The sequence below is a fragment of the Scardinius erythrophthalmus genome, assembly GCF_964197995.2.
Source record: "Scardinius erythrophthalmus genome assembly, chromosome: 4".
Taxonomy (NCBI): Eukaryota; Metazoa; Chordata; class Actinopteri; order Cypriniformes; family Leuciscidae; genus Scardinius; species Scardinius erythrophthalmus.
Genome location: NC_138224.1, coordinates 18,712,406 through 18,784,494, shown reverse-complemented (window position 1 = coordinate 18,784,494; position 72,089 = coordinate 18,712,406). Strand labels below are relative to the sequence as shown.

The 72,089-nt window shown below is 38.2% G+C and overlaps 2 protein-coding genes across 4 annotated transcripts in view; both read left to right on the top strand.

Moving 5' to 3' along the window:
• The window catches only part of taf3 (TAF3 RNA polymerase II, TATA box binding protein (TBP)-associated facto), a 55,645-nt gene extending 44,931 nt beyond the window's left edge, over positions 1–10,714 (top strand). Inside the window, exons 4-7 of the mRNA XM_081364244.1 lie at positions 6,398–6,477; positions 8,074–8,329; positions 8,942–9,048; positions 9,768–10,714. Coding sequence (XP_081220370.1) covers positions 6,398–6,477; positions 8,074–8,329; positions 8,942–9,048; positions 9,768–9,882 — 558 coding nt within the window. The 3' untranslated portion in view covers positions 9,883–10,714. The remainder of the gene's footprint in view (positions 1–6,397; positions 6,478–8,073; positions 8,330–8,941; positions 9,049–9,767) is intronic.
• Positions 10,715–32,121: 21,407 nt separating this feature from the next.
• Positions 32,122–43,986, top strand: gata3 (GATA binding protein 3). 3 transcript variants are annotated; one of them, XM_081363329.1, is made up of 5 exons: positions 32,122–32,997; positions 33,992–34,468; positions 36,997–37,142; positions 38,837–38,962; positions 42,550–43,986. In XM_081363329.1, the coding sequence occupies exons 1-5, from the start codon at positions 32,769–32,771 to the stop codon at positions 42,838–42,840; spliced, it is 1,269 nt and encodes a 422-aa protein (XP_081219455.1). In that variant the 5' UTR covers positions 32,122–32,768; the 3' UTR covers positions 42,841–43,986. The 3 variants fall into 3 exon arrangements, with proteins under 3 accessions (XP_081219455.1, XP_081219454.1, XP_081219456.1); XM_081363328.1 differs by having other exon boundaries at positions 33,992–34,525; XM_081363330.1 differs by lacking the exon at positions 36,997–37,142 and adding an exon at positions 37,202–37,242 and having other exon boundaries at positions 32,283–32,997.
• Positions 43,987–72,089: the final 28,103 nt, after the last annotated feature.

Here is a 72,089-nt window from a genome sequence, read left to right as displayed (position 1 = left end):
CTACTGCCACCGAACACTGAAATACAGAAATTGAGAGAGAATGATGGTGGAGAGAGAGAAGAGATGGGGAAAAAGAGGAGACAAATGATACAATAGAGAGAGATGGAAAAAAGCAAAAGAGATTATGCCATTTTTTTCCTTGCAGTCTTTACTTAGTCCTTAGTTGCTCACTTGAAAACAAGAAGTCAAAATGAAATGGTTTTTGCAGCCTACTTCAGATGTGTTTCTGATTGAAACAGCATATTCAGTTTAATGAAAAACACAGAAAAAAAAGAAAACATAGGGCAGGACTTTTATTTACTGTAAATTATTGGATCATTGAAAATGGTCTCTATTTGACACGTGGTTATAGAAAGCGATGCCAGCCAAAAAGTAAAGGTGTTTCAGAGGTACAATATGTTATTGTTATATGAACAACCAGTCAGCTGATTTTAGTCTCAAAAGCCTTAGGCTCTGTTTACACCTGGTATTAAGATGCGTTTTGGTCGAACGGATCACAAGTGAACAACGTTAAATACAGGTGTAAACGGAGTCTAAAATGTTTTGAGCTTGTCCACTTTCGAGCACTTTCGACCGGATTGCAAGACGGGATTTAAACTTTGTTGGCTGGAGAACCAAGTTTGATTTTAAGACGAAAAATGTACCAAGCACAATGTTCTCTCACCATTCCTGATTCCCAACACTCACAGCGTTCGGCATGCTCTTGCTGCTATCAGAGCAGAAACAAAAGCTGCTGCTCACCGTATGTTTATCCGTCGTCTCTGGGCACGTTCATATGTAAATTGCGCAAGCTTATATTGTCCATTAGATCGAAAAAATCATACGTTTAGTCACCCATAGACCCTCCCCTTGAAGACATCAGAATAGAAGTGGTTGAAAATGGACAAAAGAGACGGGTTAAAATACCAGGTGTAAATGGGAATGTGTCTTCCTCTGCTTGTGATCCAATCGACTAAAATGCATCTTAATACCAGGTATAAACAGGGCCTTAGACTGTGTGTCCACACCACAGAGGTGTAAATAGTACTTGAAAACCATACTGAAGTAAAAGTACTGATAACTTACAGCAAAAATGATTACAAGTTAAAAGGCACCAATTTCAATACCTAAAAACTTAGATTATCTGATTTTAGCAGTACTTAAGTATTTTAGTCATACTTAATATAGACTCAAAAATGCACTAGTCCTCAACATTCAAGAGACATGACAATGAAAAACTAAAATGAGGAGAGAAATAACATGTTTATTGTCTAAGTCGAAATAAAACTGAACACCTCAATATTGCAATCGACACAACAGCCTCGTCTACAGGCACTCAAGTCTCGGTTAATCTCAACTGCTCAAAAAGGGCATGAGTAAACCAATTTCCTTCAAAAAGCTCTCTTCAATATTATGGATAAATACAATAATGTTAACTATAATTAAAGCCTAAAAGAAGTCAACGCCTACTTCCACTGGACATGCTGGCCTGCTAATGCCATATCCTCATCTCAAATATATAACACCTGCGATTCATCAACTACCTGCTAATGATCTCACATTCACTTAAAGTAGCCTTGTTGAGAAGTTTGGATGAGTAAGGGCAAAATGCACAAGACATAGTACCTTCAATAGGCAATAGATTGTTGTATATTGCTAAAACAGAAATAAACTGCTGCAGAAAAAGTTAAATGCCATGCAAAATGTAATGTGTAATTGGATTCATCATTATAAATATATTTGAGTAAAGCGTACATATGCTTATTCAAAAATGTAGTCAAGTAAAAGTTGCTAATATCTTTCATACTCAAAGTACAAAGTAGCCTAAAAGATGCTAACTAATTACATTTACTTATATACTTTACACCATTGCTACACCGGACACCATGTTAAACATTAAAATCAAATAGAAAACATAATTAGTTATTCTGTCTATACTGGAATCGGCTCGACAAGTCACAGACAGTAAACTTATGCCCCGTTCTATTTCTGATCTCTTTTTTGCGCTACTTTTGACAAGAGATTATAAATGGATTTGTACTGTTCAATTTGGCATGTCCAGTGTAGACGGTGTCAAGCTGTGTTGGCATGGCAAAATATTATGCAATGACATTCGCCCCCCAATGTAAACACGGTATTAAGGTACACATTAATAATAAAAAGCCAACATGTCACTAATTGCATTGTCTAATTCGAAATGATACAAGTACCAACAAGTCAAGAACTTCTCAAATCAATTCATTTAAAAAATAGCCTGCTCAACTGTTTAAGGAACCAAATGTTGTAGATAAGAACTAGTTCCCAACCCTATCAGTAAGGAAGGGTATTCCGTGATTGCCAAGATATACTCCGTGCTTCTGCGTTTGCCCTGGGCCAGTTGCATAAACGTAGCCATAATGTGTCTAAAGAACTAATATGACCAACTAGCAGTTAGCCAAGGGGAAATCAGTCTTGCTTTTTGGTATCAAATTAGACCAATCTATGTTTTTATGTAACTGATTAAAAAAACGTTATGAACAGTCTTAAAAAAAAAAAAGACTAGTTACCTTGCAAGACTAGTTTTAGCAGTTTTTGCAACTGGCCCCTGATCTTGAAGACATTCCAAGGATAACATGAATGCCATAACTACATAAAATATTTTTGAAATGCAGTGATTGAGGCCATTGGTATGAACAGTAAAGTTAAGTGGTGACCAGTGGCCTTACATTTACCTCTTGGTTTAGACAGTTTAGTTTAAATATTGTCAATGAAGTCTATGAATTTTGATTTTGGTTCCTCTCTGTAACCTGAGCAGTATCTCTAAACTCCACCCCTATTGAACACGGACTCTTACTGACTCTTTGCTAAACGACACAAAAAGGACCTTTGTATCCTATAATTGTATTGTGCTTAATAATATTATACTCTTGTAAAATTTCAAGAGTTCCTTTTTCACTTTTTCGTTATCGCTTCCTTAGCTCATAGCGCTTTTTAAAGAGCTACGCTGATCTCCGGGTCACGCTAGCTACAGCACTTTACATCCATTTAGAAGCTGATTAATCAATTTGCGCGATCCCGCAGCCATTTATGTCGGGTGCGCGTGCGGTGCGTGTTTGAATGAGCGGGCCTAATCGTGATAGGAGTAGGTTAAGTAGGACGGGGCACTTTTAGGGAGAAAGACATTGCTGCCACCTCCTCAACCACTTAAAGACTAATTAACATAAGCAGATAGTACTATCTCGTCCTGCTATTGTGGGTCACCCTGAGTGTGCACACACGTTTGCTCTTACAGACGCGCACACACACACACATACACATACTTGGGCCTTATCGTCAAGACACACGGCCTTGGCTCCTTCCTTAGGGAGGTTGAGAGGTCTGTACTTGCTTCTGTTTTGGATGGCGGTTCCCCCTTTGCCCTACTGTGGTTAGAAAACACAGGTACCATTTTTCCAAGTGGGAGATATTGTTATCTGAAGTTATTTGCATTTTAAAACTACAACTATAATGACCGTTAACAATCTAAAATCATTGTTAATGCTGTAATCGTTCTGACAGATTCAGCAAGCAATTTGTAAGACTCATTTCAACTGTTAGCTAAGATTCACATTTTTTTAACTGATTAATTTTAAGAATTTGTTAACGGTACTGTCAGTTTTTCCATGCGTATTACTCGACAAAATTAAACCATTTGCTCTGCCTAAGAAGACTGCCTTTTCGGATAACATCACAAATCCCTTACTTCTCACTGTCCTGTAACCCATCTCATCTCCCTTCATTCTGGCTGAGGTCAGTTCCTAATGGATCAAATCAGTCCTGTCCTTTATTTACTGAATTGGATCACCATTTGATTCTATAGTAAAATCTGGGTCCTGAAGCAAACCAATTTCTACAAGTCTGTTTATTGTCTTTGTTTTATTTAAGTGCTACCCACTCTCTCTATTTCATCACATTCAATTCAGACTGCAAAGTCATAACTCGGTTCACAATTCTTTTGCCGTGGAATTGTAGATTATGCAGCGCCATTGTTGAATAGCAGAGCAGGAAACGCTGGTACAAGGTGAAACAAGTTTGTTTTGCCCGATTCTCTCAGAGGAGTTTTCCATAGATTAACACGGGAGTCTAAAGTTCATTGTGCCAAGTCCAGCGTTAACTCAAGAGCTCCTCTAATCAACTGAAGTACAAACTGCTGATAAATCTTTTATGGCAGTTTAGAGTTGCAGCCCTTGTATATCCCCAGTATAGTGTAACCCGCATATAGGAGCAATCGGGGTTGGCGGTTTTTTCCCAAGCACGTATTGCTAGAAGAGACTTGCGATAGTCATGGTCATAAAGCTTCATAAAAGCCATCCATTTGGGACGGACGGATCTGAAAGCGAATCTGAGAACGAGAATTGCTCGTGCAGGCATACCTCCAGAGCTTTTTTTGTTTTTTTGGCGTCACTCGCCAGGTTTGTTCATGCATATATGCTAATGCAGCGGCTAACACAGCCTCTCACGCTCCTATTCTCTCCAAATGATGCAACCTGCCAGCCATCCCCTCAATTCTGCTGATACTTACGTTCCCCTCTTTCCATAGAAGAAAGGAAGTGAAAAACCGAGAGAAAGAGAGAGGATGGGGTGGTAGACAGACAGAGAGAGCGAGACACAGGGAGGAGTCTCCAAATCCACAAAGGTTTTGTAATGAATGCGCGGAGCAACAATAAAAACAAAAACATTAAAGAGAGAAAAGACGTGTTTCTGTGTTAAACAATTAGTGCAGCGGCATTATGGGGGATCTGGGCGGACAAAAGCGATACAGCGGCAGGGGTTCTCCCCAACACAAACACACAAAGAGCACCTCACTCCCGTTAAGCCTCGGAAAAACCCCCGAGACACACTCTACACCGGTCTCCACAGCCAACGCCGCGTTATCCGTCCCTATGCTATCATCTCCTCCATCTCTCATGCGCTCTGTTCTGTGCATCATCCCATTCTGCTGTTTTTATCTCTGTACTGGGGTCTGTTTGTACCCCTCTCCAATACCCCTCCATGGCCCCGGACAGGACACACTCCTGCCAGCATCAGAGGTGTGTGTACATAAAGGGCTTTTCAGGAAGACTGACCCTGGTGCTAGCTAAACTGGATTAGCAGGACACTATGTTGTCTATGTTGCCGTGTTAAGTGCGAGCGTCTGAGGTGAGGCCATGTGGTCTTGTCCCTATTAGTAGCTCGTTTGTTTAGTTTTCACGATTATGTCAAAACTGTACGTTTTGGGAAAGATAACCTCAGTTTTAAGTATTCGTTCCACGTGTATGAGGAATACGGTGTCCATCCCACTACCCCAAACCACTGGTTGATAACCTTAGTACCGTTCTGTCGTCTTGCAGCTGTGAATAAAACATGTTTTCCTACAGTTTAACCTGTTTGATGAGTGTTATTTTAGACAAAAGTGATTCATATCCGCCTATTTTTCTCTGTCGTAACCTGAGACACCATGTTTTGTGCAATTTTTTGTTCAATTTTAGAATCCAGTTGCCTATACTGTAAATGATCCTGTAAGAATGGTTAGAAGGCACTCTAAAGAGGAGTGACAACTGCATTTAGCTGCACAATGTACAAAACTGGCTTGAAAACTGACAGTTATAAACAGTTATATATAATCATAATGGGCCGTTCACACCAAGAACGATAACTAATAAAGATAACTATATTAGCATCCACCGCAGCGGATGATATCGTTCTGTTTATTCCAAATGTGCTTGTGTGTCGCTAGTTACAGCTGGATGGATTCTGATTGGCTGTCAATGTTTTTATCGTTCATCAGCTGGATAAAATCGTTCTGAAAGTGATTCCAACGATATCGTTTCTTTGTTCCGTTATCGTTATATCGTTATGGTGTGAACTCGGCTATATTTTAATATTGAGAACTGTATCTTTATGGTTATCTTTATAGTTGTTGTCCTTGGTGTAAACAGGCCTTAAGGCCACTGTTTTGAATTTTATATTATAAAATATTATTAGAAAAATAGATTATATACATTATAATGTTTTGTCACCTCATTTCACCAAGAAGCATATAAAATTCTCATTCACAGCTTTAATGCGATTGTTTCGAAATACAGGCAAAGTGGAATAGATTTATTACATTGATCGGTTATCGTGAGATTATCGGTAATTAGTATAACATTAGTGAATTCCTATTGGATAGACAACAGCATTAAAGAAAGCTAAAAGAGGGCAGGGCAATAAATCAGAATTAACATTTATAATGTATATATACTTTTTCAAATAAATTGCATTTTAGAGGATTACATTTTCAATGTTATATAAATTTATTTGATTAGATTCCGTTTTTGATCATAAATTTGTATTAAATCATATAATACAGAGACTTGAAAAAAAAATTAAATGGGAATTACTATATACTGTATTTCAAACGATTTCTGTCTCTGTTCAGGCTGAAATTTCTCCCGCTGTCCCACCGTCTCCTGTCATTCCCCGACTGACCCTCAGAGTGGGCGCTGGACAAGACAAGATGTAAGTACCCCACGCACACACACATATACACACACACACACACACACACACACACACACACACATGAAGAGTTGAGACTATCAGGCAGCTCTCTGTGTGGTCAGAGTCTCTGAGTCTGTGTACAGGTGTGAGTTTCAGGCTTTGGGTCTTGTGACCAGTCCCAGACGGCCCATGAGGTCTTTGAGGGGGGCAAACACACACACACACACACCCACATCATGGCCCCTTCCTGCACACTCCTATCAATAGCGCTAGTGTTCACACCACTTAACCCCCTCACACACACACACACACAGCGCCATACTACAGGTAAGGCGATTACTGATTCCTGAACGTCTACACGTGACTGATGTCGCTTTAACGGCCAGTGTGAGTTCGACTCAGAAAGTATAGTGTCTACACAGTGTTTTGACTGTGCTTTTGAATTTCTTTCTCACTTCTTCAGTTCCACCTGCATGCAGGACAGGAAGCATTAGTGTTTACGTCTGAGCGTGTCTGTTTGTACAGCATGGCCTTTATTCTCAGTGCGTCGTGCCTCTGATGTTGCCTGTGTTCGTGCACCTGTAGTCTGCTGTGTGGAAAAACACAATCAGCAGTCCTTTCAAGAGGAAAATGTGTTTTTATGTCTGTCCTTGTGTTTTATTTCATTTACATAAGCACAAAGCTTTTGGTGTTGTTTATGTTTAACTTTTATTTTAGGTTGAAAGACTTGTGGGATGCACTGTATATTAGTGATGAAAGTAAGAGATAAAAGAGTACTGATTTGTATCAGCAATAACAAAAAAAGAATGATCGGTAAAGTGTAAATTTTTCCGAGATCTCAACTGAAGCTCCTATGATGCACGTGAAAACATGGACACGGGTCAACTTTGACCTCTGAAAGGTTTTGAGGTCACATCCTGGACAGGGCATACCCCACACCATCTTTGCCCCGAGAGGGAGCTGTGTGCATGGTTGTGGTGTGTGTGTGTGTGTGTGTGTGTCAGTCAGATGAAGCATAAATAATGAGTGCCTGTGTGTGTAATCGGAGCTGACCGTTTGACACGCCCTTCTCAGGGTCAATACCACAGCAAGCGCCGCTGTCCACTCTCTCCGAGCCTGTCAATCAACCTGTTACTCGGCAACAGCAGGGTTTAATCAGGATGTCTGGTAGCATTTAAAAGATTAAGTGCATGTGACACAAACTGCATTAAGTTCTTCTCTATTGCCAGATCATAATTATTAAGGATATATATTGGTGTGTGTGTGTGTGCATATATATATATATATATATATATATATATATATATATATATATATATATATATATATATATATATATATATATATATATATATATATATATATATATATATATATATATATACCCAGGTCGGGTATATATATATATATAGTATAGCATCCCAATATAATGGTGGTATGTTGATTACTCCTATTGTTTAGAGCTTATATATATATATATATATATATACAGTATATATAAGCGACATATCATTATTAATTATATTTAACAAACAGTAGTAGAATAAACTAGCAATTCATGTAATAAATGAGATGATATGTAACCCTTTCTCTATCTCTCTCTTTCTTCTCCAGTGTGATCAGTAAAGTGGTCCCAGAGTCAGAACCCATCCCTCCTCCGCCACGGACCCCAGTGGCCAGGTCGGGTCCAGGAGCTCGGATGCGTTCCCCTCCAGCTCCTCCCCCACCTGCCCCGGCACCTGTAGCACCTCCACCCCGCCCTCCTCCCGTCCTGCCCCCTGCGCCCCCAGCCGCCCCCATTCAGACGCCACCCAGCCAGGCCAAGGCACGGGGGTGCAGCGTCGTCACAGAGACCGTCAGTGCATACGTGGTAAGTCTCAAATACACACACGAGAATGAATGACTGTATTGCATTCATTTTAAAAATTATGAATATTTATATAATTTTTATTCATGAAAAATTATATTTATATTTGTTTATATCTTTATAAATAATAACACAATAAATAATTCTACTTTTATGTTTTTTACAGTTGTCATGCAATTATACAATACGGCAATACGGTTCTAAAGATGTGTATCAGGTTTTGTGTGGCTCTTCCAATCAGAATTAGGCTAAAGAAGTTATTCGTTTTATATAAATATCATGTGTGACTTCCTTCATCAGTTTGACCTTTGCTTTGACCAAGAAACACATTTTGAATTTTATGCACAGAATTACAAATTGTTGTCGTTAATTATTTTTAGGCTTTATTCGATTTAAGTAGATTTATTCAAACATACATCTAACACATATTGCTTACATTTAATTATATATTTAGTTTAAAAGAACGGGTTATTCTGACCTTAAACTCGAAATGATAGAGGATTTGAGATACATATAGTAACACTTGTTTTTACTTTCCTTTTTGACCATTGCCAGATGTAACACTTCCAAATTTGTTTGATTTAATATATTGATTCTTATGTTTGTTCATCACAGATTCGAGATGAATGGGGTAATCAGATCTGGATCTGTCCAGGATGTAATAAACCTGATGACGGCAGTCCCATGATCGGATGTGACGAGTGTGACGACTGGTATCACTGGTAAAAGCTCTTTCCAGCTACTCTTATTACATTACACACTCACCAAACAATGATTTTATTAGATTTTTTCTGGAATGTGACATAAATTCCAAGGAAAATAGATTGTGTTATACAGAAAGAAATGTAGATGGGACGTTTTATCTATAAGGAAGTTGTCTCAGTTATGATTTCAGGAGAAGTCATACAATTGTCTTTTCATCTTATTCATCTTGTGTTTTGCACAAGGCACTTCCTTTTTTTTTTTTTTTGACATACAAGCTCAAAATGCAGTATGTTTTGATTAAATGAAGTTACAGAGTTGTTTTATTTTACACTAATTCTCTTTCATGCCATTCCAAGAGCCGCATACACTTCAACACAAAGTAAATCAGAGGTGCCAATCAAAAAAAAAAAAAAAAAAAAAAGAGCCTAGATTGCCTGGCATTACTGTAAAGCTTTTTTTGGGAATCATCTTTTTGATGCGTTTCGCTTACAGATCAAAAATACACACACAGAGAGAACAAATTGTGTCTCTTTCATGATGAAAGCCGATATTTTGATGCTGAGAATGATCAAGTAGTTTTATATGTAAAAGACATGCTTTTTTGAATCTCCATTTTGAATTTATGTACCAATATATGAAAAGTGCAAACTTGGCACGTAAACTTGAATGATATAGATCGGTATCATGACAAACAACTTGTAAGTGAGACTCATCGATCTCTTTCTCTCTCCTTCAGGCCATGTGTGGGTATTTTAGCCGCCCCTCCGGAGGACCAGTCGTGGTTCTGTGTGAAATGCGCTGGCAAGAAGAAAGACAAGAAGACAAAAAAAAGGAAACGCAAAGCGCACTGACCCACATTTTTTTCTTTTTTCTTTTTTTTCTCCCGTCTCCGTGCTCATCTGTTTTCGCCTTAACTCTATTTTGCTGCATTTGTTTGTTTGTTTGTTTTTGTTTTTTTCACCCAGCCCTTCTTTTAACTTGGTTAACTTAACTCAGTGTCCGGTATCATAATGTATTTTTTAAAAATGAAAATTTCAAATGTTGTATATGTTACTTTTTTATGTGGAGGATCGTACAGTATGTCTATATGATCTTTGTACCGAGCTCATGATTGTTCAGTAGATGTGTGTTGAAATGAACCTCTCAGTTCGCCCTCATTTAAAGGTTGTTCCATGTTATGTGCTCATTCATCAAATCACCCAGGAGAAGAAAAAAAAACATTCTGTACTATAATCTGCCTTTTAATATCGTTCTTCTGATTGATTTTGACTGGAGGTGCAGTTTCATTTTACTATGGATTTAATTAAAAGTTGCTTTTTCACATCTTATTGTTTGGTTGTCTTGTCGTTCGTTTGGGTGGGAGTGTACAGATAGGTAGTCCACTCATTCAGAAAACAAAAACAAATGCTAAATCAGTGACTGTAATCTTAACATAAGATTTTCATAAGCACTGTCAAAATAATAAATAAAAGGTTAAATGTATTTTATTATTTGACCTAATTGATATTTCTGTATATTCTGCTTTTTGTCATTTCTCTCAAATGATCTTTGGGAACCGTAGTGAAAATGTTTTTATATTGCCATAAAAGGTTGCAATGAGTTAAATATGATAAATGAAGTGTCAGTTATGCAATGAAATGTTTTTTCAAGAACACATTGAATAAATAAAAAAACATAACCAGAGAGATGGGCATTGTTTATTGAAAAATGATATGCTGCGTGTAGAACATCCTCAATCCTTGCAAGGTAAGTGCCATGTCATTCTTCTCCTTGCAAAAAATGTAATGGTTTCAGCTTACAGTGGCCTCAAAAATTATTTTGACACTTTAAAAAGTGTCTGGTGTTGCATAAAGTGCCAAAGTAATGCCATTTATTTCAAAGAAAAGTGAACTTTTCACATGTAAACACTAAAATGATAAAAAAAATATATATAATTTGAAGCATTTGATTATAGATAGGCTACCATGTGCTTTATGTCGAACGTCACATGAACAAACAGGAAAGGTCTCATTCAGATTCGCTTGTTGAAGCAGTGAACTGACGGCGATATCTATGAACTTTTATGGTAAGCCTAAGCTAAGGTATCTAGTTATTTATTTTTGTTGGCGTTTTTACAAATGTTAGAAGTTTTTTTTTTTTTTTTTTTTTTTTTTTTTTTGATTAATCTGCATATGCGATGGACATCGGTTATGCATTGGTAGCTCCTTTGAAAGCATCTTAAAATAGCGGGCTGCCAACGCTAACGAATTCAGCATCAGGCATTTGACATTGTTCTCACGCCATACAAACATCGCGGTTCGCGGAGCAAAGAGGACACGGACAACGAGCGAACAGACAAGACAGGGCAGGTTACTTTTTATATGAAACAAAGTCTCAGCTTTCAAATTTTTAATACGAAAAAGTTTTATTACGAAATTCAAACAATAAATACCGTTTTGGCGCAAATGTGGCGTGACCGGGCGTGACGCGTCATATTGTTGTTGTGCACGTCGTGAATGATCATCTCTTCTACTACTACTAGTTACAGTACAAAATAAATATGATTTAACATCAAAGGGGATGTTAAAAGAACCATTTAATGTACCATATGTCTCTTGTAATCGCTCAATCAGTTTTTTAACCACTGATAGGCTAAAACAGATTAACAATATGCCACGTTACATTTACCTCAGAAAAGCCATTCAATGTCCATTAACTATAGCGAGAAAAATGTAGGCCTACTCCAGAGAGGAGTAAAAAAAGCACTATATTACATATTATAATTTTACTCTTATACAATTAACAGTTGTTATTATTATAACTTTATATGATCATAAAAACTTCCTTATATGCAATTGTATTCAAATTTGTTGCTTGTTACCTTTAATAATAGTGTAGCCGCCTACCAGCTGACAGGGTTCCCTGTATAATTATATTAGTTGAGAGAGATTTTTTTCCTTGAGAAAAATGAACACATACTAGGCCTATATCCATAAATTATTCGATATTGAATCAAGATCAAAATCAAATCCCAAGCTCATGAATCGAATCATGAAATTTGTGTCAATACCTCTCACTCCTTTATATTTAACGAAGCATGTAGCCTACAAAAAAAAAACTGAACCGGAAACGCTGCAACCTGTTTTACAGAATACGGAAGTTTGTTTCGCATAACTGGGTTAATATTTTTCTGCCTGGTACCATTGATATTTTAAAGTATAGCCTACAACATTTACAGTAGTTTCGGGGCCTATACCATGAAATAGTTTTAGGTAGACTTTGAGCCAACCCTGGGTTTTTGCTCATCTTTTAGCTGTGTTCATCGCCATAGTATAGGCTAACTTGCACCCTAACCTGCTCCATATTAAAAGTCACTAAAAGATTTTTAAATACAAAATCGTCTGGCTTTTAGCGATAATTATTTATTATAATTATTTTAGATGATTTATATATTGTTTGTAATTATTATACCCCTAATCCATTACACGTGAGCGATTTTAGTGTAACAATTAAACATTTAGTAAATGAACATAAATATGTAGGCTACAGATAATATGTAATATAAATATGATTAGAAATCAGTAGATAGGCTAAGGTTTTAAAAATGACTACATGTGAGCTTACATGTCCGAGTCTCTGTATATCTATATTATCAACTATATAAACTAACTTCACAACTTTCATTTGCACTGATATAGCAAGATATTTAGCTATAAATGCATTTCTGTACTTCATTTCCTTCAATCTCTTAATCTTCGGCAGAAGAGAGAAGAAAATCTTGCTGATTCTCTCGCGAGAAGTGAATCGTAGTTTCTCTATGTTTCAAGGCATGTGATTGGCTGTTCGCTACTGATTTCACAATTTCATGTACACGCGGTCTCCATGCAGGGTCAAAGCCTCAGTTGACAGAGAAAGTTGACGATCCACGTCATGGTACCAGCAAAGCCTGATTTAATTGGTGTGGTTTTGTCATCTTGACATCATGGTATCCTGGTCTTTGAACCAGATTTCTGCCATATAAAGAAATTGTAAAAAAAATTGTTATATTAAAAAATGTCCTGGCTCTTCCAAGCTTTATAATGGGAGTGAATGGGTGTATGTCTTTGGAAATACATAAAAGCGCATCTATTCATGATTAAAGTGATCCACGTGTCTCCGGGGGTTAATAAAGGCCTTCTGAAGTCAAGCGATGCGTTTGTGTAAGAAAAATATCCATATTTAAAACTTTATCAACTAAAATAACTAGCTTCCGGCAGACGGCCATACGCATCGATTTACACCAAAAGAGTAACCCTTGACCTGACGCACAACGTAATGACGAACGCAAGTTGCCCAGCCATATTTGTTTGAACCACGAGAGGTGTCAATTGCCGTCATTACGTTGTGTGTAGAGCACTTTAATCATGAATGGATGCGCTTTGATGGACTTCCAAAGACATACACCCATTCACTCCCATTATAAAGCTTGGAAGAGCCAGGACATTTTTTTAATATAACTCCGGTGGGGGGTACCATCATGGTGACGAGTGGAGCATGAACTTTATTTGAAAACAGGTTTATGTTAAATGTTCTATATTGCTTTTTTAGCGCAATTTTCCACCGGACAAAATTTGTTAACTCATGATTTCTGTTCTGTGCGTCTGTGCGCACCAATCTTGCACTTCTATCTACTCCTCAACCAGACCACCTAGAGACTTCGGGTTTTCAGCATTATGTTAAGGAAGGTCTAATCTCGGGAACGCACAAAAAAAATCCAGGAAAAGATTTACTATCTCTTAGTGTTGTGATCCCATGAGGTGAGAAAATTGCGCTAAAACACTCACTGAGTTTTTATTACTTGTTTATTCAGCAATTGCTATGTAATGCTAATGCTTTCAAAAGCATTATGTTACCAGTTAGCAAGTTAGCATTTATTGAATTAGCTAGTTAGCTAATCTAACTAAGTTTCCACTACTAGTTGAAGTTGAGATTACATGATAATTTTAAGTTAGCTTACTCGAATATTTCAAGTTAAGAGCAATTAAAATGCATGAGTACAAAAGAAAAATCTGCCAGTTCTGCTTACTTAAACTTGAAATTTCTTAAATTTTAATATATATATATGTGTGTGTGTGTGTGTGTGTGTTTGTGTGTGTGTGTGTGTGTGTGTGTGTTTGTGTGTGTGTGTGTGTGTGTGTGTGTGTGTGTGTGTGTGTGTGTGTGTGTGTGTGTGTGTGTGTGTGTGTGTAGTCTTCTTTAAAATAGTCTAAACGTTACATGGTTGTTATTTTTTTCTATAGGCCTTAAAGAAAACATTAAGACATTTTTTTAAAGCGTCAAAATACATTTTTGGACCACTATACTTTGAACAGTGGATCTAAATGTAAGAATGCAACAAATATTTCACGCTTCTTTTTTTTAAATGAGCCAGATAAGAAATAATGAGGACAAATTTTGGAATTTTATTAATATAACCAAGAAAGTGCATAAAGCATTTACATCATCTACATATATGAAGGGTACAACAGGGTAAAATACTTGTCTTATCAGTCTGTCCCTTTGTAGTTCTGCCAATATGACTATTTAGCTCCCACACAGCAGCTTTGAAGTGTTCCACCTGATGCGGACTCTCCGCCACTGAACTCATTTAAAATCTCCTCAAATATCCCCTCACTACCTGTCATTTCCGCTAATCGCACAGATACGGCTGACTAAATGAGCCTTTGCCGTAGCGAGATCATTTCTTTATGTTAGCGCTTATCACAGAAAACTGAGGCCTTTATTGTTGCATTGTTATTCGTTTCAAAGCAGAAATGACTATTCTGCTGCAGCAGGGAGCAGTTAGCAGTGGACTGGATGGTGATAAGAAATGCGTACCACATGTAGACTGGTATCCAGCACTGCTTCTTAAAGGACGGTGTATCTACAGACAATAGCTATGAGCTCTGAGCACCTTCTATAACAAAACACCCATGAAATGTTTGCAACGCAGCAAAGATGAGCGCTAAGGTCATGACTATAAATGTAAAAGCGACACAACAACCATGTGGATTTGTCATGATGTATCAAAAATGAATGGCTAAATTCGTGCAATGGCTTCAAAACGGTTTTGGTTATATGCCCGTTCACACCTGAAACCATAACTATTAGCGTACACTCCAATAGACTATTCCAAGTGTGTGTCAGTTAAGCTATGTTTTGAACAAATAGCAACATGCCCTTTAAAATCACCATGAAATCAAAATTAAAAAAAAAAAAAAAATTGTTTATGGAATATTGCAGTAGCCTACTCATAATTTTTTTACAAAAAAAATTTTTGTACATATGTGTATATATATATATATATATATATATATATAAATATATGTGAAAATAATAAATAAATAATAAATGGCTTTAGTGATGGAAAGAACTATAATCCCATGAAGCACTGCTAACAGCATAATTGAATTAAGAATGATGGAGAAATATAAAACTATACTCATTTAAAAATGTATGTTAAAGGTATCAGGATTTTTTACTTCCGGGTGGATCACCTATACTATTGGTCCTCCTAATTGTCAATCATTCTGGTGAATCAATCAAACTTATTCAAAAGTGGAGAGGGCGGGTCTTATCTAAAATTCCTCCACTATACCTTTAAGTTTATTGCAAAATATGCATGTGTATATATATATATATATATATATATATATATATATATATATATATATATATATATATATGAACATTCAAATATTTAAGTATTTACTGTGCTTCATGTGAGTGGGCGGAGCTAAAGAGTAAAAAAAAATTGTTTTGTTTCAACTCTCTGATTGGTGAAATAATCTGCACAGCATCATGGGAAATGTAGTTTTTCCAGCACTGTTTCAGCTGTTAAACACAAACTGAGTTCAAATAATGCGGGCTAACGGCTTCAACAGAAGCAAATACTTTCGATTAATAACCTCGTATAGCTCACAGTAAGGCTGTCTTTAAAGGTTTATAAATTATCACTAATAATAATTCAGTTTTTACTTCTGGAGCCCGACTGTTGCACTATATAGAGATATACCAGTGAGATCCTTCCTCTCTGTCGTGGACTCCGCTGTTCTTTTATTTTTAAAACTTTATGGTTACATTTAATTTTAAAAATGCCCCCAATGTCATAAACATAGATGATGATATCATTGTATAAGGTCATTTTTGATGATCAAGGAAAACAATTCATCAAGCACTTTAATTACATTCACATATATACATGTATGTAGTGAAAGCTCTTCTGAGTGATGTTAGTTTTTGCAGATTAGAAGATAAACGTCACTCACAGCTTCCACAAAGGTCAGAGGTCGAGTGAAGAGGTCAGAGGAGAGACACAAGTTTCCTCTAAAGGTGAGAAGAGAAAAAAAACAAGGCATTTCATGGCAGATTGATTAATACACCCATATACACCGATGTCTAATGATAATCTTAAAATAATCTTAAATAATTAACAAGTTATGTTATGAATTTGCAATGAAATGGTACTTCCTTTGTATTTTTGTTCAGTTATATCTGTAGCTTTCCGAGAAAACAGGTAAAAATGGCCATACTGCAAAATATTAATGAGTATCTTTGCCTTTCCCCCCAGTAAAAATCTAAACCTTTCCTTTCCATAATTGACATAAGATAAGACTTTTATAAGACAATGTAGCCTATGTAGTTTCTTCCTTGCCATTTTTGGCCTTCAGTTGGCCATGTGCGTTGTAAAAATGTATAGGCCTACTTATATGTTTGAGTGTTGTAATCGACTTATGTAACCTACAAATAACTTTGAATGAGCAAACACTGGCAGCGAGATTAAACCTTAAAATACATCAGCATAAAGAAATCAAGCAAACTAAAAGGATTGTTTCCCTAGAATTTCCTTCTTGATCCCTAACATGTTAACCTTTTATTTGACACATTTAGACGCCACACCTGAAACCTGCGTAAACTGTTCATTTGCAAGTAAAATTTATCCACGCAAATTGACTCAGTCAAAGATTATGGTATACGCCTGGAACAAGTTATTTTAAACAGACTTCAAAATAACATATGCAAACACAAAGACAACAAATAGTCTAAATAGATACGAACTAATAGCCTACTACAAAGACTAATACACAAGGATGTCGAAGATGATGATGATGAAGAAATCAAATCACGACGCCCCCTGTTGGTGAACTTTATAATACAAGACGCTGGTGTTTGTAAGTCAATAAACATCAACACACTGACTTTAATATGAACTTTATTTATCCATAAATTGAAAAGCAAAGTTAATGCAAACAGACTTAGGAAGCCGCTCTGCCTATCAAAATCATATGGAATTCTATGATTTACCGATTGGGCTTTTTTTTTTTTTTTTTTTTACTTGCCTTGAATTTTTTTAGAACTAACCATGAAAACTAACCATTTTGTAAAATGACTACTTAGTTAAATAGGTATTATTATGTAAAACAAGCTGCAGTTTAGTGGATCTTTAAGGTTAAGCATATTCCACATCAATTGACCCGCAACTATGGGTGTAATCTCATTTGCTTTCATTAAAGCATGCAGCAGGCCATCAATGCTATCAAGACACAATGTTAAAAGGATTTTATCAGCCTGTTTGAAGAAACATTTAACATTCGGACAATGAAAAAGGATGTGGTAGAGTCTCACAGATAGCCTACTCATCACGGGATCAAGTACAGTTGTGCATCAAAGTTCCTTTCATTTCATATATTTTTCCATATATTGCACACTTTGGTCATTAACCCCTCTTATAATTCACATTGGACTACTTAAAGGCATAGGCTACACAATGGTTTTACCCTTGCGATCTGTAAGATTGTGAACAGGCCTTCTTAGGTGAACGGCCCATATTTCCCTTTTTGAATTCAGAAAGAGTTTTTCTTTTGTATGTGTTTGCTGCATACTTTTTGTGAGAGTGAAATTGTGATTTATCGGAGGCACTGTAAGCTACTCTCGGAGCTTATCTTCCTTTTACGCAAAGGTAGCGCGTTTCTTTATCAATTGTTTTGAAACGACAAGCTTCAAAAGCAATTAAGGACGTGATATGACACCAACGCAGATGAATTTCGAATACATTTTAATTAGAATATTTATTTATTTCGCGTTTCTTCTCAGCCCGAAGCTCCTTGTGCAATTAAAGAGGGTGCGCGCGTGATGTTTGAATAGCCTGATCAATAGCCTGAATGCTGGCGCGCGCACGCGTGGATTTAACATAATCAGCCTCGTGGGCGTCACGCGAACTTCCAGCGTGAAGGTGCAGCGCGGAGATAGGTAATTATTTCACCAAAGGCACTAATGAACGCTCTATCTGCCTTCCACAACTCGCATCGCGTTCTGCCCTTACGACATTTGCTATAAACTTTCTCCTTCTGATGAGGAAAGAAGAGAAAGAATAAACAAAACGAATTTGAGAGGGGGGGGGGGGGGGGGGGTTCTTAGTGTAGCTACATCGCAAAGGGGGTGTATGGCATATCATTTGTCGTCATAACTGCCAAGTTTAACAGGCTATTTTCTATGAACATTCCGAGAAAAATGTCTGAACAGTTGAATGGAGTCTGAACCGTGAATGGAGACCGGGGCTAGTTGTCACACGGTTTACTCCATTGATTATTCCTCACGGTTTGTTCTGTCAATTGCTCTACGCATTTTAAACAGTAAAAAGTTTTTGAACATTTTCACCGTTTTCGCAGAGGAAAAAGATACAGTTCACTAACGCAGCACGTTGATCTTTTGAACTGTTATAGTATATGGGGTAAGTTGTCACAATGAGAACCTCCCATTTAAAAGCCTGTTATTGCCTTAGTGTAGGCCCACTACTACTACTACTACTAGCCTACTACCACACACACACATACGTTGGGTTTTCATGTTTTATGGAGACTTTCCATAGACATAATGATTTTTATACTGAACAAACTGCATATTATGTCCCCTTACACTAACCCTACCCCTACTTAGCTACCCATCACAGAAAACTTTATGCATTTTTACATAAAAAAAAAATCACTTAATATGATTTATAAGCTATTTTCCTTATGGGGACCAAAAAATGTCCCCACAAGGAAAAGGATTTCCTACTGCCATCTTTGTGGGGATATCCCCATAATGTAGGGTTTACCCCCCCCCCCCCCCCGCCCAGCCCCAATTTAAAATAATAAATTGCCTTGATCTGACAGCACACTTCAACCTTTCGAGTAAAATGATTTAGTTGCCTGAATGCATGCCAGTGTGGATTCATTGCGTTCACTTGTTTGCCCAAAAGCTGTAACAAAAATATTTTGCTATTGGGGTTTAATTTTCGAGAAAAAAATGCACAATGTTTTAACTTTGAACAAAATAGTTCAGATATAGCATACATTTCCTCAATGTGACAACTAGCCCCGATCTTCCCTGTATGCGAACAGACAAGCAAGCCACTTGAAACAATGAATGAATGTAATTATCATACGTGCAAACCATAAGTAAACCCTGCTCCCTTGCTAGTGCACCGTGGAGTTGTGTCGCATGACACCGAAGCCAAGCTTTTCAGCCTATTCAGTTTTCCCGGCATGCTTCCCAGCCATGCAATATGCATCCTTCTCCCTGAAAGGGTGGAATAGATTGTCGATACAAAATGTCAAAATAAAACGGTAGCGCGCCTCGCGCTCTCTGTAGTAGGCCTATTTAGACTGAAAGTAAAGGCATTTTTCTCCTTGCGCATTAGAGAGGGAGGGAGTGATAGAAAGGGGGGAGTGCAGAATAAAGACACCTACACGAGGCCATGCATCTCCTTTGATCAGAAAGGGCAGTTGCGTCATCAGATGCTGATGTTGGGCAGCGCGCGCACGCGCTCCGTGAGGAAAAAAGAACGGGAAAGTGTCATCATAAACGCGCGCTGTGTCGGGGAATGACTTTGTGACGACCTTTGTTGCAAATGGGCTGCAGACATGGAAATGGCTTAGCGCTATCGCCGTCTCCCAGGCAACCATCAGGGTCCCCATCTCTCGCGGAGAAATGAGTTATGAAAAGACTGGAGTGAAGCAGGGATTAAACATGATCCTGGGGACAGGGTGTCAATCAAAAAAGCCAACTCACAAACCGCGCTCCTTTTTTCCCCACTACAAAATTGTATTTTGAAACGCAGCATATATTTACTGCCAAAGGTGCCACTGTCTATTTTATATTTATTTAAGGCCGATAATGAATTGGTGCTTTAGTGCGCCTATAAAGATGGGGAAGGTTGTGCTTTTAAAATCCGTTATCGGAGAGGATTTAGCTCGGCGCAGTGCTCACAGGCAATGGGTATTTTTTCAATTACCCAGATTAATTGCACTGCATAAATTAGAATACAAGTAAAGTGAATGGAGATCAAAGTTGTTGATGAATCTGAGACATGGTGGAAGCTCGAACTGGCGCACATTGTTGTTGCACTGGGAGTGTATTATGTCAGCTTGTCCAATCTGTTTTTATCGCGAAAAATCGGAAATGAAATGCGATGATATAGTGAGCTGCTAGGCTGGACCCCGTTCATGGTAGACGCCATTTTTAATTTGACGCGACTGAAAACGAGGCATTTGGACCAAGTTCAGCCTGCTGTGGTCTGGATATATATATATGTGTGTGTGTGTGTGTGTGCTGTCAAATTGTCAAATCAATTAATCACGATTAATCCCATCTAACATAAAAGTTTGTTTATATATGTGCATATAGCCTATATATTAATATATATATATATATATATATATATATATATATATATATATATATATATATATATATATATATATATATATATATATGTTTATGTGTCTGTGTGTACACACATATTAGCCTATATTTTATGTATCGATTAATCGATTTGTGTATATATATATATATTATGTATGTATGTGTATATATATATATATATATATATAATATGTATGCTCTCAAATCGATTTTATATATATATATATATATATATATATATATATATATATATATATATATATATATATATATATATATATATCCGCACCACAACAGGCCTAAGAAATATTGAACATGCTGAATATATATCACGTTTATTTTTCATTTTCCAGAATATATCATATATATATCCAGAATCTGGAAATGAAAAATAAACGTTATCTAAGGCCTATTAAACTCTATCAGTGTACGTCCATCCCAGCCTCGTTCTCATTCACGTCAAATGATGCCGCGTCTACATCGAATAAAGGTACCAAATCAACACAATCTTAATTGTATTTATATCGTTTTTCTGTCGCGAATATAAGAGAAAGAGCCGTTGTTTGTCTAACCTAATTTCACTGGCTGGAGCTAAGCTGGACCGTTTAGAGTGGAGATGAGGGAGGGGGCGTTCTTCAAATTGGCTTGACCCGATGCTATTTGATATTTGGCTCTTTGACACTCATTTAAAGGCGCGCGGCAGCAAAGCAGAACGCGGACAAGCCCGGCCTGAAACCGGATCCGCGCGCGCGCGGGGGGATCTGGAGAACACGATAGCCGGGGGCTCGCGCTCTCCAAAGGCTCTCTGGTCATCTTAGACCGGCTCGCTCGAGCCTGCAGCGCCAGCGCGTCGCCAGGCGGCGTGTAAACGGTAAATGTTCGCTATTTGTTCCAAAGATTGCAATGAAAATCAAGTCTGCCTCCTCTTCTCTCAGGCTCTCTATTCTCCGCTTTCTCTCACACACTCGAGATACCAACAAATAGCCATTGAGTAAGAGGCTTAAAGACCCCTTCTCCCCCCACACACAATACTTAAATGAATTCATCAAGCGAGTAAAGGCGACATTAAAAGAAGAGAGACGGAGAAAAGGAGAAATATTGGTATTTATTGAATCGTAAAAGGCAAAGATACCGGACACCTTTCGACAAAAGCCTTCTCTGAGTGGCCTCTAACTGCTTACATTAACCCCAAAAAACAGAGATTCCAGGTGAAACCGGGGCGATTGTGGCCATGTCTGATGTCACGTGTAAAGAGAAGGCAAATCATAAATCCATTTCACATGGGAGTAAGTCAGGACACTTTTAATAAACGTCTCGTTAGAGCAGGTTTAGTGCAGATAAAGCGATGCTATTGTGCGCGCGCCCCTGGAGAGCAGGCAATGATGTAACGCGCGCATTTGTGTCCAATTCCCCTGTCATCCATTTCATTAGTTAATCTACTCATCTCACTCTCTCCATCTCTGTTACCCTCTCTTCTCTCCTGCCAATCTGCGCATCTCTACCAACAAACAGTTCTACAAATAAAAGATTGCTTATTATGACTGTAGGCTGAATGATGTGCTTTGATAAATGCTGGTTTTTCACCAAAAGGCCTATCCTAAAGGAACCCACTGAGAGATCCAAATATCTGGGTTGTCTGAAAAAATAAATCAAGAAAAAATGCTTTGGCCTAACTTAAAAAAATGAAGTTTCATTTGCATATTACTTAGGCCCGTACAATAACAAAAATAAATAAAACAGTGCGTGAGATATCGCCCATTTCTCTTTCGAAGTCTTTCCGCGTCCTTTTCTAATATCTTTTCGCTCTTTTCGTTTCTGCCCCCTCTTCTTTCTCTCTGACGTGCCCTGAGATGCTGGATATAGGGGAAATAAATAAAGCGATAACATCTCTGCAGCAGAAAATGACGGATCAAGCTAAAACCACAGAACTACATAAATATTATATATAGACCCAAACAAAGCATATTGTGGTGCTATAATATAGTAAGAAAATATTCTTAATAATGAAAAAAAAAATGAAAAAAAAAAAAATGAATTAGGCTACACCAAGAAATACTAAAAATAAAAACATTTTATACCAAAGGGTCCGGGTAAATAGGTATACATTGAATAATTATAATAATTATTTAATTGTTTGTTTTTTATTTCTTTTCTTTTTTTTACATTGCTTTGTTATTTTTGCGGTTTGATTTGCTTCCCTGTGTCATCAAACGGCTGATAAGATGTAGATAGGAAAAGCCACAACCACAACATGTATCTAGTGTTGTATCTTTTATCTTATTTTGATATCAAGGTTTTGGTATCATAATGATATCCTTTATCGCAGCTTTTCGTTAAAGCTCAGGTAGCCTGCAATATTTGCTGCCAAAAGCCACAAGCATGGAGCTCTGGAGAGGTGAACTGCACTCACACCAACCAAATCCCCTGCTCGGTGATTAATGATATTTCACTAAGATTAATCATAGAAAATGAAAGATCTTGGAGGTTTTTCATTGGATAGGCGGGGGAGGCAGGGATGATGTAGAGGAGAATTAGCACCATCGAATCTTTTTAGATGCAAATATTGCGTTATCTCCGCGTTACTGCACTGTTTTTTGGTGTTTATGATTAATTATCTCCTCATGGTGAAAAATAAATCATGCGAAATTAGGATCTCTCTGCCTCCACCAGCCTTGCAGTTGATGGCAGGTTGTTGTTAATTTCTGGTCGAAATTGACACACTAATTATAGTGCGGCATAGGAACACTATAAGGCAAGATTACCTCGGCTTTTTTATTTATTATTATTATTATTTATTTATTTATTTTATCAGATACCCCCTTGTTTTTTTTTTACCAATTAAAAATCGCAAAGGCATTTCATTGCCCCGGGATGAGAAAAAAAGCATCCTCTTTCACAACATTGGCCATCACTTTTCCCCATCAGATTCATTGTGATGTATTAGATGCAATAAATTATCCCATGTAACAAAACATGGCGCGCTGAAAGGCAGATAATCTGGAGGCGCGAGATAAGGATTCATTATTCCTCATCATTATGGCTCTGCCTTCTTTCTTAATCAGACTCTCTGATCCTGCAGGATCTGGGCACGGAGCAGATAAGCGCCAGTCGTTTATAATTCTCCCCACCTTGGCCTAATATTTTCAAATCAAATCGGGAGGAAGAGGCAGCTGGAACAAAAAAAAAAAAAAAAAAAAAAAAAAAAAACAGGCTTATGGTTGTAGGGAGAGAAGCACACGGTTGGAGAATGGTAAAACAGAGAGAGAGAGAGAGAGAGAGAGAGAGAGAGAGAGCGAGAGAAAGAGAGAGAGAGAGAGAGAGAGAGAGAGAGAGAGAGAGAGAGAGAGAGAGAGAGAGGCAACATTGTGGCTATGCCCTTATTTTAATATTACATTCTGAAAAAATATATACATTTTGATGACCCCCCCCCATTTATATATATATATATATATATATATAAATTAAATATAATATATAAATTTAATATATATATAGGCTAAGAGAGAGAGAGAGAGAGAGAGAGAGAGAGAGAGAGAGAGAGAATAAACCGATGTCTCATTTCTAATTCTGCACCATTTAAATGTGATTTTTTTTATTACTATATGGTTTTGAGCACAGTATAATGGTCAGAATGGCAATAATAAAACCTTCGGGTGGCTAACGCGAATACGATCAATAGCGACTGATAAACATGCGATAAATTAATACGGTTAGCGCAAATGAACGCCGAATTGAGAGGCTGTCCAAACAACTCAACTGAGCGACACATTGGCTCAAAGTGTTTAAACAGACCACCCCGCTTTCTGCTGCTGAAAATTAATCGCTTTATAAACGTGATATCATAATCCCCTGCTCTATCTGCCGATAAGACTGAGAGAGTTATAAATACCAAAAGCATAAATAAATAAATTAGTGGAATAAACAAGCGCTGTGTGTTAGTATCAAACTCAAGGTTTACACTTGGCTGTTGTCAGCTGTGGTGTCACGCTGAGGTTCACGTCAACTATACGACATTAATCACTGATTTTCACGGCGCGAGAGGCAACTGTGTTTGTGTGACCGGTGTGTGTGTGTTTTTGTTTGTTTTTTTATTGCACTTAAAATTATGCTCACACAAAATTGCCTTTTCACACAAACCTTACGGTTTAGAAATAATATTGTGCATTTCCCTCAAAACCGACCGCAAAATGCAGGCCTTCGTTGTCGTTTTTCATTTTACGATATTTTATTTCACACACTCACGCGCTAACTAATATTTGTTTGCAAAATGGAAGATGTCGATAAGTCAGTATTTTCCCTCATTTATGCTATGCATTCAGAGATAAAAGATAATAAGAAAGGAGAGAAAATTGATTTTGAAAATTAATTGGCTCTCAAAAGAAATAGATTGAACTAATTAATTAAAAAAAAAATGTTTTATACCGCCGTTGACGTTAATCTGTGTTTATCATATTTATAATGTGTTCTAATTATCTGTGCAATATTTCTTCATTTGACTTTTTTTGTTTTATTACATCTCGCATTCATCATCGACGCATATTAAAAAAACATTTTTACATAGATATTAGGGGTGCTGTGTATTTGACTAAGCACTTTATTTAAGACTGAAACAGATTATCAAATCATTATCTTCTGGATGTGCCTTAGCCTAATTCCATTATTAAATCAAATACATAACATTTGAGGTCTTCTTCTTGCTTTGGAAACATTGAATAATTCATTTTTTTAAAGAGCCTCGTTTTGGCTCGATGTTGCTGTAAGTTTATATTGCCGTTTCAGTCAATTATCTTTAATTTACGACCTTAATTGAATTTCTTCTCCAAAGACAGATATTGGTGTGATCAGTTTACTGGCCTCAACGCAATGTGAGAGCAATTCACACACACACACACACACACACACACACACACACACACACACACACACACACACACGTCTTCTTTCTTTCTTTCTTTCTTTCTTTCTTTCTTTCTTTCTTTCTTTCTTTCTTTCTTTCTTTCTTTCTTTGTTACAGCCGTTTCACCGTCATATCTCCTTTTCTCTAATTCTCTCGCTCTCTTTGTTGCACATCATCCACCCCCCACACCCCCCCCCCCAAACCCCCCCCTAAAGAGAACAGAAAGCCATTCCGTCAATAAACGGGCGTGTTAGCCGAAACAGCTGCTTGTCATCTGCAATCTGCACATCACAAGAAAGAAAAACACTATGGTTGTATTTCGAATAGGAAGTGTAGCTGAACCGCGATTACATTGCATGTGTTCTGATTTCTGACGTTCTCAAAGGAATCAAAGACCTTCTAGGAGTTCCCACTGCAAACCTGCAACAGAGCATTCATCCATATCTACATTTTAATATTTCAATAAAGAAAACGTCAAATATAAAAGAGCGATAATAAAATACTGATGATGTGATATAGCCTAAATAATCACATCTCGATTTACCTACCAACATATGGCATGGCCACAATAAAATATTTTGTTTAGGAATTGGCTGTTATCGACACATCATGAATCTATGGTCTACATAGCAGCATCTGCTTTTAATTGCCTTAAGGAAGAATAGCTTATTGCGTTTATGCTATAGCCTACAAATCACATATTTAAGTTAGAACGACTTAATATTTCTAGTTAAATATCCGTGTTTAAGCCCGCGTGTTTTAGCGATTTCTTTCCGCGTAGCCTACTTACAATTTTAAATGGGCTAAAACACTGGAAATATACGAACAGCATCTAGGCTATGTTATTTTCAACGAATATCATATTGTATTGTTAAAAATTATTTACAAAATATAGTTTAGCTTACGCAAGAGTTTGGTGAATAAAAACAGAAATTCAAACGGTCAAACCGCTATCAGTCATCTCATGCATTATAAAGCATCAGTCTGGCATCTAACGGACTGCGTTATTACGGCTCAAGGAGAAAAGCGTCGTGCCACCGAACGCACGCGGGCGGTACCTGTTCCCTCTCCGCGGCCCCGTGCGTCCACGTCCCCCTCTCTCTCTCTCTGTGTTAAAAGGTTCGTTACGGACGCGTGTGATCGCTCCCATTCAGATTAAGTGTGTGTTTTTACTCCGCAGCCTGCACCGACCCGGAAGAGCTCGCGCTTGGTGTACAGTAAGTACGGTAAGTGTGTGTGTGTGCGCGCGCCTGAGTGAGAGAGAGAGAGAGAGAGAGACGGAGTGAGTGTGTGTGTAGGCTAGAAGAAAAAAGGAGCCTAGTTTTTTTCTCTCCTGCTGTAAATGCCATCGGCACTTCCATCTGTGTGTCACTTCACATCTGAAGCCCATCAGAAAGAAAAAAAAAACGCCTAACCACGCGTCCACCACAATTCCGCAGGTCAGTAAATATTCGGATTCATATTTTACGTCGATTATTTGAACTAATTCTAGCTGTTTTACAATTAGCCTAGCTCCCAAAAACTGTCGAATACATTGATTTGCTACCATAGCGTTATGCATGCCAGTTCTTCTGATGCTTTGTCCCTCCATTTCATGTTTTTGGTGCAGATACATATTTGGTTTGCGGTTGTCTCTGTTTAATATATATATATATATATATATATATATATATATATATATATATATATATATATATATATATATATATATATATATTCATCGACACTCATGCATGTTTTTGTTCTGTATGAGGGTGGCACAGTCATTTAACAATTTCAGACGTGTAGATGACAACTCTCATGAGCTTATTCATTTCACCCGACACATATATAGGCTATGCGTTTCACTAGCACCCACGTCCACTTTCCGACAATTGGGGTGGGATTTTATGGACGCCCTTGTATTTTAAGAGTCATTTTCCCGCCTACCGTCCTCTAGATGAAGGATTTTAATGATCTATTACCACCTGAGTGTGAGCAAGTATGCTTCCCTTAACCCGTGAAATTGATCTGATTAGCCCCGCAATGGGTCATAAAGAGAAGTGGATTTGCTGAAACTGCGCTTCCAGTGTGAGTGTGTGTAGAGAGAGAGAGAGAGAGAGAGAGAGAGAGAGAGGGAGAGAGAGTCAGAAAGAGAGAGGATGCATATGTGTTGCTGGATTGAAGAGCATTGAAAACAGAAAGAATAGGACGCGACATTAAGGCACATCATAGGCCGTCTTTCATGGGCGCAAGCTCGTTTGGTTTGTATTTGCATGTAGAGAGCAGCGGCTTCCATTGATTTGGAGCTGAATGCGCGTAAAACAGCTGTTTCTCCCTGATAGCACGAGACCGGCCACTCCATTCAGCCGCACAGTGAAATGATCTGAAACCATGTCCTCAAATCAGCACTCGACCGAAAGGAAGAGATGCACTTTTTGTTTGAACGACAATATTCCTGCGATGCGCCTCTTTGTTTATGAAGTTGTTACATGCGACATCCCAAAAAGAGCACCAGTGGAGATCAAATAAATACATTAGGCCTAAAGCAGCCGAACACAGGGTGATGTTACACGAGCAGACGGATTTATATTTCGAAGGCTAATATATCGGAGATGGATTAATAAGAACGAATAACCAATGGAGACTAAATAACGAATATTTTTGAAAAATGAATTGTTTGGCCTGTTGCAGATGTGTCGGGTTTTGCTATCATCATCAGCACCGACTGAAAACCTTTTAGTCTTTAGATGTTTCTCTCTTTCAGCGATGAGTTATCAAAAACAAAACCTGCACTCGAGGCTCTAGCGTTTTTCCCCTCACCTTTTTGTCAGTTGTTCTTAGAAATAAGTCAAACTCTCATTATGAAGCAACTATCAGAATTTCACGTCCTCGAGTGGGTTCTAAGAATTTGCTGTATAACCTACATAGGCCACCATCACACAGCATACGAATTCAGAAAGTTCGTTCTTGAAAAGACGAAGTACATGAATTACAATCCGCTCAAGTCTGCCTTAATGTTCAGTTGCCATTTATCCGTTATTATTATTATTATTTAGCTATACATTATTATGTTATGTTTATTTATTTATTTTAAATAATTGTTGTTTTATAACATTAGCCTACTGGTATTACTATAAATACAAACGCAATTTTTTTTTTTTTTTTAAAATTGCGTTTTGCAGTTAAGCTCCTTTGTGATTTTCCACAGATGGTAACTGAGAGGAGAAACGTTTTGTTGCTTAAAAATAAATGTGACGAACAAGCCCTTAAGTGCGTGAATATTGCAAGTGTAGCGCTCATGTTTCGCTATTGAACCCCCCTCCCCTGTCTTTATCATTCGGTAGCTGGGGTGAAGTGTGTGTCCTCTGGTTCACCTCGATCTGTTTGGACAGCTTTACCTGGGCAGTCTAGGGCGACCCTTTCATCAAATCTCCTCACATCTTCAACTGCTCACAGACGTCATGGAGGCTTGCATTAAAATCTCATTCATCCCCATACAACCTGTATTATATATAGGCCTATATATATATATATATATATATATATATATATATATATATATATATATATATATATATATATATATAGAGAGAGAGAGAGAGAGAGAGAGAGAGAGAGAGAGAGAGAGAGTTATATATATATATATATATATTATATAGTTATATATATATATATATATATATATATATATAGTTATATATAGTTATATATATAGTGTATGTGTGTGTGTGTGTGTGTGTGTGTGTGTGTGTGTGATCTACATATATGAGAAATGAGAAAATCAGTCAAGTTGAAGATAACCATCGAACTCGCCTCCACGATCAACCAAAAATGAAAGCGGATGCGAACGCAGCTGTTTTGATTATGTTTATTATGTAATTTAATTGTATATATATATATTTTTTAAACGATAACAACTATGCTGCTACTACTAACACTAATAATAAAAGTAGTTGCAGTTGCATGTTTGTTTTTATTATTATTAGGCTATTGTGCACCATGTTGTTTTTGATGGCATCTGGCATGACTAGCTTTCGGATTTTACTATCTACACGCCCGTTCGAAAACACACTTCGCCAAAATTATTACAAAAAGGTTTTATGTGTTTATAAATGGTGCTCGATAAAAACAAAGCGTCTTATCAGCGCACATCTTCTAACCCTTGTTATAGGATAGACTAAAATAAAACGGCCGGGTCTTAAGTTCTCACCCACAGTGAAAAGTGTGATGCCTCCTGATTTTAATCTGCCTTGCCTGACATAATCATTCACAAATTATCTACCCAATCTTCAACCTGACCCAGTATCGCTGTCTACCACCGATTTACAGTGCCGTCAATGAATCAGCCTGGTGGCCCGAGCTAAAAAAGAATGGGTCTGATTTAAAATCCTCCCACCCCATATAGACATATATATATATATATATATATGTGTGTGTGTGTGTGTGTGTGTGTGTGTGTGTTTCTCACATCTTTCTAATTATCTAGGCCTATATGATTATATACTATGCCTATATAATATATAGCCTATGTGTCGAATTATTTTATTTAGCCTTTATTTTATTTTTCTGCTTTCTTTTTTCCTTGTGTAACACATTAGAGCTGTAGGCCTAAAATGGGATTGTAGTCCATATTTTGTTTTGACAGCCCGAAGTGTGATAAATTACAACATTTTCTTGTGAGGGCGCCTCAAATACTTCCCAAACTGTGTCTGTAGTGTTCGGAACGGCTTCCATCCTTGTCCCGCGCACTAAGCTTAAGACGTTCAGTCAAGAAACAAAACACATAATCAGGATTTCACTTTTTACCGTCGCGCGATGTCTTCAAGTACCTCTAATGTACGCTCGCGCGCGGGATAATAGCTCGCGCGGATCATTGCTCGCGTCCGCTGACAGCTCGACAATGACAGTGAGCCAGTGCAACACTTTCCATCCAACTTCGGTCTTTACTAGCGAAAGAAGAGGCTTTCCTCTTCGTACGGGAGGGAGAGAAAATACACATTTCCTGAATCAGCATTTTCAACCATTTCTCTTAAAATATGTTGAGATTTATTTATTTTTTTAAGATGAGGGAAGCTTCGTCGCGCGAAGGAATTGAAATGATTGTTAGGCTATTGTTATAGCCTGTTTATTAGCCTATATAAATATATTTTTCAGTTGAAATCACATTCGTTGAGTAGCAGGGGAATTTATCGTTTTCTGGACACCTATGAATAGCTATCGCGAGATAAACATCATATTTTAACTCCAATGCGTAGAGTCTATATTTCCTGCCTGTTTACTGACGTCACGTCCAGCAGCGTCGACAGGGCTGGCCATCATCTGCGCATTTCAAACCATCAAACGAGCAGCCCAATTATATTTAGTCAATCTGTGGGGACGGGACGGCCAAACCGGAGCATTACAGACAAAATATCACCCTAAGGGCCAAGCCCCCTTATTACAGTACAATAATAGCGAATAATCTACCTGACACTGCTCCCTAATGTGGTGATAAATACGTTCCCATTACATATTAAGGTTAAAGTTTTAATGTATTTGCATCGCAACATGTCATGGCACCTTGAATTAATAATGATGTTGATGTCGTTCACGGAATAGCCTAAAGAACACAGACTTCAGCAGCCGGGGAAAGCCCGTGTTTTAAAGTGCGGGAAGAGAGAAAGGGACTATGTCGCAGTCAGGGTTTGAGAGCCTGTTTTGAACATGCATAGGGAACCATTAGAAAAACGTGCTTGTCACCGCGAGAGGACGCACTGTCACAATTTAAAAGAGAATACACTCCACACAAGCTGCCACTGATAACACACACACACACACACACACACACACACACACACACACAGTCGTGTAGACCTGAAAGACAGCAACCCACAGAACAACGATGGTTCCCTTTAGGACTATGTTGATAGTTCCGTATTTATATGTTTATTTATATAGCCTATGTATTTTACTGTGCAGCTAATAAATACTTCCCAAAAAAATCTGTTTAAAAAATCATTTTGGGAGAGATTGAGAAGACACATTTATGTTTCTTTTTCAGACCCTGGCATGGTCCTGATTTAAATTCTTTACTTTTATCCTACAAAAAATATTATTATATGTACAGTACACTTTTGGTACCAATATGTAGGCTATCTTTTAGATAGGTTACTAACATGGACTCTTTGGATACAAAGGTGTGCCTTTTGAATAAACGCCCCTGTGACAGCTTTTGTACCTTTTTTGAGAGAGAGTTGCTACTTTATGAAGCAATTTTTATTAATGTTTTTTAAAACCAAGCCTAAATATTTATTTCATAGCCTGCTTGTGTTTTTTAAATATTGTGTAGGCCTACACGTTCAGACGGTCCACACACACACACACACACAAAAGAAACACCATTCTGTATATGAATGGAAGCAGAATTGGGCGCAGCTCCTGGTCATCTTTCCCTGGCCCACTTTATTCAATTAGTCCAGGCTGTTGGGCCCCGCCCCTGCTGATGACACCACAGACCCTCCTTAAGTTGCGTCGCGCCACAGCTGTCTGCGAGCATTGAGCTGACTGGCGCCATCCTGAAAGAATGCCTTCACTGTAAAAAAACACAGAGAGAGCAGTGCATTCAGAGACAGAGGGAGTGAGCACTAGAGAGAGAGAGAGAGAGAGAGAGAGAGAGAGAGAGAGAGATAGAGGGAGGGATGGAAATAGAGTAAGAGGGAAGAGGGTTACTACTGCGCATAAACACAGATTTGATCAAACTTGTGTTCAGTCATAAGGCAGAAAACTTATCCAGATCGACCCGGCTCGGCCTGAAAGCGTCAAGCTCACTTGTTGAGTCTACGCAGCGCAACTGAAATACTTGGCGGAACTTGACGCGCGCGTTTGGATGCGTACGCGGACTTATGACCAACAATAGTAGCATTTAAATTCGTTTGACTTTCAGAACGCGCGTTTATTGAACGGACGGATCCGGTTTTATACGAGCTTCTGACAATTTGCCAATGACAGAAAGAACACAAGCGAACGGACGGACTTTGTAAAAAACAAATTGTCTTGTTCAATTTCAGGTGATCGGAAGTTCAAAATATTCGAACCAGTGGATTAAACAAAGGAGGAGTTTGGACTTTTTTTTGAACTCTCGTGTTGTGTGTATCGGTGATTGTATGAACGTTTGCTGAGAAAAAAAGAGAGAAAACGATGGAAGTAAGTCCGGAGCAACCCCGATGGATGACCCATCATCACCCGGTCATTAACGGCCAGCATCCCGAGTCACACCACCCGGGACTGGGACACTCCTACATGGACCCGTCGCAGTATCAACTTGCGGAAGATGTGGATGTATTGTTTAATATCGACGGACAGAGCAACCACCCGTACTACGGGAACTCGGTTCGGGCCGTGCAGAGGTATCCACCGCCACCTCACAGTAAGTAGACGAAACCAGTCCTAATTCTATAACCACATTATTCATCTATGTTCTAACTGAATTAATAATATGTAACAGGAAAGAAACTATTCTTAGGACTGTACTAAAAAAATTGAACAGTGTCAGAGTAGTTTACGTGTGGCTTACCTGAAGTGGTGTGTCACTGGTTTCACATCTTTCTAGTATTCTATGGTTATTTAACTTTTTAGGTCAATTGTGTAATATTAAATAATGCAATGCATTCCTTTCATTTTAGAAAGCCTTCAATTTAATTAACGCGTTTTTTATTCGAAAACACGTTATAAGCTGAAATATATTTGATTGGTAAAAAGATGTTATGATACATATTATGGTGAAAATATTTATATTAGCACTAGCTGGGGATTTAATTGAATGATTTTCAGAAGTCTCTAAATTATGAAGCGCATTTTTTCCCTGTTGTATGTACTTGACTTTTTTAGTGCGGAAGAAAAAATGGCTTTATTTTATTGACATGACTTCCTGAGCGGAATGGGGCAAAAAGCGTGATCTTGTTTCTCGTTTGAATCGCCCCATCTCGAAACACATCAAAACTCTTCAAATCCGCACATCCTCAGTAGATACTGGGTGGGTGAGATATCGAAACTCGTGAGGGCTGTTAATTGGGACCCTTTGCCCCATCAAAAGCCTCTCAGAGTAATGTAGGCCTTTACGTGCAGTTTCACAGTGTTACTCATTAAGACAAGTTGCACTAGTTCTTTCATGCATTAAAAGGCCGTTGCTAAAAGGGTTTCGGCGCCTTTAAATAACAGATGCTCGTAAAAATATATATCAATCAAAATGTAGCGCTGTGTTGTAAAAATAGGCTATTTATCTTGACCCTGTTTTGTGTGTTCATATATATATATATATATAGCCTATATATAATGGTTCTGATGTTATTTCGTGGCTTCCTAATGTGCAGAATCCCCACCTCGTCCTGTCCTAACAGCAGGCTTGTCTTTTGTTTCCGCAGGTAGTCAGGTGTGTCGCCCATCGTTGCTGCACGGCTCTCTTCCTTGGCTCGATGGAAGTAAACCTATCGGCTCTCACCACAGTACCTCCCCCTGGAACCTCGGGCCTTTCCCCAAAACTTCCATACACCACAGTTCCCCTGGGCCTCTGTCCGTCTACCCTCCAGCCTCTTCCTCCTCGCTGTCCGCTGGCCACCCGAGCCCACACCTCTTCACCTTTCCCCCCACTCCACCCAAAGATGTGTCCCCTGACCCCTCAATTTCCACGTCAGGCTCGGGCTCATCCATACGGCAGGAGGACAAAGAGTGCATTAAGTACCAGGTGTCTCTGGCCGAAAGCATGAAGCTGGATTCGGCTCATAGTCGGAGCATGGCCTCTATCGGAGCGGGCGCGTCCTCCGCGCACCATCCCATCGCCACTTACCCTTCCTATGTGTCCGATTACGGGCCGGGGCTCTTCCCACCAAGTAGCCTGATAGGTGGGTCCTCTTCTAGTTATGGTTCCAAAACGAGACCAAAAACAAGGTCCTGTTCAGGTAGGCGTGCGCTTTACTACCCTTTGATTTTTACTAACATAATCATAGTCAGATCATTCAGCAGTTGAGCTCTATTATTGTGCACTTGCCATTCTTTTCGTTTTCCACAAAAACGGCCTCCCAGGTTATCCAATTCCCAGACTATTGATTTGGTTCAGCTCTTTTTTTTTTTGGTCTGTGCCAAGGCTTGGCTATCGAATTTGGGCACAGTCCACATCCCTTGTTCAAAGAATGGCTCCACTCCTTAAACCTGACGTGATTTATGATGTCACATCGAGATAAGGCTATAGAATAAGGCAACATATTTATATTTTCAAATAAATATAATGATAAATAAATCTAATTTTGGGGGGAATTTATATTATTAATTTGAGCTAGTTTATAATCCCGTTCGCTTGATTCATTTATGATGCAATAATCTCATCTTTTTGTTGTGGTATCATTTTAAAATTGGCTAACCAAGGCGCAATAGACGTTCTCTTTTATAGAAATTATAGATTTGTTAACACGTCTGCTGCCTTACATAATTTCATCATTATATTCCGCTTTGGAGAATATTATATCTAATGTCGTTTAGCTACAAAGCGGAATTAGCCTCCCTGATTTATTAAACGTCGCTCAGTATGCAGATGAGTCTACACGTTTAAAGCGGAGCGCGAGGGTTTTCCGGATGTAGATGTGTGTGTGTGTGTGTGTGTGTGTGTGTGTTTTCTCTCTCATCTCTTGCTCCTCTTGTGCCTCGCAGTGCACGGCCCCATCTCTCTCGCGTTTATATGTTTAAGCTAATCCAATTATTTTCAGACTGCTGCACGCGACAGTTGCATTGTTTACTTTGCGCAGAAACTTTGATAGAGTCCGGATGCGCCGCGGATCGCTCGGAATAACGAATGAGCTGGCGCAATGCGCGGCCGACATGCACAGACAGAGTGTTATCCAAACACACAGAGAAAATCATTTCTAAAGGTCAACCAGCTTTCTGAATGCGATTAGCGAACGGCCCATTTTTTTTTCTAAATAATAGTCTATTCATAGCGATAGATTTTATGATAAAGATAGAAAATATCTATTCACCCCATTTATCATTTATTTAACTTGTGAGTTTTACATATTAGATAGCCTACAGATTATTGATAGCCTATTTAAATTGGTTGCTGTTTTATTGTATAGGCAGACCTACATTTGGAATGAATATTTTGCACAGAAAGCGCAGCATATAATTCCTCTAAAGTTCTAGTATTGTTCTTTTTAGGTTTTGGTTTTGAAACTAAACACGTAGGGTAAAGTCTACTACACAGATGCATCAGAACGCTCCGTTATTGCGTGCGTCTCTATCTGTGGTAATGTGCTCGAGAGCTTTTGTGGGTTTGGGGCAGTTTGTAGAGCAAAAGAGTCTCGCGCCACAAATGAGAGCAGTAATGCTGCTGGGTTAAGGGGGGTGAGGGGGTTGGGGGCTGCACGACGAGGTTGTTTTTCGTTTCAGCGGAGCGACCGGAGGCGTGGGTCACTGAACATGTGAGGCGCGCGCCCTTCACCTGTCAGTCAAACGGAAAGAATGCCAATCAAACGCTACTGTGTTTTAATTACGTAAAGAGAGCAGGTTACACAATGAGTTAATTAGACCGACGCTTTCACTTACTGTTACCCAATCCATTTAACATGATTTCAGCCATAAAGCCTAAAATCAACTTTAACATATCAGAATGATTAATCCAAGTTTAATGTTTTTTTTTAATTATTATTATTTTTATTATCATTATTATTTTTACAGTGTAGTCACGTGGTTTAATAATGAACCGGGAGGTTGTTTCTGTGGAAATTGAGTCTTTATTCAGCTACATTATATTTGCGATTCCCTCTTCTAATGAATGATGCAGTATTTCCAACGCATCGTTGTTTAGAGCATGATACGTTTGATAAAACCCCCTGAAGAACACATTTTCACAGCATTGCCTACTTAGAACCGCTAAGTTATTTGTAGAAAAGTTATTTGTAGATCTTATCAGATGATGTCATATTTGACAATTGAGAAGTTAAGCTCATATTATGATGTCATATTAGACAATGTTTTTATTTGGTAATGCATTAATAATAGTAACAACAACAACAACAATCATTTGTTATTAATGCATTCCATATTCATTTTTTTTATCCATGCGAATTTTTAGAATGTGTATTTTTGATAATGCCTTTTTATATCTATATCTATATTTATAAATATTGACTTATGAATTGTTATGTGTGCATACTTGTATAATATTAATACGATTATTAGTCATTATTTTGTTGATGTGATAAATGTTGATATTTAATATTGTGTTTTGTTTGAACAAATCAAAGCGACTGGCCACTGGTGTTTTTTTTAGTGTGCTCACCAATGGCCTAAGATTGTGTAGTTGTGATTGTGCATGGAAGTGTGTTTCAGTGGTTCTAAAAAATCAGTTGTGCATGCGTGTGTGTGTCTCTGTTGGCAGAGGGTAGAGAATGTGTTAACTGCGGGGCCACCTCGACTCCTCTGTGGCGGAGGGATGGCACCGGTCACTATTTGTGTAACGCCTGCGGACTATACCACAAGATGAACGGACAGAACCGACCCCTCATCAAGCCCAAGCGGAGGCTGGTATGTTTCTCTATAGCACTGTATTAATGACACTTCTGTCTTTCTCTTTCTCTACCCAGGAAGAAGTGTTAGCTGCAAGAAATTGACTCGCCAAGCGCAGGTCTCGTTTTTTTTAGATTAAGCAATAGCAGTTATTATTATTATTATTAGCAATAATTTTTAAGTTATTTTTTTCTGTTTCAGTTTTTATTTATTTATTATTTATTCATTTTTATTTATTTTCCCCCGCTCGACAAAAAAAAAAAAAAAAATCCCGGATAATTTTATTTTATCGCAAATATTGCTGACACCGTGTCTACTAGTCAGCATAACGAAATTCGTCACGGAGAGACTTCAAAGTGTTGTGAAACGAGCGCTTATCTCAAATGAGTATACGCGTGGGAGGCGATCAGCTCGAACAGGTCAAATATGTCTGCAGAAATTAGGTTCAATTCTGACAATGCGCCATTCATCAGGGACACTGTTTCACAGGGATTTAATAAACGAGAGAGAGGAACACTGTGTTTTCAATGGCCTGGCATATATTCGGGCTTTGGATAGAGTCGAAGCTCTTGAGGCGCAGAGAAATAGTCCGAGCGCTGCTATTTTGGCATTGGCCTTCTCTCTCCCTCTCTAATGTGAAAAGCCGACTTCCCAGGAAAAGACTGGCGGATATCTGAGCGCAGCTGATAAAACTCCTCGAACAACAGCGCTCGCTCCCGCAGTCTAAACATACGGGCGAGAACGCGCAGACAGGAGTCACGACTTCAGATTGATCTTCACTGAGCCAAACAACCTACTCTAGAAAATAATAGTATGAAGAAGAATAACACAGGAATAAAGAATTGCCTTTAAAGTACAAATGTTACCTAATTTATTTGAATTTAATTCATTTGGCAATACAATTTAGCTGTCATTTTTCACCGCACAAACGAGAAAAATAAACAAACAATAAAAACCAGCAAATCATAATAGGACACAAACATGACGCTTCGACTATGTCAATCAATCTTACGCCTTTAAATTGAATTCAACGACGCGTTAATGAATAATTTGTCATTACTTCAGCATTTCTGTATATTAACCCTAAACGCAGCATGATTTTTCTTTCTACAGTCCATTTTTAAAACATATTGCTGATCCCTACAAATTCATTGCATTTCTTTTTGAATCTCCCACCCCCCCATTGTTTTTTTTTTTTTTTTTTTTTTTTTTACTTATGATAATTGATTATGTCAGTAACTGCTCATAATTAATAATTCTAACTGCTTTTAATCAATGCATGTTAATTTAGAGCAAGCTATTTTAGTGCAGCACATTGATGTGAATAAAGATGGCTAATATCTAACTTGAAGGTTGATGTTTAAACGTGGATCCATTTCATGCAGAGCCGCTGTTTCTCCATCATTTAACGGGAAAATGTCATCAGCTTTTAATGGGCACTATTTAAACCAGCGCTTTCATGTCCTTTGTAAATATTTAGGTTTGAGAGGGCATGTGTGCAAGGCACTATTTTTACCCGAGAGTTTAAGGCACCAGTGTTATGGAGAACTCTTTTCCTCTCACATAGTTCTGCATCGCTTAAAAAACATTTGCAAGCTCAGGAAACAGAAGGGTTGGGGGCCATTAGCACTGTAGGAATGTAATCATCATCTTTAGTTATTATATTATGAGTGTAATAACTGTGATTCTTTTTCTTTCTGTGTGTCCATCAGTCGGCTGCCAGACGAGCAGGGACCTCATGCGCAAACTGTCAAACGACCACGACGACACTGTGGCGGAGAAATGCAAACGGCGATCCCGTCTGCAATGCCTGCGGCCTCTATTACAAATTACACAATGTAAGCTCCATAGCTGTCTTACACTTATCTAGTAAGATATTTTCTATCTTCTTTTTGCATGATGGCACCTTTCATGTCATGCCATTTCTTTCTTTCTGTCTTTCTGCTTTCTTTCTTTCTTTCTTTCTTTCTTTCTTTCTTTCTTTCTTTCTTTCTTTCTTTCTTTCTTTCTTTCTTTCTTTCTTTCTTTCTTTCTTTCTTTCTTTTACAACATTCACAACATTGTGAGAAGTGAAACTAATTACTCAAAAATGACTACAAATTTATATTAATGGACCATTATAATAATCCATCACACCCGTTTCATTTTTATCTTCCCAACGAAAAAGTTCCGATTTGTTGCGGGTTTTTTTTCAAGGCCTGTCTGATTGATTATAATGATCTACACTGTAAAAAAATTTGCTGTAGTTTTGCAGCTGTTTGCCAGTAACTTACTGTAGATTTAAATTTATGTTATTTACTGGCAACAGTTTGTTCAAAGCTAAATGAACATTAAACATTAACAAGTCTTTGTCTTTAAAGAATAAAATTATAAAATAACAATGTAATGCAAAGCATTCTGGGAACCAGAAATCTTCATCAACCTTTTTCTGTTTTTTTTTCCTTCAGATTTTGGTTCCCAGAATGCTTTGCATGAGGATGTTATTTTAGTTTTATTCTGTAAAGATAAAGACTTGTTAATGTTTAATGTTCATTTAATTTTGAACAAATTGTTGCCAGTAAATAACATCAATTTAAATCTACAGTAAGTTACTGGCAAGTAGCTGCCAGTAATACTGTAATTTCTACAGATTTTTCTAACAGTGTATAAGTTATGACAACGTATGTTTTAACATTGCTTTAACTCATCAAATTAAGCTAAAAAATGTTCAAGTTATACAAGATTCAACTCATCTTTTTAAGTCAGTTTAATGTAATTTAAGTTGAAATTACTTAAACTTCCAAGTTAATTGTACTTAAAAATTTAAGGCAGAAATGTTTTTCAAAGTGATGATTTCCGATCCCCTGGGACAACTTAACCCGTTCTAAAACGTTTTTTTTTAAACATTCCCCAATGGTTGCAAGACGTTCGAGTCAATTATCCACTGAGATTTGTTTTGTTCTTCCTCATATTATTATTTATTTTAAACTGCTAGTACTGTTGTACTATTGAATTACACTTCAGTTGGTGGTATTTCTATGTTAAACATATGCCGGGGAACATTTTCATTCTACCTAATCAGCTCTGGTATCCTGTATCATCACACTTTGAGGCCCCACGGTCCTGTTACACTCCCCTACTAGTCACGCAAGCGCAACCTTTTAAATCATTTTGCCATGTTGGTTTTGACTGTTTTGTAAGAACTCGGGGGAAAAAAAAAATCCCCTAAACTTGACCTAGGTTATCAGAGAAACGAATAACACGTATTATCGTTCGAAACAACCAAGAGTTTGGATAATTGGAAAATTAGTTTGTTTTGGTACGTCCCATTTTCTGTTAAGGTCGGCCTGCTTTGAATCAAATTCCAGATTTTGCATGCTAAATTAAGCTCTCTCCAGAGTGTACTTCACTAACTCGCATGTTTGCATTATCACTACCACTCCCATTTCTCATTGAGCCGACAGGGATTTGTCATAAGAACTGATTTGTGATTGTATTTGTATGTCTGTCAGTTTGGGGTTAGACTTCTGGCCCGTTTCTTTCTCAGTTTTTTGATGTGTTCATTATAAGCCCAAAAAAGTTTAACTGAACAACATATAAGAGTGTTTCTAATAGCCGACAGCTATAAGCATGTGTTTTCTGTGATGCCCAATGGAGATGTTTCAAATTAACAGTTTCGCTTTGGGGTGTGAGTTCTCACAAACACACACTGGCACTCACATTTACACTAGTGGTTGGCCAATATGGGATTTCCGATAACAGGCGTCAGTGCAGATATGTAAAGTACAGTGTGTATTTTTTATATATAATTCAGTTCGTTGTTAGCAAATGAGTGCATTTCTACAAATTTAGAAATTGCTGAAATGAATGATAAGATTCAACACTGTAATAAAAAAGTTGCTGCCTTAATTTTTTTTTAAGTACAATCAACTTGAATGTTTGTCATTTCAACTTAAGTTACCTTAAACTGACTTAAAAAGATGAGTTGAATCTTATATAACTTATAAAATAAGTTTAATGTTGCTTAACTTGTTTTGATGAGTTAAAGCAATGTGAAAACATGTTGTCATAATTTATTGATAATCATTTTTTTACAGTGGTTATTTAAAACATTTACACTCACATTTTCACATTCACATTTTTGTGGGTTTTATCAGTCTTTCATAAATCAAAATGGTGAAATAACAGTAGAAAGCTCACAGTTTAAGCCTTACAGTCTCAAAAACAATCAGACGCATTAACATACTTCTTAGTATCACTTAATAGCTCTTGCGCAAAGCATCTAGAGTGTTTTAAGACAGAGAGAGAGAGAGAGAAACGGTCCAATTATGGGGTGAAAGTAGCAGGCTTTGGCAGACGGATGTGGCAGTGCTACTGCGCTTGAACCCGGCTGGCCAGAGTCTGGGGTTTCTCTCTTTGGCAAGACTGGCACCGGCCATGCCTGGCGTCAGGGAACCAGAGGCTAAATCCAGCCTAGTCCTATGACCCGACATACACACTTGTATGTACAGACACGCTCACTCGAACAAAGAAACCGATATATCTGTCTTATAATGAAACTCTATTACATACCATCAGAACATGCTTGGACTCAATAAAGAATTAAAGGGTCTCACTATGAGTGTGTAAAGTGACCCTCATTGTTTGACCAAATCCTAATCCCAGAAACCGTGACTTAAAGAGGTGTCAGCTTTCAACTTGCCCGTAAGAAGGAGAAATTGTAAATGAGATCTGTTTAATATCTCAATTGTTTCTCCAAGACAGCAATTACAGAGATTAGATGGAGAGAATATGGCTTTTGCTTAAGGGGATAAGTCACCCAAAAAATGAATATTCTATCATTATTTACTCGTTCCAAACCTGTATGAATTTATTTTTTCTGTGGACCACAAATGAAAGAATGTTTCAACTGTATTTGTCCATGCATTGGGTCCCAAACAACATTGGACTCCTTTGACTTTCATTGTATGTACATAAAAAAGACATTTTTCACATTATCTTCTTTTTGAAGTATTCTTCACAGAGGAAAGAAAGTCAAACAGGCTTGAAAAGACACAAGGTCGACTCCTCAGATGTTTCTTACTATGTCTCAAACTGTGCTCCGATTTGCCAAGATACACATCAAAAGTCAGAAATTTCATTATGAGATCATTATTCCAAGACCAAATTATCTGAGCTATCCACATTAATTTGACCATATATCAACAGCTGCCTCCTTTGTGTCTATTTTATTTCTCATTGGGAATTTTTAGGAGAAACATCTGAGATTAAGTTAATACCTAAAAGAAACATAACTGGATTTAGTCTTCTAAAATATACAGAAAAGGACTGATCTCTTAGCAATAATGTGTTCCTCTGGATGTGGTATGAAAATCAAAATAATGTCTTATGCAAGCGGGACGGTCCCGTGGCCATTACTAAAAGTCTGCCGTCTCTCTCCTCGCAGATCAACCGACCGCTCACCATGAAGAAGGAGGGCATCCAGACCCGGAACAGGAAGATGTCCAGCAAGTCCAAGAAGAGCAAAAAGTCCCATGATAGCATGGATGATTTCTCCAAAAGCTTAATGGAAAAGAACAGTTCCTTCAGCCCGGCCGCCCTGTCGCGTCACATGAGCTCGTTCCCTCCCTTCTCGCACTCCGGCCACATGTTGACCACGCCCACCCCCATGCACCCCTCTTCCAGCTTGCCCTTCGCCCCCCACCACCCCTCCAGTATGGTGACGGCGATGGGCTAGAGCACCCTGCTACCTCCGACCGCCCAATCTCCTGACGGTGGACGTCTCAAAGCACCGTTAACCTTGAAGCCTGTCACCCGCCGCAACCCTCCGACCTTGAACCAGCTCTCTCACGTGCACCGTCTGAGCTATGAGCCCCCCCCCCAAGACCCCTTCTCCACTTCGGTATGCCCCGCTTAAAACGGTAACCCCCCCCCCCACCCCGCATTATGAGGGAGAGACAGTGAGAGTGAAAGAGAAAAGACAATGACTTTCTTCATCGCCCCTCCAATCACGAAACCCTCGCGCTGATGTCAACCTTCATTTGTGTACAAATGCCATCTTTCCTGTGGGCATCAAGGCACAACCATTACGAGACTTTAAACTAAACTTCTCTAATTCCCCAAACCTTTTCCTTTTCTTCTTCTACGCATCTGCTATTCTGTCCCCCCCCCTTTCCCTCCCAGTGAGACATGAGGAATCGAGCTGTGAATGACAACAGGAGATGAACTCTGCATATATTTGTAAAAAAAAAAAAATGTCTGAAATACATTTAATGAAGACTTTTTAAAGAGCAAAATGAGAAAAATGCGAGGACAGGAAATGCCCGTGGGCAGCTAATGATAAGAAGGGTACGAGTTAAACCTGGAAGATGGAACGGCGTGGCGACGTGGCCCACGATTTCTATCCGAATGATGAAAAATGTAGGAGATGAGAAGTAGGGAGAAGAAAAGTAGAAAGGAAAATGGTGTGTAATGCATTAAAACTTGTAGTCAGGTCTGTTTCACAGACTTCCAGCTACTCTTCTGGATGTGTTATAGGTCTTGGGCAATTGGTTTGTGTTCACACAGACACACACACAGACACACACAAACACACGCACACACACGCACACACATATACACATGAAAGACTTCTTTGGGCCCAGGTTATATGCATTGTGAAAAAAGTTCCTGTATTTGTTATTTGTATGTATAATTCAGAGTACCAAAAATACGAAAGAAACAAAGATGTAGAATTATTTCTTTATGTAATGCAGACTGAATGGTTGTACAAATTTAATAATCACTAGTGTAAAAAAAGACTTGCTTTTTGTTGCGTAATTTTTTTTTCCTCTTTGAAAATAATAAACTAGTTTAATCTCTGTTGACATCACACGAGAACGCAACGGTGAACGCTTTTGTGCGTGTTTTTGCATACGACTTTGGTGTGAATGCGAGAGTGAGCTTTTGTGGGTATGTCACTGCATATGTGTGATATCTGACACATGGCTTTTTGCTAGCCACAAGGACACCTCTAGATTTACCCAGAATGCTGCTGGCCGCACACCAACAGGAAGCCTAGAAATAAACAGAGATGTTGTGAGGGACTCTACTCCACACAGCCTAAAACTCTTCACGCTACCAGTTTGACTTTGACATTCCATCAACACTGCTGTTAGCATGCTAGTCACATCAGAAATGCTTTTTTAACATGTCAAGACAAAAATAAGTGTATTTGCAGTCAGGAGACTGAAATTCATCTTTCCGTCCAGTTTATGTTGAAAATCAAACCGGTTTACATTTTGAAGGAATTCAAGCTTCAAGTCTGTATTAACAACTTGACAATAACAAATTCGATCCATGATTTATCTTGGTGAATACATCATACACATATACAGTATGTGTAAAAAATGTAAGCTAAAAGTAAATTGCCTCTTCACTTCACAAAAAATCGTCAAAAACAATGCATTCCGGTGGGAATACTTGATCTCAAGTCAACCAATGACATTGCAAAAGGAATGAGGCAATTCAGTGACGATTATGGCAATGAAATTTATATTTGCAGAGAGAGAGAGAGAGAGAGAGAGAGAGAGAGAGAGAGAGAGAGAGAGAGAGAGAGAGAGAGAGAGAGAGAGAGAAGTCACTGATCTTTAGTTTTAGAGTTGTAAGAGAGCCAAGTAAAACATGGTTAACAGAAGCAAAGCCTTATGGGTAGAGTAGTGTGAAAGGTACCACAGCAGAAAAAAACCCTCAGCCTGTGGCTGCTACTATACACAGTAGGTTGAAGAGAAAAGAAACTAATAAGGCTGCAAGAAGTGGTTTTGTGGTGAGATGAGGCCTAAGTTGGCATCTCATGGGTAAGTTGTCAATGCAGTTTGGATCTTGACCAGGTTGAATGTCACTGAAAAAAAAAGGAACATGCAAAACAATAACAAGAAATAAATGTAACACCACAAGTCAGAACAGTTTGGTGGGGGATAGATTGCACATTGCATGCTCAATAAATATTTAAAACTGGCCTGAAAATCAATGAGACAACGCATGAGCATTAAAAATGTTCAAAAGCAGGCGTTACATGAAGAGGAAATCTTTTTTTTTCTCAGCTGCCTTTGATCAGTGGCTCATTGTGGGTTTGCAGGGTCACTGCTTACTGTTCCATTGTAGCTAGCCATGGTCTTCACCCCATTAGTTTTTATGGGTCGTAGAGAAAGGACCTGCCCTAAAGGTTTTTGTTTGATTATAAAGCGTTCACTTTGTAGAAGAACTGTTAACTTAAAAAACTATATGTAATGTGAACAATACATATGTTTGATAGTGCTCTACCTTTAATAGCTTTACCATGTAATGCTAAGCTCGCTAAGTTCAAAGAAACATTCATCATTAACCAAAGCAAATTCTTATTAAGAATTACTCACAACAATGACCGAAATATTTCATCATGGTTAAGATGTCGAATCCTGCAGGCAAGTAAATGTAGAAAACAAACATTAGTAATACACAAGGTTTGTTTACAATTAGCGTCATGCTAAATTTTACACAGGGCAGTTAGGGACTACATTGTGCGATTCATTTGCATGTTTCTTTTTCTTAACAGAGTGAATATAGAAGAGCTACAAATATTTTGTTTAGCTGTTGTGGTTTCGTACATTTGCATGCTGCCTGTGCTGATGGCACATTAGCATGCTAAGAAACTTTCTCTGTTAAGTCCTAAAAAGAGGAACTAACCCCAGACCACAGGGAAGCCAAGGACCCACACATTCACATATAGTACGCATTTACACACTTAGATGCACTCAAAATAAAAAAACTGAAACATTCTCCTATTTGATAAATAACGATTATTTATACATAAAAGGCATGGCTACTTCTGTTAGCATAGTATATTTAAAAACTCCTGCATCAGGTTCAGTTTTTGCAAATATGAACGTGTCGGAATGTCCCGTTGCACTTTACTGCCCTTTACTGCTCATTACTGTTGTAATGGCCATAATGAGAGACATGAAAATGCAGATAGAGAGAGAGAGAGAGAGAGAGAGAGAGAGAGAGAGAGAGAATTTAACAAAGAGCTTTACGTCAACTATATGTTCATGTGCAAGAGTGTATATGCAGACGTCTGAGAGTGCAACGTCTGAGGCAACACTTTTTGCATGTTAAATCATCATGTCTTATCAAAAATCGTATCATAATCTCACTTTTGCTAGCTTCCGCTTTGACTACACGTACCCACATGGTAGGCACGTGTGTTTATTATAGGCCTACTGGACTGACTCTAGCTTTTCTGTAGTATATCAATATTTCCTTGTATTTTAATTTCTTGCAGCATTTTGTGCATCAACTGTGATCTCTAACTCAAAGTCTGTATGCAATGTCGGTGATCTTGAATTTAGCTATATGCTAATTACTAAGCGGATATTCGAGCTGACCCTGAAGAAAGGTAAAAGGCTAAAAGGTTTTTGTTGTGAATCATCCACAAACACATATTTTAAAGATTGTTCCATTTGTAGTAAGTTGCGTCAATTAAAGAGCATGTGGCTCAAACTATTTCCCTCACGTCAGCATGCAAACTACAGGATCCCGGCAGACGAAATACCATGACGCTGCAAAACTAGCAGGCACAGTTTTGGGTTCTTCAGAAATGAAGCTTTTTGTGGTGACTTTGGTTTGACACTTCTGTGTCTCACGATGCAGTGAGCAGGGAATAATGATCGCATGGCTTTTGATTAGCCAATGTATTGGTTATTGAAATACTTTTTTTTTGTCTATTGACAGCAGTTTCTAACATAAGCACTGACACAAGCTAGCTAACTTAAAACTAAAAGTTGAGTGGGTTAGTGTGTAAATATATGAATGTAAACAATGCTAATAATGAAATATTAACCAGAATTTACTTTAAGGCATGCACACAAGAAAACAAAGTTTGAAAGCAAAATCGTTTAGCATCATTTTACATTATAATTATTTTTCTCAAATCTGTAATCAAAATAGATGCAACATTGAATGTTGGTTCGCAAATACATACGAAAAAAAATGCAAACATTGCTTTGCAAACCAACATGGGACTTTTTGGTTATCTTCCAGTGTTTGGTTAACCTTCTCGATTTGACTGAAATATGAATCAAGTTCAACTCTTTTTTCCGGGTTGACAGTGAAAGGAAAAAAAAAAAAAAGAAATTAGGGGATGTTTGTAAATATTGTAGATGCCATGGGAACAAGCACCTGAGAGGCGGTTACCTGTGGCCGACATAATTTTTACTATGACAGCTGTATGTTTAAACAACTGACCTGAGTCTGGCTTCCTTGAGATTTCTACCTGCAGTTTTAATATAAGTTTTAACATCTTAGAAGGATCTCATAACCCAAATAATGCTTCTGTAGGAAGAAACTCCTCTCGTCTCCTCTCATTATTGTGCTTTAAAAAGGCATCAATTATGTGTAAACAAGAACCTAAAGGGGAACTCCATGAACTACCAGGAAAAAAAAAATGTTCTGGACCGCCACATAATTTTCATTAGTGCTTGCTTCCAGTTTTTGACCTGCCAAACTTGTCTTGTGACAATACTGGTATGACTTAAAGACCCCATTTATCAAACATTTCTGTTAGTCCATGATATTAGATTTGAGGCTGTGTATAGTGTCCTAAAAGTTGACAAAGTATACTTGTAGCAGATATACACTGCTTAAATGTTCTTACAAATATGCCTACACATTTTATATTAAAAGTCTTTAAATTCTGAGAAAATGGACAAACTAAGGTGCATTTATACATTATGTCCAATCAAATCTCTCTAGAATGAGAACACCCCTCCCCCTTAATACCACCTGACACTGATTAGCAAAAGCAAGTTGCAAGTCCATGTTTTGGTGGCTAATATGTCACTCTTGTTTATTAAATACATCAACATAGGAAAGAAAACCGGTCTTCAAACCATCTATCCATCATTGGGCCATGAGCTGTGTGCTGAATTTTTATCAAAAGGTATGTAGCCTACTGTCTACTTCTTATTAATTGTACTGAGAGAATCGATAAACAGCCATGCTGTTTTAGGTGCGTTCCCACCATCCCATAATTACCATAAAGATTCTGAACTGTAAATTGCCTTCAGGTGCTTGTTGAACTTGTAAATACAACATGTAAACTCGTAACTTTCTGAGAGCTACGACCGCTGTACTACCTGGTCCTGAACACTGCAGGTGTGTTTTACTTGAAACGGCGCTGTGCTGGCCGATTGGTGTATAACATGAAAGTATCGCGCGCGAACGATTCGAAAACATACGGAGCTTTATTTACGGTAATTACGACATGTCGTGAACGTTCATATTAACACACATGTAGACCTGGATTAACTAAAAGTAAAACGGTAAAAACACTTTTTTGTGTGTGTGCAAAATCTCTCATCTTCATTTAGTTTAAGTTGAAAATAGCTACACACACGCGCGCATATATAAAATAAAAATGACCAATTATTTCAAATGAAAATGGAAAATTTAATAATGAAAAATAATTTAAAACTTTAATTAAAATTATAATAATCTCTCAGCGATATAAAATGATTTATTATCCTCATACTATCTAATTTCTACACTACTAAAAGTTAAATCATCTTCAATATTAGTTCCTGCTAAGATTGTGGGTTCGATTCAGTGAACACATACTGAAAAAACATATAAACTTGAATGCACACTAATTTGTTTTGTATAAAGCAGCTGTCAAAAATCCATGTAACTGCATTTCTGTATCTTGTTTTACCATAGCTCAAGTTATTTTCCACAAAAGCAACTCACAATATAATAAAAATATCTGTTAAGGACAGTGTGAGCCATTTAATAAGAATCAGATCCAAAAATGACCTGTCTGCTTGTAATGCAATTATTCATTTGGCTAAACTCATAAGATTTTGAGCAGCTGAATGTCAGCAGTGCAGATTTCCTTCCTGTTCATTGTTTTAAAGGGTGGAAATCTTTCTTATTAGACTTGATATGCTAGCGGCGGCTGAGTTAAATGCTAAATGATTAGATCTGCTAACGAGGGCCAGGCGTTTTCAGCGCTGAGAGTTATGATAGTTGTGTTCACTGGAACGGCTGGGGAGTCCTTATTAATTCAGGTGACTGCTGAATGAAGTGTGTCAGCGGTTATATGACCACACCATGGGATTCATGTGGGTCTCCAACAAACCACTCCATATTTACCTAAATTAACCACACGTAAACATACTCTTGAACCTTTACACACACATCTCTGGTCTGTGCTGTGACCTATTACAATTCTTACTGTCATACCTGAACAGTTATTTGCTTGAAACCACATACGCATTTAGACACACCTAAACCCAAGCAAGTCTAACCACACACATAAAGAGATGCCTGTGTTGGAAAAAAAATAAAGAACTACACATCTGTCTGGCCGGGTTTCCCCCTGTAATTTATATGCATTGTTTCACAGAAGGCCTATTGGTGATTAGCAGGCAGATGAATTTTGTTTGCATATAATGTATATGTACAGTCATGTGAAAAGAAAGGACAGCCTATTGAATTCTGTGGTTTTATGTATCAGGACATATTAAAAAATATATATCTGGTCCTTGGCAGGTCTTAAATTTAGGTAAATACAACCTCAGACGAACAACAACACATGACGTATTAGCCTACACCGTGTCATTATTGAACAAAAACTATGCCAAAATGGACCCCCTTACTGCTTCCATAGGAATTAAGAGTGTAAGTAGCAGTCAGGTACTGCTAATCAAATGCCTTGATCATCAGCAAGCGTGACCAACTCTATAAAAGCAGAAGTTTTGGCAGTTTTTTTGGTCTGGAGCATTCAGGTGTGTGTTAACACAATGCCAAGGAGGAAAGACATCAGCAATCTTAGAGAAGCTATTGTTGCTGCCCATCAATCTAGTAAGGGTTACAAGGCAATTTCCAAACAAATTGAAGTCCATCATTCTACATTGAGGAAGATTATTCACAAGTGGAAAACATTTAAGACACTCGCCAATCTTCCCAGGAATGGATGTCCCAGCAAAGTCACCCCAAGTTCAGACAGTGCGCTTCGAAGAGAAATTGCAAAAAAACCCAAAAGCTACATCTCAGACTCTACAGGCCTCATTTAACACGTTAAATGTTAAAGTTCATGACAGTATAATTAGAAATTTTTTTTTTACAAAAATGGCTTGTTTGGAAGGGTTGCCAGGAGAAAGCCTCTTCTCTCTTAAAAAACATGGAAGCATGGCTTAGGTTTGCAAAGTTGCATCTGAAGAAACCACAAGACTTCTGGAACAATGTCCTTTTAACAGACGAGACCAATGTGGAATTTTTTGGCCATAATGCACATCGCCACGTTTGACAAAAAACTAACATGGCATATCAGCACAAACACCTCATAAGTGGGGTGATGATTTGGGCTTGTTTTGCAGTCACAGGACCTGGGCACCTGTAGTCATTGAGTCGAACATGAACTACGCTGCATACCAAAGTATTCTAGAGTCAAATGTGAGGCCATCTGTTCGACAGCTATAGCTTGGACGAAATTGGCTCATGCAACAGGACAATGATCCCAAGCACACCAGCAAATCTACAACAGAATGGCTGAAAAAGAAAAGATTCAAGGTGTTGCACAGGCCCAGTCAAAGTCCAGACCTCAACACGATTGAAATGCTGTGGCAGGACCTTAAGAAAGCGTTGCATAAACAAATGCCTGCAAATCTCAATGAAATGAAGCAACGTTGTAAAGACGAGCGGGCCAAAATTCCTCCACAACGATGTGAGAGACTGATAAAGTCAAATAGAAAATTATCACTTCATTGGTAGTCATTAGTCATTGCAGCTAAATCTGGTTTTACAAGCAATTAAATCATAGGGTATCCATTTTGGCTTTATAAGTGTAATATGTCATGAGTTGTTGTTCATCTGAGATTGCATTTACCTAATTTTAAGACCTTCTAAAGACCAGGGGTGCGTTTCCCGAAAGCATCGTTACCCAACTATGGTCGCAAGTTCCGTCGTTATCAGCATAGTTCAACAAGAAGGTGTTTCCCGAAAACATAGTTCTAATGAACATTCGCAAACAGCATCGCAAAATTGTGTGGTTGGAGCGACAGCTCTCGATCTGTGGTTAGAAGCTTAGTTTCTTGTTTGCATGACGTGGACTCAATAACTCCTTATCTTGAGCCAAATAAGCAAGATGACATTCAGTACAATCTATATCTTTTATTTAGAATACAAATGTAATTTACATCTTTTAGTTTGTCAAGAGATTTAAAGTGTCGTTTTTTTAGTGCGCATGTGCGAACGTGCTCTACTACGTAAGAACAAGCCTATTATTGAATCTGGAAATAAAGCAAAATAACTGAGAAAATGAGAAATGTCCGTAATTTATCGCAAAACATCTAGCATCAATCTCAAACAGATTCATTGAAGTAAGTTATTAATCCAACACCTGCGTGACATCATTAACCAACGTGGTTGAACGACCAATTTGCGACAGTACGGTTTCGGGAAACAGTCGATCGTGACTTGCTAGTTGATTTCTTCAACGATGCATCGTAATATGGTTGTTAAGCACAAGTTACGTCGTTGTACGGGAAACGCACCTCAGATTTGTTTTGTTTTTATTATGTACTTCTGTATAAATTAATAGATCCAAGCAAAATTGATTGACCCATTTTTTGATTGCATTTATTGATAGCAAAAGCATGATCACATTAGCCAAAATATATATAAAAAATAAAAAAATAAACACTGATTACTCGACTCACTTTGTGAGTGCAGATTCTGTGTGGCCTGGTGATTAAATCAAATAAAAATGAAATGATAGCCTGCTATAACATTGTAACATGCTATAATCACAACGATCACTATCATTGCAAAAAGTCATCACAGAAAATTAAAGCCTAACAGTCAATCTGAAAACAGTATAAAACATATGACAACAACCACAATTGACTTCAATTACAAAGCCTGTCAGTTTAATTTCAGATTCTTAGTTTGGCACTTTTGTGGAAGCGTCTTGGCCCAGCCCGATGAACTATTGCCAAGAATTTTAATAAGGCTGAAGCCAAGTCGTACATGAAAATACATGCTTCATGTTGATAAAAAATGAGAGTGGTTTAGCTGTTAGTGGTGATGTAATGAGCAGTGTCTGTGAAGTTGTTTAAAACGTCGGGAACGCTGTCCCTCTGTTGCTAAGGTGAGCAGTTATCTGTGGTCTGTATGTTTGTTTTCAACACTCTTTTGCCACTTGAGAATGCGGTGTTCACCATTGTCTTTTCAGCAATCGTAAATCTTTAGCATAATCTCCCGTCAAAACATGGAAGATAACAGATAATCATCTCTCTTTTTACTGGGGAAGCCTGGGGGTTTGCAGGGTGGCCAGTCGACGAGACTACATGCCGGCTGCCACACGTACACACACACACAAAGGAATAGACACAGTCTGGTGGAATATCACAATAATACATGTAAAAGAATAATTTTAGATAAAAAAGTTAATGTATTTATTGGTGGTGTTTACTTAGTCAAGCATCACTATTATTATTATTAAAGGGATAGTTCACCCAAAATGAAAATTATCCCAATATTTACTCTCCCAAGCCAGGTGTATATGACTTTCTTCTTTCAGCCAAACACAATGAGAGTTACATTAAAAAAATATCCTAGCTCTTCCAAGCTTTATAATGGGAGTGAATAGGAACTGAGATTTTGAAGCCCAAAAAGGCGCATCCATCATAAAAGTAATCAATATGTCTCTAGGGAGTTAATAAAGGCCTTCTGAAGGAAGCGATGCGTTTTTTTAAGACAAAATATCCATATTTATTACTTTATAAATTATAATCACTAGCTTCCGGTAACGGCCTTACGCTAGTCGAGTTCCGGCGGAAGAGTGACTTCTGACCCGACGTAGTTTAAACTTTGGAGTGCATTCTTAAAAATAAAGGTTCTTTTTTGGCATCTATGGTTCCATGAAGAACCGGCAACATCCTTATAATCTTTCCATTGAACAAATGTTATTTCTAGTGGATAATTATATATTATTATTATTTTTTTATATTTAGAGTCTGAGATGTAGCTTTTGTTTTTTTTTGCAATTTCTCTTCGAAGCGCACGGTCTGAACTTGGGGTGACTTTGCTGGGACATCCATTCCTGGGAAGATTGGCGAGTGTCTTACTTTATATTATTCAAATGTTCTTCACACTAAAAATGTTTTTTTGTTTTTATAAGGTTCTTTGGGCAACCACTAAACCAATAAAGTATTAAACTCTGGAGTATATAGCACCAATACAGATATGAATTGTGCCTCAAATCATACGTCTTGTTGAGTAGAGGTGTAATATTACTTTTCCAAGTAATTGAATGTGATTTATCCATTGCTAGTGAATGGAAAATCACTGAGAATTGAGCATGTAATCTTTTGATCTACTAGAACTGTCTAACAATGCTCTAGCAAACACAAACAACACCTTGACCATTTTAACCAAGGTGTTAAACCTTTGAACCGGTTTTCTTTACTTAAACCACCTGATTGAACATCTCACTAAAATAAAATTGGACTTTCCAACACACATAAATGAAAAATATGGCAACTTTTAAAAATTTGTGATTGCTTTTCCTATTAGATGCTTAGTTTATTCTCACGTGTGGTTGGACGATAAAACTTGTGCTTCATTGGTGAATCATGGTGCTAAAAGTTCATCAGTTCATCAGTAGAAGGGGACGGAATGGGGCATTACGGTAATCAGACACACACTTACGCAGAGTTCAGCAGTTCACACTTGGTAAAGCATAAAGAGGGGGCGTTCAGGTAGATGACAACAGCGACAGATGGAGTGAATGATGAGCGAGAGAGAGACAGAAGAGGAGGAGTTGAAGGGGCTTTTTAGGGACGGAAAGAACATGTCTTTAGTGGGAATGAGAGGTGATTTGAAGGCCAGAGAGGGAAAGGTGTGTGCATATGTGTGACCATAAACACAGATCCTCTTTCAAACAAATCTAAGCTTCTGAATGGAAGAGTAGCCGAAAACTTACACACATAACAGTGACTGTCTGGTGGTGAAACTGGAATTGAACTGGTCTTAAAATGCATTTTTGGGAATCTGCTTTGAAACAGTAACCTCTGTGATACAGGCTGCTCAAAAAAACTACCCTTTGTTAACTATACTACAAACTACCAACAAAAAGTACCAAAAACTACATTTTTAAATGAAGAATATCCATCCAAATGAATCAGTTTACTAAAATGAATTGACTTCCCAATGATACAATTAGGTTTTTTTTTTTTTTTTTGAACCGGTTCACTTACAAGAACCATCCAATTGACGAACCATCGGAACAATCCTATTCAATTAAATTAGTTAGACTTCAATCTACTGTAACGATACGTTGGAAATCTAATATGAAATTTATATGTACATGAAATTTTATATATAAAATATGTACTTTTAAAATGTGACCTGCCCCCCCCTTCCCCCTTAATATGGTCATTTAAAAAAAAAAAATTATAGCCCTTTAGTCTTTATGGGCAAAGGACAATGGGTAGCAAAACACTCCACATACTTTTTCAGTAAATGTTACCATTACCACAATTAAATGGAAAGAATGGTCCATGATGTATTTATTTGTATTTTCAGAGCAGTCATCCTAACGGACACAAGACTTTTAGATGCCAAAGGCAAAACAGTCTTTTCAGTGAAAATCACCTTATTTGCATGAACTCTTCTCTTCTCTTCTCTTCTCTTCTCTTCTCTTCTCTTCTCTTCTCTTCTCTTCTCTTCTCTTCTCTTCTCTTCTCTTCTCTTCTCTTCTCTTCTCTTCTCTTCTCTTCTCTTCTCTTCTCTTCTCTTCTCTTCTCTTCTCTTCTCTTCAATCTTTTCTAAATGGATTTAAAATGTTTTCTTTTTTTTAATTAAATTATTCCAAGTCCAAATTGCTCTCCACATTAATTTTATAAGTGGAGATATGTAATTTCTGCAACAATTGTGTCATTAATTGGGATTGCAATAAGGATTTTCAACATATTTCAAACACTCCCCTCTTCTTCCATTGGTTAGTCCTTGCCTTCAACTCAATGCTATTGGTTAAGCCAACGTTGCTGTGAAGGGTTGTTCAAACAAACAGAGCAATGATTTGAGAGTGCCACAGTGTTTATACTTTTCAGGGGAATAAATCGACTAATGGCCTTAAAATTGTTTTTACATATTATCACGGAAAGGAGAAAGTATTTCAACATACTGATAAAAAAATTACCCACCTTTAAATGAAACCTTTTATTACAAGCAACTTGAATAAAGTTTCATTACGATTTTTCACATTGCTAAAACATATTTCTTGAAACCTTCATCCATTTTCTCACAACATTAAACACAAAACCAAATCTTCAAACTACATTCACAAAACCCATGACTCTTGTGGGAAAATCAAACAATTGCTTCAAAACCATTTCACCTGTACTCAAAATCAAACATTGCTTTCAGATCTTACACACAGCCAGTCAATATATAAACACTACAGATAATTTATTAAATGTAGTTTCAGAAAACAAGTATATTGTATACTGCAATTACGTAAAAAAGGTGAATATATTGTTTACTGTAAGTATCATTTTGTATTGATTGTATTGTATTAGGGGGTAAGTTATGGGTAGGGTTAGGTTTAGGGGTAGGGATAGGGTTAGGACTACATTTTTGGACAGGAATGTTGTTCCAGGATCAACAAAATAAGTTGATCCTGGAACATGTCTTGGCAAAATCACAGTGACCCTTCCTCCTCTCCCTCTCAGATCGTTTCCTTCTGTTGTTGGTATCAACATTCAGTGCACCTGTGCCATCAGTGCACTCTGAACTGGCTTAATTTGTACAGTTGGTTTGCTCACATCATTAGAAACAAGTGTGACCAATTTTGAACCATTGTGCGTAATGGTTCTGTGATGTAGTTGTGTTTAACCTTTGCCTCTTATGTTTACCGAGTTGCAACACAAGTGCAACACTGTGCGAATGTGATTAGAGTTTTGCAAAAAGAGTGCATAAGATTTGCAAATGATGTCTAACTACTTGAACTTGTTTAAGGTTTTACAGAAAGAGTGACTTATTCGACAAACGGAATTAGGCTTTGGTTCAGAGTATGGGATTCAGTGTCTTAGTAATTGTGTAAAATTGTTTTAAACCTGTGACATTTGTATTGCTAGCACAAAACAACCAGTTGAGCTACAAGTTAGAGCTCCATTACGCCTCCTAAGCTATGAAAGAGCCACCTCTGAGCAATACTCTTTTCCTCTAGGCGAGCAAAGAGACAGGTGTTGATGTTAAGATTTTTTGCGCGCTCACTCACACACACATACGCACACACCTGAGGATAGATTCTTGGCACAGACTGGTTGTGAGCATGAGTGAGTTTGAAGAGTTTGAAGTGTCGCATTTGGCGGCATCATTAGCCGCGTTTCCACTGTCTGGCCAGTGCGAGCCAGGGCTTTAAACGGGCCGTGCCGGGCTAAAAGCCTGTAGCACAGGGCCCAAAACGCACTGCGTTTCCACTGTCAGGCCAGAAGCACCACAGAGCTTCATTAAAACACTCCCGTAACACGCCTCTCTGAAACAACGTCACACAAACCCATCATTTCACCAACAAATGGAAGTTTTATCAGAAAACTAATCAGAAAGAAATCACTGGAAACAGCGTGATCGCAAAACAAAATGCAACCGTTTGCTGGCATTTTTGTTGTTTACTTGAATATTTAAAACCCAAGAATCTATGTTTTACCACAGGTTTACAATAAAAAGTGATATATTGATCATAATGAATTAATTTGTGTCAACATTGCACATTAGCCACACAGAAATAAAGTGGTTTACCGTTAGGTCTATTTCAAAAAAGAAAGAGGACAGACTTACTTATTCAGTCGCATCTGTTTCTGTTTATTTGGTAGTTACAGGACATATTTACATCACATTTAGAAAGAATGATAGTTTCTACAAATATGCCTCCAAAAATACGACCTGAGGAGCTTTAGCACTCTCTTCCAGTAGGCTACAGTTATATTTTCAGTCAGAGAAACAGAGGAAGCTCCCGAAAAAAAGTTGCTTTATTTTATGATATGATTTGTCTGATTTCTTCAAGCGTTCATATTTAATATTTTTACTATGGTAATGGTTAGCATGCATAGTCTTTTGCATTGCGAATAAATATTTCTACCTTATACGGTGATAGGAATCCACATCGGATCATAAACAGAAGGCATTCAAACATGAAAGTGGGTTTTGAGGTAAATGATTTTAAAAGTCTTTAATGCTGATGTTAGCTGGTATATGGAATCATCCGGCGCTGCCGTCTCCCGGCTCAACCACTCCTCTAGTCTGAGCTGGCCCGCTTTGGACCAAGGTATTTGGCGGGCCAGAAAACCCTGGCCATTGGGCCCGAGGAAGCTCCAGCGAGGCCCGATCAAGTGACAGTGGAAACGCGACTGGCCCTGGCACGTACTAGCACGCTCGCTTTTGGTCCAACAGTGGAAACACGGCTATTGCTTTAAATACTTTCTTACAACATAACCAATAAAATAAGTCACCATGCTTATTCATGATTTGTGTGTTTGGGACTGTCTCAGCTATTTTTTTAGCACACGTTCCTCATTGTATTTAGTTTAACTGAATAACTGAGATTCTTCCATCATTGATAGTCTGGTTTTTAAACTTTCTTTGTCCTGAACCATAACTGTTCATATTTGGAGCATAACTCATACCATATGTTTGTGTTATGGATCTATTAAGGTTTGTTAAGGAGATGTCTATTACCTTTCTAAATGATCTAACTGATAAAACAGATTAGAAGATATAATAGGCAAAAAAATCCCATAGAATTCCATTGACCAAAGCCATATTTAAGGGCGAAATTTGAGATTTGGTAAGCAACAGGAATTGACAGTCTTTAATTACTTTGTGACATTCAACAACAGCATATTAATCACGTTCGTGATACGCCCTCTTCCAGCTGTCAGCTGGACGATTAGGACCATGTAGTGTTGGTGTCGCACAGTGTACCATGGCTTTTACTCAAGATCTCACTGGAATCATATCGTCATAAAATATTTTTTTAAAAATCGTAAACCCAGCATAATATGTGCACTTGATGCACAGTTGCTTAGTTGATAGCGCTGTTTCCTCACAGCAAGAAAGTCTCCGGCCGAGTCCTGGCTGAGCGAGGAGGCCTTTCTTGTGTGGATTTGGCATTTTTTGCATTTTTTTCCTAATTTATTCATGGGTTTCCTCCGAGGATTTTCCCCATAATTCAAAGACAAGCAGGACAGGTCAATTTGAGACCCTAGATTGAATTTGAATGTGTGTATGTCTGTGAGTGTTATCCATGCGATCCCTGCCTTTGGCTCCAGCATCCTTGAGGGATAGGCTCCAGCATCCTTGCGACCCTACAAAGGAAAAGTGGTTTGGAGATTAGATGGATTGGATTGGAAGTTATTTGTGTTGTCTTTTCTTGTTTTAGAGTCTATACTTTTCTAGGGGTCATTGGGTGCCATATACTTCTATTATATAGAAAGTTATAAATATAAAATTTCCTTTTGCAGTGGTGCATGCAACTACACTATTTGTTGTCTGGTCAATTATCAGTTAAGAAAAATATTGTGTCCCTTCAGGGATGTCATGTTCCAATGTTCTGCCTTCAACATACTGTGGATAGTTTGAAGAATTGAGTGCGGAAGTAACTCACACTGGGCTTCCCCTTACCTTTAATCCCTTACACTCTCCTTTTCTCACTTTCTCACTTCCTCACTTCCTCACTGATAAAGATGGAGTGAGTCTGTCTGGGACATGGACTCTTGGGGATCTCTGCCTGTGTTTGTTTAGTAGGCGGGGAGCTCAGCAGAGACTTTGTGTGTTTTTGTACTGCTCGACTTTTTCTGAGGTAATGCTGCCCTGATATGACCGCATGGGAGAGAGGGAGTGGGAATGTGACAGAGCAAAAGTGCAGCGTCTGCAGTGTCTCGTCTGGTTCTTTGAGTATATATTTCTCTTTTTGCGGCTGGTTTGCCAATGCTATAGCTGATGTCACAGTCTGAAAAAATTAAGCCGGCAATGGTCAGCTTGCCGTCTAGGGTATCCTTAGAGGAAGTTGGACGTGCAGTCGGCTGTTGTTGGAGTGTGAATTGGACATTTGTCTGAAGTATTTGAGTTGAGGCTGGAGTTGAGGTCACTAGAAGTGGCTGCGGTCAGGGACACCTCGCTGGGAGAGGAAATGGAAAGGCAGCGAGGCCTTGGGTCAACCACTATGATTCCACATGCTGCATGGTTCGATTCCTGCAGGTTTGGGAGTAGGGGTGGGAATTTTAAGGAATGTAGCTACTGTGATTCTGATTCCACTTAACAGTTCTGGTTCCTCAATGATTCCATTAACTATTCTTTTATTCAGTTGAGGGGTAAAGGAATTGCACCCCTAGGTTATACATGCCTTTCAACAACAATAACAAAAAATCTAGCAATATTCCTGTCACCCATACTTTGGATTTAGTTTGTCTGTGATTTTAAAAAGGAATAAATATCACAGAAGACAATTTCTTAAGCACTTGAAAGTTGATTGGTCTGCACAATTCCAGAGCAGTGCATGGACATGAGTTTGCGCACCCAAAGTGAGATTGTGTCATTTAATCCAAAGCTGAAACAGCAGGCTCAGATAGTAGGGGGTTCACTCTTAAAAATAAAGCTTCAATATTGGCATAAATGTTGCCACGAAGAACCGCCAATATCCATGAAACCTTTATCGCACAAAAGGTTATTTTATAGTGGAAAGGGTTCTATAGATTATTAAAATGTTCTTCACACTAAGAAAAAAAGGTTATTTTAAGAACTGGTCCCTGAAAGGTTCTTTGGGGAACAAAATATTGTTCTTCTACACCCTTTATTTTTAAAAGTGTAAGGTGGGTCATTTTTAGGGGTGTTTCTGCATAAGCGAACATTGCAGAAGCATTAAACAGAAACGAACGTCAAGACTATCCTTCGACTGCCGTATTTTATATATTTTATTAATGGATCCAGTTCTTAATCCTCAACAATATTTAGGAAGAGTGCGCATGTCAGAATGACGTGTGTGCATTTCTGTTCTTGGCTTGTCTTCTCCTAGCTCTTTAGTACTGACAGCACTCGCCTCCTGTCCACTTTGATATACTGATAACTCAACATGACTCTGATGAATGTGGACAGAAATTGAATTATCCCAAGCTCTGGAACTTTTCTCCACTTTCGGTCTGCCTCTTATTAAAGATGGAGAGTCAGGCAATGCCGGTTATAGGGGTAGCATATGGATCGCTCCTCTAATTGACTGATAGTATCTATTGGCAGGCACACTGATTGGTCAATAAGATTGCATGGCGGAGTTTTCTGTCTAAGTCAGCAAGTTGACTGACACTGATTCTAAGCCATTCTATATCAAACATTTATATTTAGAACTTTGGCATCCATTGCAAGTAGCGAGAATCTTCTTCTGACGATTTAAATCTCATATGGCACTCAGGAAAGCTAATCCAAATGCTCTATAAGCTGAATCTTGGAAAACGAAGAAACCTCAATGGAAGTAACTTTTGGAACAGAGCATACCAGTGGGAATCTTTAGAATGGAGTCAACTCTATTGTGTGCAATATTGTGTTAACGAATGTACATTGGTTTTACAGTGTAATTCAGAGTGCATTATGGCTAGAAAATGATTAAAAAATATATGGAATGAAGTTGTTCAGAATCACAACAAAATGGCTGACATCACTTTTAGTGCACTATTTTGGGAAAAGGAATACAAGAAAGGCGTCTGTTGCAACCAGACACCGTTGTATGACAGTATCATGCAACAACACTGGCATACTGCCTTACCTACTACACATATTTTGCTATCAACAGCAAAGTCTGTAAGAACATAGTAGAACTATGCAAATTGAGTAGCAACAAAGCCTTGCTATAGACTGAGAAGTTGATTTTTGGCTGTCCGTTTCCCCATTTACAGGCGAGGTTGAGTAGTCGAGGGTAGCTGAAATGCGGTAAATGAATTGCTGTCAGAACTCTGAAGGAACATTGCTGGCATGTTTGGTTTAACGCTCTGTTTCTTACATTCTGTATCTCTTCTTGTTCTCTACCTTTCTTTTTCGGTCTTGCTTGGTCTGCTGCAGGCCGCAGAGCAGGAAAAGGCAGGTGTTTGACGCTAACGGTCGAACACTGTTTGCGTATGTGTGTACTGGATAAACAGGTTGAGGGGCAGAGGTGGAGGTGGGGTGTTTTTGGAGCGGGGGATGGGGAATGTTTTCCCTAAAACAATGAGTTTTCCGAGAGACTTAGCGCTGACTAGCTGAGTGTTAAAGCTGAGGGTGGGAGAGAAGGAAGAGTTTTTTTAATTGTTCTGAGGTTCTGCCCAAATCAGCTTGGGGTTACAAGTCTTTATTGTGCTTGTTTCCCTTCAGTGACTTAGCTCACACACATACATACACTGTTTTCCCTCATAACTAGCAGCCAGCCATTGTCATTGCTGTCTTTGTAATTACAGCTTGTTACAGTAGAAGAGAGCACAGATGTGTCCTGCATGCTAGCTGACTTAGCTGTACTGCAGTAGTAAATCTCCTCACAAGTTAGCGTCTCTAATAATCACGATCACCTCAAAATGTCCTGTCTCACCCTAATTTTCCTCTATTTCCCTGGCACTTTGAGAATTTACACAGAAGTTTAGATGTAAACAAAGATTGCCAGCTCTGTTTCAAAGATTAGCGAATTAGTCAGAGAATATCCTAACTGAAACAATATCCCAATAGTGATCGAAAAAGAATGACATTAGCATGTTGCTAAGCTAACTAAGAGTTTTTTATTCATTCTTTTTGTATAATCAATATTCCTTTTGCCTTGTTCATTGTCTTAGATAATCAATATTTATTTTGCTTTTTACATTGTCTTGGATTAATTTCTTTAACTTAATTCTGGGATTACCTTGTCTGTGAAGGATATGTGCGGCATTAGAATCTTGCCAAAAAGGTAACTTACATGGCAGCCTTTGCGTCAGGACAGTATCTATGATGTTGTAAAATGCTGTTTAGGTAGGCAGCTTGATTCGATTTGGGAAAAAGCTCTGTTTTGATGTTGTTCCATGCGTCTTGTGTGGCTTTGATACAATCAAAGTACTTGACGTAATCATGCCAATGGGAGTTATATGTAGTTCATTATTAAATGGTTCGTAAATCATTTTTAGAGCCGAATGACTGTTTGGGGAAAAATATATGTTTGGTTTCCTAGCAGGTCTATAAATGGACCAATGAAACGCACACCTGAGGCAGACAGAAATATATAGATATAAATGAGAAGCTGGGAGAGAGAAAGAGGGAGGTGTGTGGGTGGTGGGGGGTAGTGAGGGAGAGTTTAAGAGAAAGAGAGGTGATCTTGAGGCCAGGATTGGGTCAGACTTGTTGTAGCATGTTGGAGTGATACGGAGAACTGCTGCAGGGTAGCATGAACTCACTGGTCTCTGTCTCTACCTCCAATCTTTCTTTCAACTGACTCTCTCTCTCTCTCTCTCTCTCTGGGAAACTGTAGCTTGTCATAAAAGTATTTGGCTACATGCTAAGTAGTTAACTACATTGATGCTATTTAGGAGACAATAGGTGCATCTCAATGCACATACTTAAGCATTATTCTGTGCCATTTTTAGCCTAAATTGTGTGAGTGGTGTGTTCACACTGAAAGTTCCAACATGAAGTGCACTTTAAATACCCGGATGATGCACTTTTAACTAAAAATGCTGCCTTGACATGTTGTCGGAATTATCGTAAACATGAGTTTCCTAGTAGAAAATTGGAAATGAAGGCCCTCTCAAGTTGCATTTACTACTGAGAAACTGCAAAACCTGATTCCACCAAGTACAACATGTTCCTGGATCTACATTCCAACCAACCATTCACATTTTACGGACAAGTTTAAAGTTTATCAAGTTTATGTCAAGTTTAGGCTTAGAACCAGGGTTAGGTGCTTCTACATCAGTGTTATTCACATATCATTTCCTTCTGATTTTAGGGATAACTTATGGGTATGGTAAGGTTTAGGGGTAGGGATGGGGTTAGCATTACATTTTCAGACAGGAATGTTGTTCCAGGATCAACAAAGTATGTTGACCGGGGAACACGTCTAACTCGGCAAAATCAGGATGTGCTGAATTTTGATACCCAAGTTTCCAAGTTAGGCAGGCAATAAACTTTATACATGGCGGAGGGGAGAATTTAATTTTGTTAATAGTGCATGTTTATGTATAAATAACCATTTGAAGCATATTATATGTTTTATACACAGCAAAAATAGCTTGTATTTGACCTAAATTCCAGAATTAGATCTAGATAGCATGTTGAATGTTTATATGGGAAGCTAAAATCTTTTGGCTTTAATAAGATTTGCCTAATAAATTGACCTCCATGATTCCTGTTCATTCCGATAACAAAGCACTTGAATGCAATGAGCTCGTAATCACGACTTCAGAATTGGGAAGTAGGAAAACAAGTGAAGGCAGCATAAATATGGAATGTTGGAATTATAAGAAAATTAAATAAGGTGTACCTGGTGACTAAAACGAACTGAACAATCATGTTTTAATTTTATGAACTGTCTAAATGAACCGATTCGCTACATAAAATGTTCAAACAAACTGTTTGGTTTAAAATGAATCAGATAACTCGGTGTTACTAAAGAAGGCGTTTTAAGAGAGCATGTTTGATTTGTTTGTGTGATGTTATGCCTGATAACATGTAAGGCTGTGTGATACAATGCAATATAAAGATAGAGATCAAGATCAAGTGTTGTATCAAGCTACACACCAATAGTTGTGAAAACCTATGCTATGTCTTTCTACTGAGAGAAACTTAATTTAACAGTGTTGCTACTTTAATAATGTTGCTACTTCACTAAGCTACTCTCATACTCTTTCTTTCTTTCTTTCTTTCTTTCTTTCTTTCTTTCTTTCTTTCTTTCTTTCTTTCTTTCTTTCTTTCTTTCTTTCTTTCTTTCTTTCTTTCTTTCTTTCTTTCTTGTTTTGACTTTTCCTCTTTAAGTCATTTATAAAAATTCCTCACTGATGAAATTGTTCCTGTAATTGTTGGCTGGAAAAACAAAACAACGAAAAGTCCCACATTCCTGAAGAAGTTAGATAAATAAAGTTGGAAGGCTCCGATGTTAAAGGAGAGAGAACGTGTAATGCTTTTCACTTAGCTTAACTGCAGTGCATCATTTTGTCTCTTCTACTGTCGTTTATGGAGCTCTCACTCTTACAGGACTGTACATTCCACTAAACACACGTGGCACGAAACGCTGTCCGCCGTAACTCTTTTATGTGTGTGCATGCAGTAGAAATGCTGAGATAAATGTTGAAAAATGCAACGCTGCATTTCTGAACTCTCTGTCACCCGAACCATGCTGCCTTGCAGCCATGCTCTTAAGACACACACACACACACACACACACACACACACACACACACACACACACACACACACACACACACACACACACACACACACACACACACACACTTACACACTTACAGTCACATTTCAAACAGGTAAGCTATAATTACAGGTGAATGAATCACTGTTGAATGAATTATTCATCCTTTCTTCCTCTTCTCTTATTCATGCATACTGTATTTTTGTTGCTGTTTTTCTTGTACCATGAAAGTTTATCTCTTCGAGATTTATAGGCGAAACCTAACAAGTATTCTTTTTTTCTTAAATGTGTTTTCATGTTTTTAGGGCTGTTTATGAATCTTCTCAGCTGTGGGGTGTGAGTGTGAATATGGATTTGTCAAGTTTTTGTGTGTGTTTGTTTTCAGGGTTTGGAGTGTGAGAGTGAATCTCGCACAATCTTGACTGAAATTACACTGGACCCAAGTGGAAATATTTTGCAACATCACACACACACACACACACACACACACACACTAAAGAGGAATTTATTGCAACCTTCCGATTTGACAGTATTACATGTCCACTGCGAATAACTTACACACCTTAACTTTGTTGTCTTGTTCCAAAACAGAATTAATAGTTATCAGTAGACAATATAAAGAACTTGCACTGTTGAAACACAAACAAATAATACTTCAAATCATGTGGCTTGTTGAGGAAAGGTGTACTATTACTTTATTTTGCCTTATTGAAAACAAACAGGCAAAAAAAAAAACATTTACTCACATTAAAGGTGAAACCCAAGTCATATAGAGAACCACACAGAACACCCTTGGAATTGCATAGCAACACCTTAGCAACCACACAGTTTTACACCGCAAATATGGCTTTCATTTACAACCCCAAATCAGAAAAAGTTGGGACACTGTACAAATAGTGAGTAAAAAAGGAATGGAATAATTTACAAATCTCATAAACTTATATTTTATTCACAATAGAATATAGATAACATATCAAATGTTGAAAGTGAGACATTTTGAAACGTCATGCCAAATATTGGCTCATTTTGGATTTCATGAGAGCTACACATTCCAAAAAAGTTGGGACAGGTAGCAATAAGAGGCCGGAAAAGTTAAATGTACATATAAGGAACAGCTGGAGTACCAATTTGCAACTTATTAGGTCAATTGGCAACATGATTGGGTATATAAAGAGCCTCTCAGAGTGGCAGTGTCTCTCAGAAGTCAAGATGGGCAGAGGATCACCAATTCCCCCAATGCTGCGGCGAAAAATAGTGGAGCAATATCAGAAAGGAGAAAAATTGCAAAGAGTTTGAAGTTATCATCATCTACAGTGCATAATATCATCCAAAGATTCAGAGAATCTGGAACAATCTCTGTGCGTAAGGGTCAAGGCCGGAAAACCATACTGGATGCCCGTGATCTTCGGGCCCTTAGACGGCACTGCATCACATACAGGAATGCTACTGTAATGGAAATCACAACATGGGCTCAGGAATACTTCCAGAAAACATTGTCGGTGAACACAATCCACCGTGCCATTCGCCGTTGCCAGCTAAAACTCTATAGGTCAAAAAAGAAGCCATATCTAAACAGGATCTAGAAGCACAGGTGTTTTCTCTGGGCCAAGGCTCATTAAAATTGGACTGTGGCAAAGTGGAAAACTGTTCTGTGGTCAGATGAATCAAAATTTGAAGTTCTTTTTGGAAAACTGGGACGCCATGTCATCCAGACTAAAGAGGACAAGGACAACCCAAGTTGTTATCAGCGCTCAGTTCAGAAGCCTGCATCTCTGATGGTACGGGGTTGCATGAGTGCGTGTGGCATGGGCAGCTTACACATCTGGAAAGGCACCATCAATGCTGAAAGGTATATCCAAGTTCTAGAACAACATATGCTCCCATCCAGACGTCGTCTCTTTCAGGGAAGACCTTGCATTTTCCAACATGACAATGCCAGACCATATACTGCATCAATTACAATATCATGGCTGCGTAGAAGAAGGATCCAGGTACTGAAATGGCCAGCCTGCAGTCCAGATCTTTCACCCATAGAAAACATTTGGTGCATCATAAAGAGGAAGATGCAACAAAGAAGACCTAAGACAGTTGAACAACTAGAAGCCTGTATTAGACAAGAATGGGACAACATTTATTCCTAAACTTGGGCAACTTGTCTCCTCAGTCCCCAGACGTTTGCAGACTGTTATAAAAAGAAGAGGGGATGCCACACAGTGGTAAACATGGCCTTGTCCCCACTTTTTTGAGATGTGTTGATGCCATGAAATTTAAAATCAACTTATTTTTCCCTTAAAATTATACACTTTCTCAGTTTAAACATTTGATATGTCATCTATGTTGTATTTTGAATCAAATATTGAAATTTGAAACTTCCACATCATTGCATTCTGGTTTTATTCACAATTTGTACAGTGTCCCAACTTTTTCTGATTTGGGGTTGTACATGGATAAAATGTATAAATCTACTTTTATTCCATATGAAATCCACCATGTGGCTTTTAAGAGCTGTTTGATTTTCAGGTCAGTTAGTTTGTTTTGACGGTGATCTATTAAGTAGATTTTGTAACTCTTCTGGAAGTGTGGTTTTAAACCGCTCTAGGGAACTGTAATGCACCTCCAAATCAATGTGATTTAATTAGGCTCCCTGCAACAGTGTGTGTGTGTGTGTGTGTGTGTGTGTGTGTTTGTGAGCGAACCGATAATTTAAAGAGGCCTCTTTTCAAGCTCAAATCGGGGAAGAATAAGTAGGTTCAATTGTCGTAATTCTAGAGCTGTTGTCTACAACTATTTCCAGAGCTCTTAGACACACACAGGTCAATACAAATAAGAGTTATTGAGTGTGTGTGTGGTTATTGTACACTGCATGCATTGTACACTGCATGCATTCCACTCACATGTGTGTGTTTGACTGTTTGAAGTGGATGCACGGGTTCTGAATTGATTGAGCTGTGAAGGGTACATCCCTTGGGTACTTTTGGTGAGTCAGTTGTTGCAGTTTTGAGAGCTCAACAATAGGCTTTTGTGTGTGTGTGTGTGTGTGTGTGTGTGTGTGTGTGTGTGTGTGTGTGTGTGTGTTCTCGCATGAGTGGTTTATCGCTCTTGCAGGTAAGATTTGAATGTGATGATTTTATTTTCACAAGGTGAATAGGAGAGTTGATTTACGGTGGACCCGAATGTATTTGGACACTTTGAAAAGTCTAGATGTCATTGAATAGATTGAGAGTGTGTTCACACTTGGCATGTTTGGTGCAATTAAAACGAACTCTTGTGCGGTTTGTATGAAATATGAGCGCAACACGGACCAAAGACATGTAAACGAACCAAAAACAGGACATGTCCCAAGATGAGACCCTAAAAAGGACACTTACAACAAGTGCATGTAGCCCAGCTAACAGCATTGATTTGGATGTTCGGTATATTCCGTTTAGAAATGTACGTAATGAAAGCCGACCAATCGGGTGGTGAACCTTTTGGTTCGGAATCTTTAAGTACGTTGTTAAAAATGCCAAAGTGAACGATAAGCAGACCAGGACTAAATGTTGTTGTTTTTTGGTCCAGGTCAAACTAACCAAGCAACTGAAATACAAGTGTGATCTTACCCTAAATATCAAACCAAAGGATGATTTATCTGCATATGCCACTTAGTTTGTCAATGACAAAGAAACCTTTTTTTTTTTTTTTTCAAAAGCACATTCACAGAGTGAATATACATTAAAAATAATGAATTGAAATTCATTTACAAGTTTAGGCTTTACAAGTTTACACTTCTGCCTGCAAAATTAGTCATGTAGTGTGACCAATATATATGAGAGGACAACCTACAATATGTTTCTTTAAATATCAGATGATTTGACCTTTTTATGAAAAGGCAACGATAGATCACTTAAAAATATAATGTGGTGTGACTCCCTAAAACCTAAATGCTATTTACTGATTATTTGATAAATTTTAAAATGATATTTTATTTAATTATTTGAATCATTAACTTAATTGTTACTTGAATCAAACTAGGTGTAAACACTTGCATATATTAAAAGTGTTAAGAATAACATTTAGACCATTGATTTTTTTTTTAATATAGCCCATTAAATTTAGATTGTTTTTGTGAAAATAGTATAAAGGCTTTTCGAAACTAACATGAACAAGATTACATTTCAAAGAACTTGTTTTAAACTAGATCTCACAAGATTTTTCCTTTTTTTCTGCAAACGCTTTCCTGTCATTAACCCTCATTCATATTTAAGTGTGTCTAATATACACGTGGCTAATGTATATATGCAAGTGTGTGACTGAGAAGTGTGTAGATCTCTTTAGATTTAGTCCAGGTGCAACAATTTGGGAGCACAGAGGGTAGAGATACAGCCTTGGGCTAATGGCTTAGGGCTAGACCCCCTCAAAATGTCTCAACCTGATGTCTCATTCCCATCATACCTGTTTTAACCCCTCTAAAGACACACATATGCACCACAATTGTCCTCTGTTAGGTTCACAATGTGACTGCCCTACATATAGGGGAGCATTTTGGAATGAAAGGTAAGATTGTGTGTATTCACATCCTGATAGGGCCACCTGCTCTCTGCGTTCCTGAAGTTCCTGATCTGTGACACCCGGCAACCCCCCCCTGCAACAGCTCTCTAATCGTCCCAACCAGAGTCCCAACCGGGGTCTTTAGGCTGCCCCTCGTGGCTCTTTTGTGTGTCCTTAACCGATACAAAATACTTTCTAACTATTACAAAACGTTCACTTAAGGTTACAAAATGCTCCCCTGCATGTGACCCCTCGGCAGATTAGTGCTCACATACACTCCTCAATTTACCACACACGCGCAGTCCTCTGACCACAGCACTCGCGCACGCTGCCCTGTCGCCATGGAGACGGGTAGAAAGGTGAGTGGCGGTGTCCGGGTGATTGACCGCGGTTCGAATTGCAGGCCGAGAGACTTACGTGTGCATGGCCAGTGGCGGCACGTGTATATAGCGCCATTAAAGATTCTGACGTCTTTTTGAGGGCAAGAGAAATTTCCAGCCTTGATCTTATACATGTCATACTCAAAATGTGGCATTTTTAGTTATTGAACTAAGGTTAATGGTGCCTATTCGTATATTCAACAGATTATTACATTATTATAACAACATTATTACTTGTTTTACATGTTAAAAGCATAGACTGTAAAAAAATATGGATGTAGTGTCCGTGACATCACCCATAGGTTTCTGAAGACTGTTTTTGAAGCCTAAAGTGGGCGTGGCCGACCGTCGCCATCTTGGCAGCTTGCCGTCACTCCCATATTTATTTATTTTTACAGTCAGACAATGAGCTGAGGTAACGTGACAGCTAACAAACAGCAGACAAACGGCTAATGATGACTAATGTCCACAGCAGTGGGAATCCACCTGTCACTTAAAAGGGGACACCCATAATTATGCAGAACTTTAAGGCTTAATAATGTAAACGGATGAGTTATAAAAAAAATTCACCCCCCTCACAGTTGTCATGAAGGGAAAAATAAGCTATATAGACCAAAGCCACTTTTTGCACCAGGCTGTAAACGTGTTTTTTTTTCTGCTGTAAAGTTGGGTATTTTAACATGGGGGAGATACAGATTTGACTCACTTCTGCACCCAGCCTCAAGCGGCCAGTCCATGAATTGCCGTTGAATTCACTTCCGTGTTGGTTTCAAGAGAGAGACAGGGAGGTTGACGCTTGGTGAAAAGTTAGTGGTCATTTGTACATAGCAGTTTGAAGGGCTGCTGTTTGGCCCAGACCAAAAAACTGCAAACTTTTTATACGTTTTGGCCGTTCATTTACACGACAACGGCGTTTTGGGGGCCTGAAAATGCAAACTTTTGAAAACGAGTTTCAAAGTTCACGTTTTTGAAAACAATGCCTTTATTGTCTCCGTGTAAACTACAAAAATGCGAATTTGTGAAACATGACGTCATGTGCATGTGTATTAAGTGTTCAGTCTGTAGAGTTTCTCTTTACAAAGTGACATCGCCAACTACTGGCCTGCCATGAATAATACAGCGTTTTTTTAGTTGTTTTCATGGATCTGTGAAAACAGGATCGGTGTCATCTGTAAGCAAAAAATGTGAAGGAAAAACGTTTCCGTTTTAGTACATTGTTGTCGTGAAAACATACCCTTAAAGGTACAGTAGAATAAAATTCTAAAAATAAGGGAAAATTGACAATTGTGAAAAAATGAAATAATTCTAAAGTGTAAATTATGTAACATACAACATAACATACATTAAACATACCCAAACGTTATATCATAGACATAACCCTAAATTCAGCTGTAGTGTTATCTTAAGCTAAATTAATTTTACAGTATGCGTACACAAGTATAAAATAAGGTAACTACTTTAACTTAAGATGGGATAAGGTTTGATTTAGGGTTATGTTCAGGGTTAGTACCTAGTAGTTATTGTAAACAATGTTGAACAGAACAGTGAAATAAAGTGCTACCAATTTATATCTTAAAGTCCCCCTTTTAATCCAGCTTTTAATGTTGATTATATGTCTATGTGGTGTTTTTAATATGCTTTAAGACAAACCATGTGCAGATTCATAAGTCAAAGCCATTGCTGATATATTTCTCCTTAAAACTGCAGTGAACCAAAGAAGTCTCAAAAACGCGGTTTGACGTCACAAACTACCTTGTTACCAATCAGGTCAACGTGTGATCGTCAACAAGTAGATCTCTGAGCTGGTGCGAGTGAGTGGAGATGGGGCTGATTTGCATATCCATAGAACTGCGTATACTATATGAAGCAATCGTGTAGAGTTACATTCAAGCTGTTTTAAGCCATAACTATTTTTTTTTTCAAGGAAACAAAGTTTAAATATGTCGTTTTGGTGATCAAAGGTGAATTTTAAGTGATAAAATGATTGACTATAGGGGGACTGTAAATACCTAACGCCATAGACATAATGGGTATCCATGAGGCCAAAATATGTGTGGAACATGATATTAATGTTGTTTTTATTTATTTTGTTTCGTACAAACTTTTCCATATGATGGATAGAGACCACAGCTCCACTTTCATTGTTTGGAAAACAGCATCTTGGACATTCTGTTAGATTAGGCTACTCTCTTTGTGTCCTATGCAAAAAAAAGAAAAAAAGAAATCAGACTGGTTCTGAATGAAATGCGAGGATTTTTAGTTTTGGTTGAACAATTCTTTTAAGTGTCAAACTGGGCTTTGCATCCACATGTCACCATGCTTGTTATTCTTCTCCTCCTCGCCCCTTTCTTTCCTGTGAACCTCTGTCCACCCCCGCTTTCCCCTGTGTGTTGTGTGTGTGTGTGTGTGTGTGTGAGTTTTGTTTACTTTCAGGAACAGGGAGCTCAGGTGACGTTCAGCAGGAGGAAGCAGTGAGATGGAATTCCAGGGAATTTTCTCCCTCTCGTCTCACTCAACACGGAAGTTTACATCAGCCAAAACCAGTCCGGCTTCTGTTTCTCTTTCTGCTGCTCTCTGTCTGTCTTTTGGCTTCAGTATGGCTTTTAATGATGGCTATATATTTTTTACACTTTAATCATACAGGCCAGACAGAGGCTA

Excerpts from the sequence above, each read along its gene's own strand:
- gata3 (XM_081363328.1), top strand. The coding sequence starts at position 32,769 with ATGGAAGTAAGTCCGGAGCAACCCCGATGGATGACCCATCATCACCCG. Across the intron at positions 32,998-33,991 it reads GTATCCACCGCCACCTCACA|GTAGTCAGGTGTGTCGCCCA; the intron begins GTAAGTAGACGA and ends TTGTTTCCGCAG. Across the intron at positions 38,963-42,549 it reads TCTATTACAAATTACACAAT|ATCAACCGACCGCTCACCAT; the intron begins GTAAGCTCCATA and ends CTCTCCTCGCAG.